Source organism: Enoplosus armatus, chromosome 24 (assembly GCF_043641665.1).
Source record: "Enoplosus armatus isolate fEnoArm2 chromosome 24, fEnoArm2.hap1, whole genome shotgun sequence".
Taxonomy (NCBI): Eukaryota; Metazoa; Chordata; class Actinopteri; order Centrarchiformes; family Enoplosidae; genus Enoplosus; species Enoplosus armatus.
In genome coordinates, this window is record NC_092203.1 from 9,661,519 (window position 1) to 9,721,691 (window position 60,173).

The following is a 60,173-nucleotide window of genomic DNA, read 5'->3' on the forward strand; positions in this document are numbered from 1 at the left end:
CAGTTTATGCAAGTTTACAATCCATCTAAACTCCACTTTGTTTTCTATTTAGCTTTAATGATAGCACCTCAGACACGGTTTTCCACCTACATGCATTTTCCTGTAGAGTACTTGTGCTCTAGATTGTAAATGTATTGATTGGTGAATAAATTACGTCAGCACCCTACCAGTTACCACAGCGAGTACACTGTACTTCAGCAGCATGTGTGAAGAACGGCAGCAATGAAACATCTAACCTTCATCGACTGTGTACGCTCACAGAAAGAGGAGTCCATTTACTATAATTTCTGGTGATGATGTTACTCCTCTAAAAAGGGCTGTTTCTGTCCATCTTGCATTGGGGATTTGTGTTTTATAAGAAGCACACGGGGCCGATGTCCAGGCCGAACTCCTGATCAGCCTTTCCAATATCCATTGGGGCCAAGTCCACGACGGGCAGCCTGACAGAAGTTTGAGTCCTGTACTCGATCACTGTCTTTCCCCACTCTCCGTTTGATTTCTGAGGGAAAATAAAGCCGGATAAATCAGCACAAGTGTCTTCCAATCGCTTTTCGTCAAATCTAGGTATTCTGTAAAGACTTACCGAGCAGCCGTCCTCGATGACGGTGTATCGGAGGCGGTTGTTGCCTTGTGCTCTCAGCTCCTGGCCGTTGGAGCCTCTGAGGACCAGAGCTTTCTTCAAGTTGGTGCTCTTCTCGTCTTTATAAGCCACGCTGTTCCTGCAGTGGTAAGTGATGTTCTGGTGCGACTCTTTGGACAAAAGCTGCAGCAGCTTCAACTGAACCGCCACCGCGTTCGGCTGCTCTTCCTCGTTTCCGTAGTGGAACTGAAATTAGATGTAAATTTGACGTGATTAACGACCAGGGCATGCAAGATTTCATTTCCAGGCTTCCTGTTTGGAAGAAAACAAATCCAACAAAGATGTTAAAGTATTGATTTCTTACTCTGGTTCCACTGTTCATGTCGGCTCCGAACCAGACTGGCTTGCTGGCGCTGGGACTGGATTTCGTCCACCAAGCTTTGCTGGGAATGTTGGCCGGATTGGCAGAGATGCAGGTTTCACCACTTTCCATATTACAGAAGACCTTGATGGAATCTTTTGTGCTTCCTTGATTTGGATCAATCCAGTACTCACCTGTATAAAAAGGTACAAGCAACATGTTTTGGGTACATTTGTGGTGCTGGTCTACTGAACTGAACTGAACTGAAAATAATGTCTAAATAAGCAGAAAACAGGACGCTTACCGCTCTTTTTCTGAGGGTAGCACTGCTTGATGTCCTGGCAGGTTTTCGCAGGGTTCGTCTTGCTGCCGTCAGGATTGCGGAGGTTTTGCAGATGTCCGCTGAGGGTCTTCAGACTGGCGTGGACTCCAGTGTCGGCGCGCAGGACGGCCTCATTCTTATTGGGAAGGGCTTCGTCTTTGTTGAACTCTGGAGGTGGAGGAAGCTCGGCATCCACATCGTCCTCAACAAATTCCACAGCTTCTGGCAAACCGATGGTCCCGTCATAATCATAAGGGCCAGCGAAGAGGTCCTCCACTGCTGCAGTGGGAGGTCCTGGGGGACCTGGAGGGCCGGGCGGTCCGGGTTCACCTTCTGGACCCTGACAAAGAAATTAAGTATTTTTACGGATATCAAAATATTTCAGTAACTGTATTTCTCTCAGGATATACAGTTACTGATTGTATATATATATATATATCTATATATATATAGATATATATATATATATATAAATATAATCTTGTGTCACCTGTGCCCCGATGTCCCCACTGGAACCTCTGCTTCCAGGAGCACCCATTGGACCAGGATGACCAATGTTTCCTTCCTTTCCAGGAGGACCCGCCACTCCTGGAGGACCCTATATGGTAAAACAGTGAGATATTCACTCTGCATATTTCTATCTAGTTTAATGTATTCTCTTTTCTGAGATGATCCTGTCGTCAAAAACACTTACACTATACACTTACCCTGTGCCCAGGGGGTCCAACAATACCTATAGCTCCTGGCTCCCCAGTGGCGCCCTGAAATATAAAAGAATCGCATTCAATTGTCTGATACCTTCAGTGTTACTGTGTTCTAGTATCAATGATGCAGACGCCAAGATTTGTATGTCTTATCTGACATATCTAAAGAACAAAAAGTATGTGAAGATGTCTAAATTATAAACATTTTGCTTACAGCTGTTCCTGGCAAACCGTGAAGCCCAGTGAAACCTCTGTGTCCTTTCTGACCCCTCTCTCCTTGTTCTCCAGCTGCTCCTTTCTCTCCCTGAGGTCCTTGAGGTCCCTAAAAGGGTCAACAATTCAACCCATGTCATTGGGAAACACTATGTTTAACACTGAAAACAAGCACCGCTGTATTTTAATTGTTGTTTTGGGGTTTGAACAAGGTGAAAATGTGTCATTTCATGCTTACCACTTTCCCCCGTACTCCAGCTGGTCCTGGGGGTCCAATGGAACCTCTAGCACCCTAAACTCAAAACAGGCAAAGAGACATGACAGAGCATTGACATATGTGGCATATGAAATTTTAATTAGTTGTATTTCTGATTGTGAAACTCACGTTTTCGCCTCTTTGTCCTGGACCACCTGTCATTCCCACAGGACCCTCAGTTCCTGGAGATCCTGTAACACCAGCAAGACCCTCTTGACCAGCATTACCCCTGTCTCCCTGAAAACACACACCAGTTGTTAGTACACACAGCTGTGTGCATGGCACAACAGACATCATGTATTTAATCTTACCCTTTCTCCTACGAGGCCGTCCTTCCCAGGAGACCCCTCTGCTCCAGCAATACCCTGAATTAACACAGATAATGACATGATGCATTTCTCAGGTGAAGATCTGGAAAAACTGTGCACAAGTACAGAAGATGGGAGAATAAAAATACGGAATGGTGACATAGAAAGCTGAATCGTCTGCAAAGAAACAATTGTTTGTTACCAAGATTATTATAATTGCAGTTTTTGAGATACTTTGGCTTTGATATTCCTTATTTTGGAGAAATTAGTGAAAACCAAACAGTCAGAAAGTCTGTTTTTAGAGCTGAAATCAGAAACTGTCTAATGTCTATTGTCAGAGTCATACAGAGGGTCATTTTTTCAAGAAACAAGCAGCCCTGATTGTAAGTGACTCTAGACAAAAACATCAGCCAAACACTAAAAGCTGTATAATGACTCAGATGGACAGGACAAACCTCGGGGCCGGCATCTCCTCTTGGTCCGGTGGCTCCTGGTAAACCAACTCCACCTGAAGGCCCTGCGCTGCCTGGAACTCCAGCAGCTCCAGCTTTTCCTGGTGGACCCTGAGAAATAAATAAATACAAAGTTGAAATGATTATTCAAACATGCTTAACACTGAAATCTCATAGAAAGTACTAGTATGGGTTTGTGAGGCTAAAAATAAACAACAAGCAGGAGTACATACAGCAGGACCTGGCAGTCCCACCATGCCCCTCTCTCCTCTGAGTCCAGGCTGACCCACAATTCCTCGCTGTCCTGGGGTGCCAGCAGGTCCTGGAGGCCCATCAGGCCCCTGACAGAGAAACACAAGAGCAGACAAGCAATTGAAACAGGATTTATTTGTATGGAAGATCAGCACAGCCTGAACTGAAATGCTTTAATGAACTCCTCCCTGCATCTTACCCCAGGACCATCCTCTCCAGAGTCTCCCTTATCTCCAGGGCTGCCCGGGAGGCCTGAAGGTCCACGCTCTCCCTGATGTCCTGGAGCTCCGTTATCTCCTCGAATCCCACTGGGGCCCTGCTTTCCTGGAGCACCTATAGGCCCGTCTGCCCCAACAGCACCCTGAAATACACACATGGGCTTCCCTCAATCCAAATTTTGGAAATACAAATGAATCCACTGCAGGTATATAATTTATGAAATAAGAGGATGCCAGCCTGCCTGCCTGATGATTGTCCATTTAAATAACTTTAATTCATAATTGTGTCTACATGATTTATCAATGTTAATATTGCTATTAAGAAGCTGTGAGGTAATTTATGTTTTATAATATCACCAATTAACTCACAAGAGAGCCGTGTGGTCCAATTCCTCCAGGTAACCCAGGAAAACCAGGAGAGCCCTGTGGGAAGAAAACACTTCACATAACGTGCATTTTAACAATAATAATGATCATACGTGTCTATAATCAGACTAAACTAAAGTTGTAAACAAAGACATTCACACTCTGTGAAGTTGTTTTTTGCTCCAAAGGCTTTAAACATGTCAAAATATGGAGCCGACCTCACCGTTTGACCCTGCGTTCCTCTGCCACCTTTCAATCCAGTCACACCAACAGGTCCCTAAAAAACACACATAAGCTGCTTTTCACAACGAAAACGGGTTAAACTAAATTAAAAGTCGCCACTGAAAACGAGAACGACACCTGAAACCATGGTAACTGTACACAACAAAGATGGCAGCAGTTTTAAAATGTCTAGAAGCTTCGAGTATTTAATGTTTATTTGGATTAAGACATAATGGACTCTCATCAGATACAAGTTTGTGTGTTGGATGTGTACCTGTCCTCCTGATTTTCCAGCCATCCCCTGTGGTCCAGGTGCTCCTCCTTCTCCCTTTAGGCCTGGCTCACCTGTCTCACCTTTGACCCCAGGCTGACCCTCAGTACCCTGGGAAAGAACGAGGAAATGTATCGGCTTATTCACTGGTATATTTTGGACATGACTGCCCTGCTTTGGCTGTCTCTTTTAGGCTACTTACTTGAGGTCCAGGGAAGCCAACAGCACCAGTCGGACCATGTTCACCAGTAGAACCCTGTTAATATCATCACACACACATAAATACATACTTTAATGAGAAGAAATGGAAGTACAGCCGTTCAAAGAAAACCTCATTGCTCCTCAATGTCAGTTGTAAAATAAAATGTTCTACTGACGGGGATTCCTCTTGAGCCGCGGCGTCCTGCAGGTCCTGGTGGGCCAGTTTCACCCTGAAATAAAAAGGACCAGACAAGTCAAATTAAGTCCTTAAAACATGACACGTTTCACTTAAAACTGGAATCAGTTAGCTTCAGGTTCATGGTCATACCACATATCTAGTGCTCATTTACATTTTAATTAAAAGGGGACTTATTTACATTGTTATTAACTTTTCCCCTCATTTAGATCTGATATCTGAGCTGTTCTGTGTTTACTGCTCAGATTAAATCAAACTTTGTCAACAGTATAGTGTGATTTTTAGTGATTTTGCTGCAGTATTTTTTCACAAACATGAACACAAAATGTGCTTTTGAGCTCACCTTCTCTCCGTTGGGTCCACTGGAACCAGCAGGTCCAACAGGACCAGGAAGCCCCTTTTCAATAAAGTGAAAAAATATATTAGAATATCGTATTAGACAAAAGAAAACTTTTTGTTTGCTGTAAGATTGTCAGCCACTGAAGGTTTGACAGCTGTGCGCATCATGTTGAGACGACTCACCCGGGCACCATCAGCACCTGCTTTACCCTCGAGTCCTTTATCTCCAACAGAGCCCTGTTAGAAGAAATCAGCCTTATCAGTTCTTTTAACAACCCCCAAAGAACTTGATGACTAGATGATCTAATCATATTCTTTAACTTACTGAATCTCCCTTCGGGCCCGAAGGTCCTGATATGCCTCTCTCCCCTGGCATCCCCTGAAGTCCTGGACCTCCTGGCTCTCCAACACCACCTGCTGGACCAGGGTTACCCTAAAATGTACGAAAAAGTATCTTGGGTTCACAGTGTCAATTTACATGCAACAAATGACAATATAATGCATGGTTTTGGTTCTTCAAGTCTCACTGTAAATGGTTTTATGGCTACAATACCTTTGGCCCATCTGTTCCTGGTCCACCTGGACTACCTTTGGGTCCCTGCAGCCCATTGGGCCCAATTTCACCTCTCTCTCCTGGAGGGCCTCTTTCTCCCTGCAAGGACCACCGGGTGAATGAATGAAACCATTTGGTTACACACTCTTAATCAGGGGTGAGAACAGTCATTCGTGATACAAATGGACTTACCCTTGGACCTGTACCTCCGGCAGTCCCAGCCTCTCCAGCAAGACCCTGGAAAAATCACATTATGCTTAATGTAATATGATAACTTCTGAGTATGAAATATGTCATTTGAGGGCTAAATTTAAAATGATTTAACTGTTAACGCTCTAAAATAATCTCTACAAACATCTTTTTTTGTGTGTTATTTTGTCATACCTCATCACCTGGTTTTCCTGGCTCCCCAGGTGATCCTGGCATTCCGGGCAAACCCTAAAAAACACTTTATTTAATGCAAATAACGAACAAGAATGTCCACATATTCATTAAGATGCTGGTATACTTAAATCAGATTCCATGGTCTCTCAAAGTTTATTACTTTGAGAAAAAGGTAAATGAAATGAAAATAATTAATATGTCAATAAATGGGTAATTTTAAAAGATAACATACCTGTATATATAAAGCTAATATATACAGTGTAAAATAATATATTTCAGTAATAATTAGCAATCTTGGGATACCAAAAAGTATGGGATACCTGGAAACCATGCATTCCCTGTGGTCCCTGCTCTCCTCTCTTCCCTGCAGGACCCTAGAGAAAGCAAATAGCATATAAACATATATAAACATATATAAACATAATGTGATCAAGTCATTGAGGGTGAGATTGTCTCAACAGAGTTAGAAGCTTACAGCAGGACCAGTTGGACCAGCAGCGCCTTCCTCTCCGTCTTTTCCATTCACCCCCTAGAAGACAGATACAGTACCTATCACTATATTCAGTTTGTACTAAGTTTAGTTAGTATTAAGTATAAATTATATTATATCAATAGTGAAAATAACTTGCCCTTTGACCTGGACCCCCGGAGGTGCCAGCCTCTCCAATCTTCCCAGCATCACCCTAAAAATCATCAGGAACCCAAACACAGAAGTCATCATCTGTTTCAACATCCAACCTAAATATTTCACATTATTTATCTTAATTTAATTTAGTTTAATTTATGTGAATTTCACTCCAGTAACTTCACTTCTTTTTAAACAGAAATTCAAGAAACAAGAAACACTGCAAAACATCTGATCACATATATTAAAGTGGTAAATATAAGAAAACTAGAGTCATACTGACAGCGAAGCCTTTCGGTCCTGGCAGGCCCATCGAACCAGCTGAACCTCGGTTTCCAGTAGAACCAGCTGGGCCTGGTTTGCCATCCTCTCCTGCTGAGCCCTGGAAGGACCGAAAGAAATGTTAACACATGCCGCCCACCGTACACACTGTGCTCTAGGTTTGGTCAAAGAATGACTTCTTATTTAGTTGTTTTGATGAAAACATAAAGTTTTGCGTACCAGTGGTCCTTGCTTTCCCTCTGCTCCCTGGGCACCAATAAGTCCTGTCAGACCCTGTGAAGTAAAACACAAAATAAGTTACAGACTCGTCTCTGAAGCTGCATCTTTTCCTCAAAAGTAGATATTCTAGAAATATTGTACAGTCATTTAGGCAGAAAACAGCATTCCAAGCATTCACACGGCTAAGATAAACCCTGTAATCATGTTTGAATTACTTCAAGGCAATAATTGGATGTGTAGCTGTGTCTTCTTACCCGCGCTCCAGTTAAACCTGGCTCTCCATTACGTCCTGGATCTCCAGGTAAGCCTTTGGCACCGGACGCCCCTGAAAGTCCCCTTTCACCCTGGGCTCCCTGTTTGGCCAAAGATCAAATGTTCAAAAACACAGGAACAAATGTGCTGTGGATGATGATCGGAATAGTCGAGAATAATTATAATTAAAAACCGTAGTGAAATTCTGCCTTTATATGCGTTTTGATGTGAAGTCAACTTACCTTTTGGCCTGGTAAACCATCTGCACCGGGGAAGCCTCTATTTCCTGGAGCTCCCTAGAACAAATGAAGGATACTTCTTCAAAAAAAATCAATAAATTGAAAATCTGTCTTCTGTCCAGATTGGTGTTTTGAGTTTTCCACAGGCCCTGAGATCATGACAATAAACGTTGACTCACTGTCTCTCCTGGAGGTCCTGCAGGCCCGATGGATCCACCATCACCACGGGGTCCACGCTTCCCGTCCTCTCCCATTGGGCCCAACGGACCCGGAGCACCATGGTCACCCTAACAAGACCCAGCAATCAACAATCTGTCAGTGAAACCATCTGCCAATTGACCGACACCAACACAACTTTTAGGGTCTTTATTTCAGGGTGGTACAGGGTTTTTCTTACTCTTTCTCCCTTGAATCCAGCTTCTCCTTTGAATCCAGGCACTCCAACATCGCCCTGCAAAAGAAGATGGAGGTGAAAACATTAAATTACGTGAGCTACAAAGATACAGACAGAAATGGAAATGGAGACACAGTCACGCTACTAGAAAATTAGATGAAATAAGAGCTCGTACCAGTTGGCCCTTTGGTCCTGGTGCTCCTGTAGTTCCCTGGGGACCAGGGGGACCGGGCGGGCCCACAACACCTGCTGGACCTTGGACACCTACTATACCCTGGAGAGGATAAGAAGCAGTTACAGATTTCATAAAAACATTAGTTGATATGGTGAAAGTTGGTTCATAGTGTTTACAAACTTCTGCAGGTACACTTACTGATTGGCCACGGGCACCTGGACCTCCATCAGTCCCCTCAGCACCCTGTTCAAAAACAAAATATTAACTCATAATTAATAATGTTAATCCAAAGCCAAACCACATGATGATGAAATTGTAACACACCAGCTGTCCTGAAGATCCAGGTGGTCCTACGTGACCGGCGTCCCCTCTGGGTCCCTGCTGTCCTGGACTTCCTCTCACCCCTGTCGGACCTGCTTCACCCTGCAGACGGCAGATTCAGCTCGAATTCAAGGACTTTTGTAAAATTTTCAAGGTCTTTTTTTCTATTTAAGAGCTCAGATTTTGGGATTTCTTTCATTTCCTGCCAAAACTACTGTACAAAACCGTTAACAATCTCACCTTCATTCCTGGGTTACCGGGAAAACCTGGCACTCCGGTGATTCCCATTGGACCCTGGAGTTGGAGGAAGTCTTGTTAAATATTCAAAACAAAATTTTAAGGAACTTCAGTTTCCCAAAATATGGAATTATTTCCTTACCAGAGGACCTGGTTTGCCAACATGTCCGGCTGCACCACGTTTTCCCTACGAGAGGAAGAAAATGTCTCAATCTTGAAATGACATTTTCCATTTTTGCACTCAACAAACGAAGGTGTTTTGTTTTTCGTACCACAGGTCCGGTTGGTCCTGCTCTGCCTCTTTCTCCCTGCATGCCCGCCGGCCCCTGAAACAAAAGACAGGCTCGGTGTCTGAATGAAAGACATCGGACACTGGATGAAATGTTCTGGTGATCTGTTTACAGTACGTGTTGCCTACCTGGGGGCCAGGAGCACCCATTCCACCCGGAGTACCAGATGTACCCTGCAGGTTTGAAATGTAAACAAACGGCAGATAAAAGCTGGTGTTAGATAAATGCCATGACGTCCATCATTAGGCGCTTCCATTTGATGTTATAAAGTGTAATGCTATATTTAATGTGGATTAGGAAACACAAGATCAGATGGCAAATTCACACCTTGGTTCCAGCGGCTCCAGACTCGCCTCTTGGCCCAACAAGACCAGCATGTCCCTGTTGGAGAGATTTAAATTCACAAACAGGCTAGGTCTTGATGTTTTTTTTTACACAAAATAATTGTAAAATAATCATAAAAAGTGAGAACTCGTTGCGTTGCCAGGTATCAGTATGACTAACCTTGTGACCTTTCAGTCCTGGATGACCTGGAAGTCCTGGGAATCCTCTTGCACCCTGCATTTAAACAAATAATCAAATCATTGGGAATTACAAGCCAATAATATTACAATTCATTTCATGTTGATATGAACGCTGGGAGCTGACTGGTTACCACAGATCCTGGAAATCCTGGTTCTCCTGTAGCACCTGGAGGTCCAGCTTCTCCCTGAGCAGAAATAGTTAAATAATAGTTCTTAAAACGACAATTACTGATAAATATATACTAATAATATTAAAAGTCAGAATAACGTTGTTGCCAATTAAATATAAAAACTGGCAAGGCAAAAAAGAAAATGGCGCAGGAAAAAAGGACAGTAAATTACGCATTTTCAATTTGACTCACATCAGGTCCAGATTTTCCTGCTGGCCCATCTGGTCCTCGATGACCCGGCTCACCCTGTGAACAAACACAAGGAGTTAAATCTAAATCTAACATCACAGGTTTTGAAGGCTCCCCATCGACACTTGATGCGAGCATCAAATCTAAAATCTAAAATGGAGAAGCAGGAATGTTCCTACCATTTGTCCTGGATCTCCAGCCTCTCCTGGAATTCCCTGACCACCACTTGGACCCTGAACCGAGGAAAAATCACTTATCATATAAGGCTATGAACAATGAACAGTGACAATTTAGCCTTTAAGTCTTTGCTTGGAGGGCAAAACTTACTGCATGTCCAGGCAACCCTGGAGGTCCACGTGGTCCCGCTTCACCCTGAAATAGCAACATTTCATACACTTTAAACTGTACATTACAGCAAACCCTAACTTTGCATATATATATATATATATATATATATATATACATCTAAAAAAAATAAATCATTTTCTTTCCTACACAGTTGTACAGCACTCACCCTTGATCCTGATACCATCCCAGCCAGACCAGACTTCTCATTGAAACCTGAAGCCATCTGTGAAACTAGGTTGCCCTAAAATGATTTAAAAGAAATGTTCAAACCATGCATATTTATTTTGCAGTGATGAGACAGGGCATCAGTTAAATGGACTTTACTTATATAAGGCTATTAGTTAATTGCCTCTGAGGAAAAACTCACCCCAGGGAGGGAGGGATGGCCTGGGGGTCCCGCCTCTCCTGGATTTCCTGGCACACCGGGCTCGCCATCAAATCCTGGAGGCCCCTGAAATCCCTGCAGGGTGTACGGTGAAATATGGTTAATGAGAGACAACACGTTCTTCTTCAGGAAATAACTTACTGATCAATTTATATCAACAATAAACATTTACAGTGTCAAGAGTAAGGACCAGAACTATTTGTAAACCTGAATCAGATTCATCCAGACTTACCCGTCTGCCTTTAAAGCCTCTTGGTCCAGTGCGTCCCTGAGCTCCTGGAGGACCCTGAACCATAAACACAAGTATAAGTACAAGTATGAGATTTGCTGTATACAACCATGAAAGCCAGTGTCTTCAGACTTCTGTTCAAAATACATTGAGAACACTATTATGAGACTTTGGTGCCCTCTAGTGTCCAAATTAGTGCATAGAGATTATTATAAAGGGAGATCCTTAAACCATATATATCATATATTATCCAATTGTACAGGTGGATATATAGAGTCAGAGTAAACACAAAAACAATAGAGAGAGTAAAAACAGTAAAAACCCACCGAGGGTCCTGAAGGTCCAGGAAGCCCCACCACCTGAGAGTAAAAAACAAAAAAATTATTGGAATAAATACATAAATAAATAAATGAAATATGTATACATATGCATGCGCACTGTTTATTTTGTGAGATTACTTACATATGGGATGTCACCTGGTTCACCTTTCTGTCCCTATGAAGGAAACGTGTTAACAACTTGTTTTAATTTAAAAAGAACAACAATAGTTTTTATATTTGTTTTGAATAATAATCCAAGTCAGAATTAATCGTGACTTACCTTGAAGCCCATAAGTTCTTGAGGGGAAACAGAAAAGAAAGTTAACTAAACTTAACTGCTTAATCTGCACAGTGAGCTTAAACAATTTATGTAATTTAGTAGCTTTCTACGGCTTTCAACAACTAAATTCATAATTTAGATATTATACAAACAGCTACTGAACTTCTCAATCTTTAAAAGTAACTAAAACCACCTGTAAATCATGTTTTTGCTGACTTTTAATGGGTCAGTGATGTAAAAGTGTACTCGAAGGTGTGTCAGTACACTGTGACATCACTGTATACACTATATATATATAAATATAATTGTTATGAACAGTTCCTCTTGTGGTATAAGTCATCTCACCGATCACCCTGCTGGCGCTGGCGAAGCTGTCACACACAGGGCAGCACTCTCCCTCAGGTGTGACGACCTTCTCGCAGTTTGACAGCAGTTCACACTGCACCTCATCGCAGATGGCGACACCGTTGTCGCAGACACAAACGCGACAAGGCTCTGGTTTCCAGATGTCGTTGTGATGGTGGACCTCCTCATCGACCGTGCAGCTTTCCCCCTTTTTCTCATCTGCAGCTGCGACAGAGGAAAGAACAAGGAGGGATATTTTAAAAAGTAGCACATACTAAGCCCTCGACAATATGACCGGATTGACACATGACATGGACCTGTTGTGGGGTCTGTGTTGGGAGTTGATGTCGAAGCTGCAGTCAAGCACACAGGGCAACACTCGCCCTCTGGGGTCACAGTTTTCTGACAGTCGGCGAGGTCCTCGCAAACCACGTCTTCGCACACAGCGGTCCCCATATCGCACACACAGATCCGACACGGCTCCGGGTTCCACATGTCATTGTTGGCGTAGACTTTTCCATTTTCTGTGCAGGTGTCTTCACGAAACAGAAACGTAGGGAAATTAAATTAGTATCTGCGGTAGTTGTGAATTTCAATGTGACCTGAAATCCAAACAGTCTAAATTTGTAAAAGGAAAAGTTTTGTGCTTTTTCACTTTCTTGCCAAGAGTTATGAGAAGGTTGATACCACACTCAAGCTTATATGCTAAATATGAAGTTACCAAGGAGGCCAGTTGGCTTCACTAAAAGAGATACCACATGTTAATTGGTAAGCTTTAGAATTTCTGGTAGGCAGCAGTGCCAGGCTAGCTGTTACCCCCCGTTTACAGTCTTTATGCTAAGCTAAGTTAACCAGCTGCCAGCTGTAGGTTCATATTTAGCATACAAATGTTATAATGGTATTAATCTTCTCATCTAACTCCTGGAAAAATAGCTCATTTCCCAAAATGTCAAACTTTTTCTTTAAATACTAAATCTTAAACTCTAACGGCGTAACATGCTTAACTTTCATGCCAGCAATTATTCTAAAAGAGTAAAAGTAGTCCTGTTTTTTTAAAGCCCCTATGCATCAATATGCATCCTCCAAATTATTCTCATTGTTGAGGTTTTTGTTGTAACAGTCGCCAAAGTCACGCATTTAAAATCATACACATAGGGGCTTTAAACAGTGCATCTTTTTAAAAAGAAAGAAACTATTCATTTAAATTTCTATTTAAATACTTGAAGCCTTACTTGGTGCTGAAATAGAAAGCAACTCACAATCAGCGCAAAGACAAACAAACGTGGCAATTACCGTCATCAAAAGTGCATATTAAGTGCGATGAACAACAGATAGCAATTTCCCAGAGGAATACACCTTATTTGGTTAATAAGTTACTTGCTCAACTTCCTTTTGTGTGGCAGTAAAGTTGGTAGCAGCTCTACCAGTGTCCATTATTATCTATAGTGCAGATGAAATTGCTACCAATGTTTTTGCTGCGCAAAAGTTGGTTGAGAAGTGATCTTATCTGGCAAAAAGTCAAAGTATTCCTTTTGCAAACTGACAATGCAGTCAAAGGGAAACTCTGAACACAACATTGGAGAATCATTTCGAGGTTGTGTGCACAGGATGGAGCCTGAAGAGGAGGGCTTCAGGCTGGGAGAGGTGACAAACAGCAGTCCTGACACAGATGGGAAGATTGACTGACTGCTGAAGTTGAGTAAAACACAAACACTGCAAGAAAGTAACCAGGATGCATCCGCAGAATATATCTTGCCAGACAAATGTGCAGGTTACATTCCAGTTTACCAGTTTCAGTGTCTGTGTGAGGCCGATGTGCTGCAGCCAAGCACACGGGGCAGCACTCGCCCTCCGGTATCTCTGTGGTCTCGCAGTCACCTACATCCTCACACACCACGTCCTCACAAACCACCGTCCCCATATCACATATACAGACTCGACATGGCTCTGGGCTCCATATCTGATTGCTGGAGTAGACTTTGCCATCCTCTGTGCAGGAATCTTTATGAAAAAGAACAGCGACTGGCATCAGTACCCGCAGTCGTTCTTTGTCAGCTGATAGTTGTTGTATCACATCATTATGGGCGGGAGACCAGTTCTTTATTATTTGTCAGACTAGCCTCAGTCTCAGCTTCAAAATGCAAATACAACAAGTGTGTAGTCAAGTAAAAACAGACTTAGCTCTAGTCTAAAGCAAGTCCATCGACTGATTGATTGATTTTTAGCTATGCTAGCAGCGTAGTTTTAAGGATTATCTCAACAACTATTGGATGGATTGCCATGAAATGTTGTACGGACATTCATGATCCCCAGAGGATGAATTGACCCTGGTGATTGCCTGACTTTTCCTCTGCCACTCATCCAGTAAAACATCTCAACATCTACAAGATGGAGTGATGGAGGATCCTTCTGACATAAAGACAAGATCATTTAATGACTATTAAATCCCATAATGATGCATTGTGCACAATTACATTGTTCACGGTGGGTATTCAGTACATGATTTCAGTGAAAGCAACTTCAAACGTGAGCAAAATGTAGCCTTGTTATGACAACGCCACAGCAGAAACAAAGAAATGTAGGAGACAAAAAGACAGGAAGATAATGGGATGAAAACTGAAAACCTGATGATGTCTCCTTTAAACCTCATAAAAATCCACCTAAATACTCCCACGGTGGATTTGCAGATGTGGATATTTATGGAACATACAGACCCACATTTAAATCAGCCAAATATCAGGTTCTTATTAAATATTTATTACCAGTTTTATTGTCCATGCTAGGAGGATGTGGTGCTGCAGTCGAGCACACGGGGCAACACTCGCCCTCTGGGGCCTCGGTTGTTTGGCAGTCCCCTAGCTCCTCACAGACCACCTCCTCACACACCACAGTCCCCGTGTCGCACACACAGATCCGACACGGCTCTGGGCTCCATATCTCATTGTGGGAGTGGGTCTTTCCATTGTCTGTGCAGGTATCTTCATGAAACAGAACAGCAACTGACGTCAGTATTGCAGGTGATTCCCTTTCAGTTGGCAGTGATGGTGAAGTCTCTACATCATTATGGGGTTCAGCTTTATTGCACTACTTATCGTATCAAACCCTCAAGTACATCAACAAAAACGTTTCTTCAACCTTTCCTCTTTCCTCTCTATAACATCAGGAAAGTCTCGTCTCAATAATAGCTATAATAATATCTATTTTAGCTCAAAAACAATCTGAACGTCCGCTCCAGTGGAGCTAATCCAGACTCAAACCGAGAGAAAACAATCATGGTTCTTGTGGGCCTATAATTGTTCAAAAACCTGTAAACACAGTCAGAAGAAAGCTGGTTTCCTCAGCTTGGACTGTGGAGCCTGTGGTTGAAGACTGGCAGTTTAATGGCACTCATGAGTCAACACTTGACCAGTGGCACCTTGACTTGGCCTCAACTGGACCACATGGCAAAGGCTACTACTTGTAGGCCCACTGGCACGGCAGTTTGATAAATACAGCCCCCACTGTTTCCTGTTTAAAGACACAAAGGTCAGCTTTGCAAACCTGTAGGCGGCACTTCAAGATCATGACAACCAGCCAGCAGGCCGGCGAACTAGCTTGTAACATTCATTCCTCTTTGCCTTTTGCAGCGGCCTCAGTCAAACTTTACGCAGTCAGAGCGCGTTCTTCTGGCTTGTTTCTCTCGTATTTAAGTTACATTAACCTTCAGAGGAACATTAACTCTGTGTGCTCGTGAACTTAGAGGCACCGCACGTCCACGCAGGTGTTTCCAGTTACTCCAATCAGCTAATCAGATCTCCAGATCCAAGCTGTGTGGATCTAAACTTCACCAAACATTATCAAGACAGTTTGGTTTCCGCTCAATTTCAGTTTGGCACACAAAATTCAACAGCATCACAAACAATACAAACTAATACTGCACCTGCTGCTGTTTAAATGTGTTTCCCTGTTAGCTCCAGAGCGGGTACATTCAAAACCTGCCAACTACTGACCAATCAAATCACTGATGAAACCGACCTACGGGATCCTGATAGGGACAAAAGAGTCGAGTCCAACAGGCTGCAGAAACAGTCGTCCATGATCTTAAACCATGTTTAATCTTGCAACATAAGCACCAGCAGATACTGGCCTACACTTTAATAACTTTACGTGGGGTTTCCCGAGTCTTACTATCAGGCTAGTTGAAGTACAAATACCCCCCCCCCCCCCCTTCCCCATAATGATGTGTTACACCAACTGAAAGGAAACCAGGTACAACAGCAGTCATTTCCATTTACCTGCTTTAGTGTCTGTACCGTGAGTCGGTGCTGCAGACGAGCACACGGGGCAACACTCGCCCTCTGGAGTCACAGCCGTCTGGCAGTCTCTGAGCTCCTCACACACCTCGTCCTCACACACTACAGTCCCCACGTCACACACACAGACTCGACATGACTCTGGGCTCCATATCTGATTGTTGGAGTACACCTTTCCGTTTTCTGTACAGCTGTCTGAGTCAAGCAGAGCAGCAATGAGCATCTGGACCAGAGGCGCATACTTACACCTCTTCAAAGTACTCCGAAGGTCATGAAACATTTTCTGCGTGTTAGAGACATTAGTAGGTATTAGTAGAGTAAATAAAACATAGGGACATATTGAGGGACGCATTCAGTATTCTTTAAATACTAAAACACCACAGCAGAAGGAAATTAAACATAAAAATCTTTTGTTACATCAGTGCAAAGAATTTAAAACACACCTAAATACAACAAGAACAAGGTTGTGTAAGTGTACTTCCCACCTTTGGCCAGTAGGCTGCACCCATTACTAAACAATGCAAAACAAGTGTTCATTCAATGAGCATTTTAGGCTTCACAAAGCACCCCAGATGGGACTCGAACCCACAATCCCTGGCTTAGGAGGCCAGTGCCTTATCCATTAGGCCACTGGGGCTTCAGCACACCTGTAATTTAGAGGTATAAAATCTGCTTTATATTCAATAAAAGTTGTGACAAATGATTTGTATTATAGATAGAGTTAAAATAATTTCTCTGTAGGACTTAAAAGGGCCAAAGAACACTTTCATTCCACCACTGATAACTGACATATAAATGAAGGCACTATCAACCTCATTACTCTTTACAGTTCGCCAGGTAAGTGTTGTTGCCTTCCTTTACTGGTTTCATGAAAAGGTTGCATGATGGGAAGTGTAGTATCCAGCTGTTTTCGGACTAAAAGTCAGCATATCTCAACCTCTGCTGCTTCAGTTTCTCTTTTAGCTCTGCCTCTCCCAAGTCACCAGACTGTATTCATTTTATTTGATATTTATTTTTATAGCATGAACCAATGGCACATACCACAGTATTTATACTTGGTTGCTGCTAAAATTAGGGTGTTTCAGGTAAATCTGCCCTCAGGGGACGACTGACAGCTCACTGATTTAAATGGAAAACCAAAAGATGACACTTGACACTTGAGCAAGGCGCTTCAGTGAGCCAGTCGGTGACTAGACTGTGGTTGAGCTTGACGGCTCCTGGCTGTAAATGTGTCTATAAATGTGTCTGTGTATAAGTATGTAATCATTTTTTACGCCAGCAATGTCTCCGACTGTAAACTTAAAACAAGATGAGACCTACAGTTTTCATGTTAGCGCACCACAAAATCATCATTTTGACAAACCAAAGTGGAAAAATCCCCCAGCTGTGTGAGATAATTTAATCTGGTTTATAATACATTCATTGTTTAAAGCATTTTCTATTTTAAAAAGTGACATTTTCTCCACTTGTTTTAATATTTATGTAATATCAACATCATTTTTCTTGCTTTTTCTTGCCTTTAGAAAAATAAGGTTTAAAGGCATGCAAGACAAATAATTTCTCACAGTGTAAGAGGGATATTTTGTGCCCTGCTGGATCCTCTTGAGTCCATCAGTCTTTGAAAAAAGAAAGAAAAGTATCAGGAAAAGCACATTTGGCCACCTGCTACCAGCTTTGTGAGCATATTTCAACCCAAGCCGTTTAGTGACGTCCTAAGTACTAATTATGTGGTGGAGCCTCTCCCCATCGAGAGAGGCTGGTTTTCAAAAGCAGGAGTTATTTCAGGGGAAACCACAGAGGCTCTATTATAGGTTTGGCTTGGGTAGAACTTGTGGCTTGCCTTTATTTGGGAGAGCAGTGAGGTGCCACACCCGGAGAAACCCTCCCGCTACGAAACCTGCTTCACCCTGAGGAGCAGCTCACAGGCTGGCATGAAGGTTTATTCTGCAGGTTGTTTAGTAGAAGTTGTAGACGTTTTTCCAGCATTCGTTTTTGGAATATTGACCTTTTATTCGGGAGGAAAAAGGCATTTATTTTATTGAGCTTTGCTGATTTTTTTATACTGAAGCTTTGCAGAATGTCCAGAAACCAGACTCCTATGATAAAACACTATATTTTCTAGGCATTAGACTGTGATTATGGCTCAGATATACAGTATGACAGCAATTATTCTTTTTAAGTGGAAACTATCCGTGCAGCTCTCTGACCTTGTGGTTTGCAGACACCTCCTCAACTCAGGTTTATTATTAAACAATATTCAACCCACATAAACTGTACCGTAGGCCAGTGGTTCCCAAGCAGGGGGGGGGGGGCTGGGACTCCTCCAGGGGTCACAAGATGATTAATATGCATTTTTCATCTTTTTAATTAAAAAATAATAAAATACTTGATACTTTCACCTCCACCTCCTAAATGATGTCCTTGCTGAGACCATAAGGGTCACAGAAGACATTGCTTCAGTTAAAAGGGTCACAACTAAAAGGCCGGAAAGAGTTTTAGGCATAAACTGCAGTCATTTCCCAATTAATAGCCCATTTAATCAAATATTGAGTCTTATTTGCCCTTAACACCAGTGAAAAGATGTGTGGAGAGAGAGACAGATAAACTTAAAGTCTTAAACTCTGGGCTCGCTCCATTTTTACCATTCAAACAAACACACACATGCACATCCACCAAGCCAAGAACAGCACACTAAAAGATGACTGCCAGTATCATAAATCTCAAGTGTGCAGTTCCTTCAACAACAGCTGACATACCTGCTTCTGAATTCAGCCTAAAACGACACTTGATTTCTGAGTTTGAAGATGTTTATCATACTTGAGGTGAAACAGTTTCCCTCGTTATAATAGCAGCATGGTTATAGTACAGCCACCTATTAAGGCTGGCTTGTTACTGTTTTTATACACTTGTGGGGAAGATGGTGGCCTATAAATTCAGGATCAGACTGTAATTAAGTCATCTTCTGTACCAATAGTCATCATGTTGCTTATAGGTGCCCCACCAGGGGGTTTGAAAGCAGAGAAGAAGGTGCATCTGATACCACTCTCATGTTTGTAAACTAAATATGAAGCTACAGCCAGCAGCCAGTTAACATAGCTTAGCATAAAGACTGCTAACAGCTAGCCGTAGCTTCTTATTTACCGTACAGACACGTAATCTTCTCGTCTAACTCTTGTAAGAAAACTAATAAGTCAAAATGTCAATTGTTTCTTCAATCATGCAAACCAGAAGCTCATATTGTCAGTATCACATGGCCCCTTGTGTTTTTAACTGTTTGTTTACTTTTTAATACATATTTTTGTAAAATGTCAGGGAAAGAGCCAAATTAGTATCGTAGGAAATGTGGTAGCAGCAAGCAAGACCATTGGGGGGACCATGGAGGCTGGAAGAGCCTCTAAAAATCCTTCATATTACCTTTTTATTGCTAAAATCACACTTTGATCCTCAGTTTTTGGCCCATAGTGACACATTTATGAGAAACTTCTACAGGTAAAGTCTTCCTCCCTTTGCAGCTCCAGTGGAGGTGAACTTGGATGGAAGTGCGTGAGGCATATTTCATATCCAGCATCCTCTCACTCTGGGTGTGTCTTGTCTGCCTCTGGCCCGAAGTCTGACCAAAATTAGTGGCCTGCTTTTGTCCGTCCCATCCTCAAGGCCACATCATTATAGCCGTGGCACTCAAAACCCCGTCATTCAGCCTCGACCTCGCACTGAAATAGCCCATGCTTTGGAGCGTACTGCATCCTGTAGGGGGGGAGATATTTTTGACCCAGGATCACATCCACTGGGACATTTTGTTTCAGTTTCGCCACATCTCCGTCTTTAAGAAATCTCCCTGGTTTTGTCTCAGCAGCGTGAGGAGTATTTACCCTCAATGTCAGGCATCACTTTCTCCATCTGTAATTAATCCCTGAAAAGTTTACTGCTTTCACAAGATATTGTGTGTCGAGAACGCACTCTTAATCATCACTTAGCGGCTTCACAAACAGGAAAATGGTGTCTCATTAAGGCAAAATAAGCCTTTCTGGCTTAGGTTGTGGGTGTGATTTTAACCTGTCGTTCCCAAAAACCACAAGGCCAGTGTGGTCCGGTTGCAGGGAGACCGAGCAGCCCAGTTTAAACGTATAAATTAAAACACATAGCAGGAAAATCTGCAACTTCCCAAACCACTTCCTAGATTTAAAAAAAAGAATATGATGTAAAAATGACATATATCCAGCATTTGTAGCTTTAGAAATAAGGCAATATGGGAAAGTTAGACCAAAAGTAACTTTTCCAGTATGAACGTTATGGGACAGATGTTTATTTTAACAGCCCACACAAGCAGAAGATCTCCTTTACTTGATTTTATGACCCTTTTGAATTCCTTTTGCCTTATTTTTTTGCATAAACCTGTCAGCAGCTGAAACATATCAGGTATCAACACAGAAAACCAATCAGAGGACAGAAGGAGCGGTCATATTCGGGGGCAGGTTGTGACTCACCTTTCTTGGCATCTTCTTGGCAGGTCACGGCCATCACCTGAGCCAAGGTGATGAGCAGGCAGACGGTAATCCTAGAGCGTGACGAGGGGTCCATGTCTGCATGCCAGACAGGGCAGCGTCCTCACACACAGCCGCCGCTAGACAGACGAGGAAGTCAGAGAGAGCCCAGCCCCGAGCTGCAGCATCCAGACTGAAAAAATCCAAATATCCCTGAGTGGACCAGGCTCCTGGATGAGCGATTACTGCAAACTGAAACAAGCTCCCTCTCTAACCCCCTCCTTCTCTCCTCCTCCTCCTCCTCCTCTCTCATCATTTTTTTCTTGCTTTATTTCAAAGCCAACCTCCTCCTCAAGGCTTTTGCAGATGCCTTGAAAGATGTAGCTAATTAAAGGCTGCATGAAATTTGTGCAACCGGCATGACTGATGACAGATGATGGGCTGGAGGATGCTCTTGAAAAATGACCTCAAGTGGAGCATTTCTCTTCAGGATAGAGCAAAAAGAAAAACGTCACGTCATTTACGCTTCGTTGAATGACCTTTCACCTTGACTGCTTCGTGTCTGGTTTTGCTTCGTCACAAATAAATGGCTAATCCTCAGCTCTACGAACCGATTTACCATCTTTCGGCTAATTATTTTGGTCCGCAACTTTAGTGTTTTGGTTCAGTCTCACAGTCCTTATTCAGGGAGCTTATCTCTGATAAACCTACGGTACACTACCTGCCCAGTACCAAATGGCAGACTGACAAAGTTAGCAGCTAGCTAAGAAAGTGGAGCAGCTGCTAGCTGCTAGATGTAGCTGGCTAGCTCACTCAAGAGTTGTTGGAGACCAAAAACTAAAAGAGCTAAAAGAAGAGTGAATACTGGACTTACTTTGTCCAGGTCACCAGAAACATGACCCCAAATAGATGCTAATGTTGCTTTGTGTCTGCTGGATGTGGCAATCGCTTGCTAACACATTAGCCAACGGCTATATAACATGCTAATATCGTGTTTACAGCTTGTTGCGCTGCCCCCAAGTGGCCAAAAAAAATCAACTGCTGCAGGATTAACCCCAAGAAGAGTTTTTATGGATAACCACAGCTCAACTGTTGATGATGAATGAATGAATTCTTGGTATTTGTATGTGTCAGTGTGCAAGAGTTGTACCTGAAATAATGCGTTGAAAATAAAGCAATCATCAGACAAAAAGAGGAGCTTTTTATTTTGCTATCCACCTGAAATTCTTTGACTTGCTGACCTAAATCTGTGCACTCCAGCTTGAGCGGTTTACAATGTGCATGTTACATCCATCTGATGTGTTTTCCAGGGCAAAGCTCTGCCAAGACGGTACGTCAAGCAGACCGTCAGTCCCTGAGGTGATGTCCCGGAGGTACAGAACAAAACAAACATCATGACTTCTTTGCCGTCGTCTCCACTTGTGATTTGTACACAGAATACTGTATTCTTAACCAGTGATTTAATCTTGAATTCAGGCATAAAAACATCATCAGAAGTCACATTTCTGTCAGCGGATGAGGTGGATTTCACTTGTTTCCTTTGCTGAACAACTTGAGTCAGGAAGAACAGACTGATTTCCCATTAAACAGACAGAGAGCAGGGCAGAGCCACGGGGGACGCGAGACTGAAGCAGATGGGAAGAAAGTTCCTGCATCAGATGAGAGCTCAGCTTCTGTACAAGTGTCGGCCCCTGAAGCAGCCAGTGTTGGTTTCTTTTTTGTTAGATTACTCGTAGCTGGGAGTCGACTAAGGTGGTCAATGTTGTGTTCAAATAACTAGATTCTTTGTTTGGACAGTTCTCCTGGAAATTATGTTTATATACTAACTAATTTGCAACAGAAAATAAGTTTTAAGGGACACGTGATGCCAGCCGGATCACATTTTAACAATAATCTTTAAGGAAATCTTAATTGACTCAAGTCACTTTATATATTGTAGTAGTTTATGGTTCTGTCTAGGCGCTGCAGCAAAAGTCTGACTTGAAGTACGAAACGGGACGTGTTAATGTGTTAATTAACATTTAACCAGAAACCACAATCTTTCCCAAAAGCAACCAAGCACATTTACACAAAACTGCTCACTGCTTTTTTCCCATTAAATAGTCTGACCAGGTGATTCTATGTGTGTAATCCACTTTGGTAAACTGAGATTCAACCCAACATGTTCCTGAAAGACCAGGCAAGGCTGCATGCAAGTGTAAATTTTGGAGCTTAAATCATCCTTCTTTTGGCCAAGAAGGAAAGATTACAGGGAGTGTAATCTATAGAAAACTAATTCTGACTTCAGCTTCTCACATGTGGCATTTAAAACCTAAAAACATGCAGGCTATTTCTGGATGTATAGACTAGACCAGCAGTGTGACCACAGGAGACGTCGGCCCATGATCGTGCATGCAGGACACACACACTGTGACTGGAGGCCACCAGTCAGAAAGGTGGACATTATCCAAACTAAAAAAAGCAGCAATGAAAAAAACATTAGATCTTACAAAAAAACCACAGAGACATCCCAAAAAAAATCCCATTTTTCAGGCTCTCAGAGGAAGGCTTGAGGCTAAAGCAGATGTTTCGTGTATCGCAGAGTCAAAGGGGAACATGTAGCTACTGTTACGTTCAGACAGGATATAAACTTTTATACTTCAGTCAGCAGTTAGAGATGAATTGACCAGCCAAAGAAGTCACATGTGTAATGTAAAACGTGTAAGACAATGCTGTTATCATCTGTTCTTTTTCCACCTCATTTGTCACATGACAGGAAGCTGCAGGCTTACAGTGACCTATCAAGTTAACACACATCTTGTCCCATATTACCTTACACACAACCTGCATTATTTAACATTTCACGAGTCTGAAAGAACACTCCCGAATTAGCTTCCCCATTGAGGAGCAAACGAGACCAGCAAATGGACCCTTTGGAGGCGCTTTCTGACTAGATTAAGATATATTTTTTACCTGGTTTGATACTCATGCATCACTCGAAATGTTTGCGGCAGCCACAAAGAACTTTGTGAAGCAGGTTGGAGACACAGGGAGGTTGATCCCCGTCCCGAGCCTGAGCGAGGCCGACCGCTACCAGCCCCTCAGCCTGGTTACCAGGAAGAGGAAGAGGCATTTCTGGAAGAAGAACAAGTACGCCTCGACCCCCTTCTCACTGAAAGACATCCTGGTGGGGGAGAAGGAGATCACAGCAGGTACAGTAATGAAAGACACGTCAGAATCATGAGGATTAACTTAAGTATTTGATGTGAGAGACGTCAACACACATTTTTTTCAATTTGTTTCCCCTTTAAGTAGCTTCAGAGTTGACAAATGGTATCATATATATTCTGTATCAGCTTGTTTCAGCTCTACATTGAAGATATATGATGTTTACACCGAGTGAAATATTATTTTATATACACTTCCCCAAATTTCAAGCTGACATATTTGGTATCTTTGGAAATTTTGGGCCTTTTAAATAAAGTTCTGTGGGTTTGAATGTTGAGCTGCACTGCATAGGTTTGTTTAAGGATTACAAACTCAAAATCTCTTACAATTTCCTTTCACTGTCTTTTTTATCATTTATATACATTTACTATCATTAGATTTTAATTTTAGATATTCAGGCCTGCCAATATTATCAAGGTAATTTTGTCCTTAACATTCATCTAACTCTCATCAAGAAAACTAACAAGCTAACATATGTTTTATAACATCGGCTGTTTACCATTTTCACATCCATAAGGTTTATATTTACGTTTCAAGACTAATTGTAATTACTTTATAAACATAATATTTATAAGATCATCATGTTTTGTATTTTAAATATTAACTTGTAACTATAACGGTCAAATAAATGCAGGGGGGTAAAAAGTTCAATACTTTCCTCTAAATTGTAGTAATCGGAGTCGGCGTTTAAAGGAGCACTGAATCTTTCTTTTTCTGAAACAGGAGTGTCTTCTTATCAGCTCCTCAACTACGAGGACAAATCTGACGTAGCCCTCAACGGTCGTTTAGGAAACCACCTCATCAACGACGTGGGGTTCAACATCAGCGGATCGGACTCTGTGGCCGTCAAAGCCTCCTTCGGCATCGTGACCAAACACGAGCTGGAGGTGCCCACCTTACTGCGAGAGCTCAACTCCAGGTAATACTGATGCTGTGTGCTAGTACGCTTTCAACAGCTGCTCAGTGCGCTCTTATCTTCATCGTCATCATAGTATCACATAAGACTGATCAGATGAAGTGCCATCTCTGTAATGTTTTATTAATAACCAAGTTATATGATCTATTTTTTGATTAATTATTTATCTTTTTGAAAAGAGAGATGTAGGAAGAAGTAAGCAAATCTGACATTTTAGATTCATGTTGTTTTCCTAACAACGGCCATGAGTTGATACTGGCCTCTGACCTCTGACCTCCTTGTGACAGAGGGAATGTGAGAAGTGGGTTTCCCTGTAAGGATGAATAAGTTATCATGTTATTCTACACTGGCACACATACAGGAGCTACATAGACTGTAGATGACGTCTTGTTTGACATTAAAAAGGGTCAAACTTAAAGCTCTATTGTAGTTTTGTTGGAAATATTGGTTAGCTACAAGAATACAGGCTCAGAAAAGTGTTTAATATGGAGCCGGTAGACCGTCCAGACTGGCCAGTCATTACGACTACGGCTAACACATTAGCTTGTTAGCTTTCTTGAGAGGGATACTCTCACGTCTGTGCGTTGAATATGAAGCTTCAGCCAGCAACCAGTTAGCTTATAAGCTAGTTAGAAGAGAAACAGGTGGCCTAGCTCGGTTTGAAGCTAACAAAATCCGCTGACCACAACTTCTAAAGCTCACTGATAAACACTTTATACACAAAAAACTACACATTTTGTAATGTGTTAGCGAGCTGGCTAGCTGTTTCCCCCTGTTTCCAGTCTCTATGCTAGGCTAAGCTAACCGCTGGTTGTAGCTTCATCATAACCATACAAACCTGACCGTGGTATCAATCTTCTCATCTAACCCTCGTTAAGAAAGCTAACAAGCTAACATACTTCCCACAATGTCAAACTGTTCCTTCAAGGTTCCTCACTATTCACAGCTACATAAACCCACTTCCGGTCTTTCAGGAAAGTGGACCTGGATCACTGCCTGGTTCGTCAGTCCAAGGAGAGCGGGCGGACCGTTCTCTGCGTCGTTGTGGAGAGCATCCGCACCACCCGTCAGTGCTCTCTGACCGTCCACGCCGGGATGAGAGGGACTACCATGAGGGTAAAAACACACAAACAGTAGTTTGTTATTGTCCCGCCAAACTTGCCAACATTCAACTTCTTTTCTTTCTTTTACGCTGCAGTTTCAGATCGACGACGGGAGAAACCCCAAAGGTCGAGACAAAGCCATCGTCATTCCGGCTCACACCACCATCGCCTTCAGCATCTGCGAGTTGTTTGTTCGACTGGACGGACGCCTTGGTAGGAAGGTCACATGCATTATTTCCCATCCTTTTTTACAAACTTTGAGAACTGAAACTTCACAAAACTTTGTGTGTACTAATGGAAGTGTTAGGGTCCTGGAGGGTCCTTGAAATCCACCAAGTTTGGTGACCTTCCAAGGGAGTTTTCTCGTTCCTCAGACAGCTTTCAGAGGTTAAGAGTGACCCCCAAGACTCCTCAAACTACATGTTTCCAGATCATTCACCCCTGTTCTTTGAAATGGGCTTAGAAAATAAAGATAATCTTCTGTTGCAAGCATGAACCTCGCAAAATTAAATTTAAGCTGTGGGTGCATCAATTGTGGTTAACACCTGAGGCTCCTCGGTACTCATCATGCCATACATTCTTATCTTAAGTAGAAGGAGTTAAACGATAACAATTTCTCCACCTTTAAACATGAAAAGGAGCTTTTCCTTCTCCAGAGTCGTGGTGTCATTATGTCTTATTACCATGGCACCTGAAATTACAACGTGAGCATAAAAAACGTAATATCCCATGCTTTCCGCTTTTCACTCCGGAGTTAATTTCAACACATTAAAAAGTCACAAAAATTGAAGGTTGGTTTAACTCAGAGTGGGATGTTAATAATGCAAAAAGCTGCAAACTGAGTAGTCCCACAACACCTGAATGCCTCATAATATTTTTCTCCTGAATTCATCATGAAAACATTATGTATACACGTAAATACATTCATCGAAAATGGGAAAAAAACATAAGTTTACATGGCCGGTTAGCTCAGCTGGTTAGAGCGTGGTGCTAATAACGCCAAGGTCATGGGTTCGATCCCCATACTGGCCAATATTTATTCTTCTTGTAGTCTTCAGCTTCTGAATCTACTGATGATAAGTTTGCCTCAGAGAGATTCTTACTTGCATGTGTGATGCCGAAGCGCTGAGAGGGTTTCAATCCTTGGAAACTTTCGCCATACTTTGTATGTAAACACTGCACTTAATTGAGTAACTGAAGATGCAGATTTTGTTAGTTTTATATGACCACGTGGCCTAATGGACAAGGCGTCTGACTTCGGATCAGAAGATTGAGGGTTCGAGTCCCTTCGTGGTTGAAACCTTCTGACCTAGTTCAAAAGATTGTGGTATGGTCTGCTATGGACGATAATAAATAACAGTGCTTAGTGCTTGGTCCTGTGGAGGTAGAGAAGGACATTTCCCATCCTTTTTTCTGAACTTTCTTCGTCTTTGTCAGATCTTTGTGTGGCCCCGGAGTCTCAAGGGGGATTTGAGCGGGAGCAGATCAGGGAGCAGCTCGGTGGTTTCATCGGTCACTTCTCAATGGGTCGACTGCGCCGATTCCTGTCTGGCATCGTCTACGGAAACCCCTTCAGAGCAGGTATGGTAATGACCTCCGCTAGGTAAAAAAGGCACCATTACTTTCGCTACTACTTCTGCCATTTTGCTTTATCCAACTAGATAACCGAACATTTGAGGAGCTCACCCACTCTGACACCTACATGGACGACATGGTTACCGACTACTACGAGAAAGCCGCCAGCATGACGGACGTGTCCACTGCCTACCTGAGAGACAGCTCCCACACACGGGTCAACCTCCTCAAACACAACATCCCCAAGGGGCCCTGCGCGCTCTGCGGCATGGGCAACCAGAAGCGGGAGACTGTTTACGGCTGTCTGGAGTGCTCGACCGGGGGCCAGAAATATGTCCGGCTGCACGTGGTGCCCTGTTTCGACCTCTGGCACAAAACACTGAGGTGAAAAAGTGAGAAACTTTTCTGGTGATACTACAGATACTACAAGGGCAACTGTTTACCAGGCTGTTTTTAAGATGTTTATTCATGTAGTATTTGGATTAAAAGTCATGAAAACTGGACATGGACACCCTTGACAGTATCAACACCTCACGCCGTTACGTCAGCAACAACCAACCGGCAAATTGCGGTGTAATGTTCAGTATCGTTTTCAGTTTACATTTGGCACCAACCCTTTTCTACACGTGTGCTGTGTATGTACTGTGGCTGCCAGATGCTAAATTATTCAGCGTGGGTATTGGATGAAAACGGACCGGAGGCATCGTGTGAAGGCCACCCACGGCCTGGTTTTGTTCTGTTCCAAGTGTGTCATTTATTTTGAGCAGGACTTTGTGTACATATACAGTATATTAGACATCAGAGAGGATAAGTAAATGGCTCTTTCCACTCCCATTCACTTTGATGGAAGCTTGTGGTTCTGTCTTTTGAATTCTGTTTACTTAGATTTAAAGTAAAACTGTGGCCACAAGGGGCAATTACAGGATGATAGCACATTGAATTTGTTTTAAAAACGTTTGCCTGCAACACGCTAAAATACACAGGAGCACAAACACATAAAGTTAGCAAACTTACTCATTAATGTCAGTCCTGCTAAAGACTGCTAACTTTACTTAGCATTAGCCACCATAAGCTACTGGTCATACCAGACCAAGTAAGGGTGTAGCAGCAGACTCTATGAATGTATTGACTAACTATGCATCTTATTGCCTATGACTTTAACTTTTTGTTAAAAAGTTTTGTAAAAGAACGATTGTGTTATTTCTATTTTTAAAAGTTACATAGTCTCACTTTAAGGCAATAATGTATATTTCTATAGCTAAATAGAAAGTCTGAATGACTTTTGTTTATTTAATTAAATATATTTTCTAATAGATATGGATTACAACTTGTCTTGAACTCTCTCATGTATGTTTTTCTTTCTATTATTGGACTGGATTTTGTCTTGAATAAAGATTGATGTGCCATGCTTTTACTTTCAGTCGTTTACCCTCCCTGCCGCTAGAGGGCGCAGTGTTTAGAGTTCGCCTCAACTCAAGCCGGATGTGTCAAGTGTCAACAAAATGCAAACACGTGTGGCGTAGCAGTGGAGGAAGAAGCATGTGTAATATTAGTCCTGTATTCACGCATCAACGGAGATATATAAAGAATTAAAAAGTAGATAAATGCATGAAGGTTAAGGGATATTCACTAAAATGAAGTTTGCTTATAGGGTAAGTACGCCACTGCTAGCTAACTTGCTACTGTCTCACTGCTTGGCAACGAGTGTATGGGAGAGAACGTCACACCAAACTTCATTCAAAATTTGTTAAATCTAACATGTCAGTAATTGTCGTTAAAGGTAAAATAAACGTGTAGCACTTCTAAGACTTTTTACTGTAAAGTATTAGCAGTCACACTTCCGTTCGGCTAACGTTTATTATAACAAACAGCATTATAATGTGGAAGTTTATCGTTTTTTAATTGGCTCTGCTCTAACTGTTATTATTGAGGCACGTCCTAATTTTACGAGAACATGTAATCGTTTTGTGAAGTGGTTGCAGTGATTTTATTTATCTACATCTGCTTGTAAGCAAGAGACTGTTGAATTCCAACATTTTTGAATGGGGTTCGGGGGATGGAGTTCTCTTCCCTGGACGCAAACAGGAGCTTATGAGTGATGAGTGAAAAAGGAAAACCACTGTCTCTTCATTGTAGTTTTCCAATCTACTCGGAGCAGTCTATCGTCAGGGAAATTTGAGTTTCTCTAAAGATGGCAACGCTGTGATTAGTCCGGTTGGAAACAGAGTCTCTGTCTTCGACCTGAAAAAGTAAGTCATGAATGAATTGCTGTGCAGAACTCCTGCCTGCAAAACAAGCCACTTAACAAAACCCAAACTTTTTTTCTCTGTCCTACAGCAACACATCTGAGACATTACCCGTCTCCACTACAAAAAACATATCATGTGTGGGTCTCTCTCCTGATGGGAACTTAGCAATCGTGGTGGATGAAGGTAAGAGACTTCAGCAGCAGTAGTTAGTGTCCTGTTGTTAAAAACATCAAAACAACAAAAATCCAAACGTGTCTCTGTGTTTGTGTCACTCAGACGGCGCAGCGTTGTTGGTCAGTCTCATCACCCGAGCTGTCCTTCATCATTTCCACTTTCACAAGCCTGTCAGCAGCATCCGCTTCTCACCTGATGGCAGGTACCTATGCCTAACAAAGAGCACAGAGTTATAAATTATTAGTTTTGGTGTTATTGATGTATGAGGCGATGCACTTTGTATCTGCCAAACTCAGCCAAAGACATTTTTTTTACATTACAGACTATAAAACAAAAATGATGCTGAGCTTTGATGTATTTATTCCCTCTCAGGAAGTTTGTTGTTACGAAGGAGAATGTCGCTCTGATGTACCACGCTCCGGGAAAGCGTCGGGAGTTTAATGCCTTCGTGTTGGACAAGAGCTACTACGGTCCCTACGATGAAACCACCTGCATCGACTGGACGGACGACTCCAAGTGAGTCACAATTCGGATAGAACTTCACACCCAACTTCATTCAAAAGTTGGGTGTAGCACATTTAAGTCTTTTTACTATAAAGTGTTAGCTTTCACACGTCAGTTCGGCTGACTGTCTTACACTAAAATAACTTGCGTTACACTATTGAAGGACCAGCGAATGCATGTCTTTATTAAGTCGTTATCTACACCGGCTTGTAAGCAAGAGACTGTTAAATTCCCTCATTTTTAAATGGAGTTTGGGATGAAGTTCTCTCCCTGGGCGCGAACAGGAGCTTATGAGTGATTCAGTTACAATTTATTAGACATCAAAGCGTACAAGACGCCTGTAACTGTGGCATTTTCCTTCAGGTGTTTTGTGGTGGGCAGCAAAGACATGTCAACATGGGTGTTTGGTGCAGAGCGCTGGGCCAACCTTATCTACTACTCCCTGGGTGGACACAAGGACCTCATCGTGGGCTGTTTCTTTGAGAAGGACAGTCTGGATGTGAGTTTATTTTCCACTGCTTTGTCGAGTTAAGAAGAAAATGTTGATACAGACTCTTCCAAACTTGTAAATCTGTCTGTGTGTTGTTCCTGGGTTAACAGCTGTACACGGTGAGCCAGGACGGGACGCTGTGTGTCTGGGAGAGCGACACCGAGCTGGACGGCCTCGTCCTGAAGAAGAGCCGGGACAAACCCAGGACTCCGAGGCAGGAGGAGGAAGAAGAAGAGGAGGATGAGGAGGACAGGATGGAGGGAGAGGAGGGAGAGATCATCAGAGGGAAAGCTGAACCTCCCAAAGAGAATAAGATGACCAAAAACGTTCGATACAAGCAGAGGAGCAAGTAAGACTTACTTTTCTTTACTTTTTGTCCAAAAGAAATTTATTTTTTAAGTTGAGTTGAAAGTTGTTTTTGCTAAACCTAAAAGCCGTACAGTCTCTCAGTCACAGTCGTTCTTCACAGCCAGAAGTCCTTCCAAAAAACACTGTAATGTTCATACGTAGACACTTTTGAGTGGCAATTACCCTCCTCTCCATTAGGCTTTTGGCTTCACAATACGCAGGTTTATTTGTCCCTTGGCTGCTCTAAAACTGTAATAGCAGAATCAGCATTTGTAATGACAATCAGTGTGTGCTGCAGCTTTGAGCCAATGACTCGTAGTACATTTTTCGATTAAAGCTTCAAAAACTTAGATCGGGCCAACTTTTAAGCTAATAATAAAGACATTAGCTGCTTCTTAAGATGCCTCTTGGCTTTAGAAGGTGAATAAAGGCTCAACTTTCTTTATTTCCTTTTGCTTCTGCTCTTGTAGACACTTCTTCAACAAGGAGGGGGATTTCAACAACCTGACAGCTGCCACCTACCACAAGCCGACTCACATCCTGGTCACTGGTTTCGCCTCTGGAATCTTCCACCTACACGAACTCCCAGAGTTTAACCTCATTCACTCCCTAAGGTGAGAGAAAAGGGTCGATTTTAAAAAGCACTGTTTTCCCATTTCAATTATTTTACCTTTGTTACCATTTGCACTCTCGTCCTTCCAGTATTTCAGACCAGAGAATCGCCTCAGTGTCCATTAACAGCTCTGGAGACTGGATCGGCTTCGGGTGCTCAGGTAAGAAGTCAGTCTTTACCTCAGTTATGTTTCTTTTATAGAATTTGAGTCAATAAGAAGCTCTGACATTACCTGTTGTTGTTTCAGGGATGGGTCAGCTGCTGGTGTGGGAGTGGCAGAGCGAGTCGTACGTCTTCAAGCAGCAGGGACACTTCAACAACATGGCCTCGCTGGCTTACTCTCCAGACGGACAGTACATCGTAACAGGAGGCGACGACGGCAAGGTGAGCGCTTTCCACTGCTGCATGTTTCACCATTCATACAGAGGTCTGGAGAGCAGGGAGAAGTATTATTATAGTTTCAGGAGGTTGAAAATAAAGGAAAAAACCCCCAAAGTATTAAAAATAAATGTTTTTTTTTTAGTTTTACGTCATTAAACAGCATTTGCTCAAGTACCAAGTTAGATAAGTGGACCATATTCTGTACTTTACACTCTAAACAGGTGATATATTAGCAACTAGCAAGCTAACGTTTGCCTTTTCAGTTAGCTCAGTTAGCTACACATGTTAATGTTAATCCTCAGTAATAGAGGAAAATGTGTCAGTCTTGTAATTACACTTTAAAGTAGTATTTATTACAATGACAAGAACACTGTACACGTACTACTACTAGTACATGTACTAATGCTGTGACCTAAAAGAGTTTGGTTTAATTTCCGCAGGTCAAAGTGTGGAACACCAACAGCGGCCTTTGCTTCGTCACCTTCACAGAGCACACCAGCAGCGTCACCAACGTCACCTTCACCTCCAGCGGCTTCGTCATCGTCAGCGCTTCTCTGGACGGGACGGTCAGAGCGTTCGACCTGCACAGGTGACTTACAGTGAAGCTGGTCCGCTTCCAAAAGAGATGGAGACTGTACTTTATAAATCTACTGTGCAGCAGCTCAGCTGTTTACGTGTTATTGTGTGTGTGTACGTTTGTTTGTTACAGGTACAGAAACTTCAGGACGTTCACGTCGCCCCGGCCTGCGCAGTTCTCCTCCCTGGCAGTAGATGTCAGTGGAGAGCTGGTGAGCGCAGGAGCCCAGGACTCTTTTGAGATCTTCTTGTGGTCCATGCAGACCGGCAGACTGCTGGAGGTACGCACACAATGTCACATATTAATATTGAAAAGCTCTCAATTATCTACCAAGAGGTTTTCCAGTGAAATGCAATATAAATGTGGCTAAACTAGGTCCTTGGGGGCCACGAGGGTCCGGTCAGCTGCCTGTGTTTCAGTCCAGTCCAGTCCATCCTGGCCAGCGCCTCGTGGGATCGCACCATCCGGCTGTGGGACATGTTGGACAGCTGGCAGGTCAAAGAAACACTCTCCCTCACGTCTGATGGTAAATACTGATCCTTGACTCAGCCACCCATCAGTGATGAAGCCTGGTTACAGTGTCTTCCTGTGCATATCTATGCATTTTCTAAAACGACTCTTTTGGAAGTTTTAACTCTGCTTTAAATGACCACACTCACTGTGTTTTTGTGCGTGTGTTTTTTTCCCCTCAGGTTTGGCAGTGACTTACCGCCCTGACGGTCAGGAACTGGCCGTGGCCACTCTGAACGGTGAGATCTCTTTCTGGAACCCCCAAACGGCCGCACAAACCGGCTCCGTGGCCGGACGCCATGACCTGGAGATGGGCCGCAAAGAGACGGATAAAATCACAGCCAAGCAGTCTGCAAAAGGAAAGTAAGTGAGATACCTGAACTTATTTCCTTTGGTCCAAACCGCAGAGGAAAAGTTTGATTTCTATGGCTTTTTGTTGATTCTGTTTCATGCTTTTTTGTGCATCCAGGTCCTTCACGTCGCTGTGTTACTCAGCGGACGGGGAGTCGATTTTGGCAGGAGGTCAGTCCAAGTTCGTTTGCATCTACAACATCAAGGAGCAGATGCTCATGAAGAAGTTTGAGATCTCCTGCAACCTGTCCTTTGATGCGATGGAGGTACGACCTCACCTTCACCTCAGTCGCAGCTTATAGAGCAACGCATGACGGCTTGAAAATTGTTGTGTAAGTCAGTGTGGGGGCCCTGTTATCTGATTCCCGTTGCGGTCACCTTCAGGAGTTCCTGGACCGACGGAAGATGACTGAGTTCGGCAGCCTGGCTCTGGTGGACGAGGGAGCTGGGGACGGAGACGGGGTCAACATCAGCCTCCCTGGAGTGCGGAAAGGTACGACGCTCCATTCAACACCAGCTATTATTAAGTATACGAAAACCTGCTATCTTCAAATAGAGGTCCGGGACTTTGCAGTGATGCTGGTACAAAGACAAATCGACTCCAGGAATATCAGTATTTTCTTTTTCTGTCACAGGTGATATGAGTTCTCGACACTTCAAGCCAGAGATCAGAGTGAGCTCGCTGCGTTTCTCCCCTACTGGTAGGTGATGATGGGGTAAAAGTGTTGGATCTCGTTGAGAAGACATTGTGGAAACTGCTGTCCGTTATTTTACAGTGATTCAATCTTTTCTCAGGTCGTAGCTGGTCGGCCACCACCACCGAGGGCCTGCTGGTCTACTCCCTTGATGGGACTCTGATCTTTGACCCCTACGACCTCGACCTGGACGTGACGCCGGCCAGCATACGCAAGCAGCTGCGGCTTCAGGAGTGGGCGTCGGCCATCGTCCTGGCGTTCAGACTCAACGAAAAAGCCCTCAAGCAGGAAGTGCTGGAAACGGTGCCGCACGAGCAGAGTGAGCCGTCCTTCTCACAACACAGCTGTAAAACAACACCTGTAAAACTGAAAACACCTGAATGATGATGTGTGTTTGTGTTACAGTTGCAGTCGTTTGTGGCTCTCTTCCTGACATTTACGTTGAGAAGCTGCTGAGCTTCGTGGCGGCGTGTTTGGAGAAGTCGGGTCACCTGCAGTTCTACATGACCTGGGCCCAGAAGCTGCTCATGCTGCACGGACAGAAACTCAAGAACAGGTCGGCTTGTTACTGATTTTATGAGTTTGTGCACGTTACTGTCTCAATATACGTCTGTGCCTGATTATCTCTATCTGGCATGCAGGTCAGGAGCCATACTGCCCACGCTGCAGGCGCTGCAGAAGAGCATCCAGAGACACTTTGACAATCTGTCCAAACTGTAAGTCTAAGTGCAATTGTTTAAATGTAGAGGAAGAAACCCAATTTCAAACCAGATAAGTAACTCTGGATGTGTTTTCTCTGCACAGGTGTGACTTTAACATGTATAACATTCGCTACGCGGAGGCCCTGTCGAAGCAAAGGGGCTTAAAGAGAGCAGCTGAGGAAGGCGGGGAGGAGGAGGATGATGAAGGGCTGTCTGAGGGGATGAGCGAGGCCTCCGTGGACGATGCAGACATGATGCTGTTGTCCTGAAACCAATCCACCTCATTCCAACAACGGAAGATATCACTGCAAATAGAGAATAATAATGTTGGACTGTAAAAGCAAACATTATGATTGTAAACTGTTTTTTTATTAAATAATTTGATGTAAATGTGCACGTTTTTTATGTTTTCTTTGGTCTGCATTCAGTTTGGTTAAAGTCCTGTACACACAGGTGATTCCACTTGTGTGAGTGTGCAGTGCCAATAAAGAAACTTCAAGGGTGCTTGTTGCAATGAAAAAGGGGCAAGCCAAGCTGCCGAAGTGGTCATTTGACCATGCAGTGTTCACCTCCAGGGTGACACCCTTGTGTTGTCCCTACAACATTCAGAAAAACTACAAAAATGGGAGGCAAGCAGGTTCAGCATCCTTAGAATCTGAACCACCAATGCAATGTAAAGGAGTAGTGCACACATACTGAGGTCCTCCAGGACCTGAACTCAATTAATTAAGTGTCATTGAATTGACCTGAACTACAATTTCTAGGACTGCAGCTACTACAACATCTTATTAAGTTTTAACCATCATTTTATTGTACAAAACGTTAAGAATAATTTAAGGCTAAAGTTAAAGTTCTACCCGACAGAGAAAAGCAACTGTGACCAGCAAATAATTGTCATTTGCCTTCTAAATTTGAATGAGACGTAGAGGAACTACAATCTGTGACTGAGTCGAACTACCATACCCGGCAGCACTTGCGGCTTCGGAGCGGAAGAGGCGGAGTTTCAGCCAAAATGAGGGAAAATAAGAACATGTCCGAGTCCCCCTCTCAAGCGGGAAAAGAAATACCGGCGAAAAAACAAAAATTAAGCAGTGACGAGAACAGTAACCCCGATTTATCAGGAGACGAGAATGTAAGCAGTTAAACCGTGTTGTTTATTCGCCGACAAATGACCCATAAAATGCTTCTAGCGAGTTAGCATCGTGCTAAAATAGCCGGCCGGCTAAAGTGGTTAGCTAGCAGCTTTGTTCACCTATACCGGCTACATTCAAACAGCTGGTGTTATTTAGCTATGATGATATTAGCTGGTTACCACTTTATTCTGTCCAAAATACACCACACAGAGAAAGTTTGATTACTGTCTTTTTTATCTACATACACCCTAAACGACGTTGTCTTTATGCTTAGACTGTCATTCACGTGCAACCTAAAAGGTTAGCGTTAGCACTAGCAGCTAGTAGAAGTTAACCAGAGGAAGAGGTGATTGAAATGTGCGTTGTGGCAGAGTTAATTTAAGGTTTGATGGTTTGTTTGTTAGCTTGAGAGATTATGTAAATATCTTAATGAGGGATTTTCTGTTATTATCACCATGGGGGGGCAAATAGTGTCAGAGCCATTTTGGTCTAGCAAATATTATTTACATCCTCAGCAGATGTAATCTGTAATAAAAGAGAGTGAAAACAGCTCCAGTCACCAGACAGGTACTGGTAGCAAGTGATTGTTTAGCTGTTAAAGTGCAGGTTATTTGTGCAAGCAAAGATTGACATTTCTGCAAGATAAATCTTAAACATGTCTGCACATCACCTGTATGTTGTTTTCCATTTGTAGGATGATGCTGTCAGTGTTGAGAGTGGGACCAACGCAGAGCGCCCAGACACACCCACTAACACTGCCAACGCTCCGGGCAGGAAGAGCTGGGGCAAGGGCAAGTGGAAGTCCAAGAAGTGCAGATATTCTTTTAAATGTGTCAACAGTCTGAGGGTGAGTACAGACACCGCCCTGAACACTACGTTTAGCTCAGGTTTCGTAATCACACGCAGCATTTTGTTCATTTACTTTCCTCTGTATCAAACATGCAGTTCCGGTTCATCTCAAAATCCGTCCATCCTAGTAGATTTTTATGCAGTTGAATTTCGTAAATAATGACATGATGGTTTCCGCAGGAGGACCACGGCCAGCCGCTGTTTGGAGTCCAGTTTAACTGGCACAGCAAGGAGGGAGACCCGCTGGTGTTTGCCACAGTCGGGAGTAACCGGGTAAGTGATGAAGAGGCGTCTGAGTGATATGGGATTCATATGGTATTTCTAAGTGGCACCTTTTCTTGATATATGTTGTTCCAAACTCAACAAGTGCTGTCTTTTCTTCACCAGGTAACTCTGTATGAATGCCACTCTCAGGGAGAAATAAGACTGTTGCAGTCTTACGTCGATGCAGATGTATCCTTTCATTTGTTTGCGATGCTTTTTAAACCTCCCCTCTCGTTGTCAGACACAGTTTCAAGTCCAGCATGTTGCAGAAAACTAATGCCTCAACCTTCTCTTAAGAAATGGTTGTTTGAAGATCACTGGGAGAGTTTCCTTGATTAAATGTGTGTAAAGGCAGACGAGAACTTCTACACGTGTGCATGGACCTACGACACCAACACAAGCCATCCCCTGTTGGCTGTAGCCGGGTCCCGTGGCATCATTCGGGTGATCAACCACATCACAATGCAGTGTATTAAGGTAAAGTTGATCTGTCTTCTCTCAACACATGCATAGCCAGGAGACTGAACTCTCCTGGTTAAATCCAGCAATACTCAGCCTCACCCAGCACACACTTTGCCCTCATTCCTCTTCCTGAACACACATAATGTACAGTGATGCAATATGTAAATGTCTCTGATTTAAACTCCAGAAACATTAAATAAACTCCATTTATAGCTCAAACTTTTATATCAATGGAAAACTGAAAGTATTCTGCTTATTCTGTGAATAAATCAAGATCACGTCTACAATTACAACCTTTTATTTTTTCACAACCAGCATTACGTAGGTCATGGGAATGCCATCAATGAGCTCAAGTTTCATCCGAGGGATCCAAATCTCCTTCTGTCTGTCAGCAAAGGTAAAAAAAAAAAAAAAACCTACAATAACAATAAAAAGACATCTTCATACCTTTATAGACCTCATCTCTAAAAGTTCTCTCATCCATGATTTGTTGCTGCCTTCTTTGTGGCACAAGTACGTCTATAAAGTTAAAAAAAAGTAGGTTACAGTAGGGATAGTTTTTTTTTATTACCATGTGATTGTCAGGTGGTTGCTTAATCTCTCATGGCGCAGGTAACAGCAGGGTCATGTGAACGGCAGCAAAGTTTAATCTGTTGTTTAATCAGGTGAATGTTTTTTACAGTTACAGTCTGCCTTCAAGTTGTTAAGTTCACATCGTGTGGAGCTGTCTTCACTCTCACTAGCCACAGCTGCAAGAGATGAATTCATTAGATTGTAACAGCGCTGACGCCTGGTTTTCTTCCTGTTCTGCTGATGATGCTGAGAATCACTCACCATACACATAATCCAGTTTTTGGAGCGGTTTTCTCTGAAAACGGCGCTATGAGAGCGTTAAGAGTGAACCAGAACAGTAAAGACGCAGCCGGGCAGCTAAAAATAATGAGCTAAAAGTTGTTATAAAGCTTCTTAAGCCACGGGGAGCTGCAGATTTAGCTGGTAATCACCTGCAGGTTCATCACTATGAACAACTTATTAAAGAACGCCTGTTTTCTTCAGATCATGCACTTCGTCTATGGAACATACAGACGGACACATTAGTGGCAATATTTGGTGGCGTGGAAGGTCATCGAGATGAAGTCCTGAGTGCTGTGAGTATCGTTAAATCAGCCCCTCTGGGAATAACAACAAACTCAAACAATACCTGGATTTCATTTCCTAAATAATCCCTCTGCAGGATTTTGATCTTTTGGGTGAGAAGATTATGTCATGTGGGATGGACCACTCCCTAAAACTTTGGCGAATCAATTCAGAGCGAATGCATAAAGCCATCCGTGGGTCTTATGAGTACAACCCCTCCAAGACCAACAGGTAAGAAGACGGAGTCAGTTTTTACCTGTGTAGACTTGTAGAGACTGATTTCATCTCCATTTTTACTCAATGTGTGTTTTCTTCAGGCCGTTCGTCTCACAGAAAATTCACTTCCCCGACTTCTCAACACGAGACATCCATAGAAACTATGTGGACTGTGTGCGGTGGCTGGGAGATCTTATTCTTTCCAAGGCAAGTTAGTAGTGAATATAATGATACTTACAATGACACTTTCACTTTCTACACACTTCTACTTTTAGATTTTACTGATTCATCACCGTAATCCAGAATGACAAAGCCTCCAAAACTGTAATATCTCCCTTTGTCAGTCCATTTTAAATGAAACCTCACACAATAAAGTGTGCAAAAAGTGGCCCAAGTACTTTCTGAAGCCACCCCAAATTGGAAAACACTCTATTTGTCTTTCCTGTCTCACTGCAGTCCTGTGAAAATGCAATTGTCTGCTGGAAACCAGGAAAGATGGAGGACGACCTCGACCACATTAAACCGAATGAGTCAAATGTGACGATTCTGGGACGCTTCGATTACAGCCAGTGTGACATCTGGTACATGCGCTTCTCCATGGACTTCTGGCAGAAGGTGAAGTTTTCATTTGTAGCTGCATATATTCATTTGTAGTTGTTTCATTCGCTGCGTTTATTTCAGCTACAATCCTGCAGCTTAGATCTGATCCCGTTGCTGATATTTTGTCTTCTGTGATGCTGATTTGCAGATGCTGGCTCTGGGAAACCAGGTGGGGAAGCTTTATGTGTGGGACCTTGAAGTGGAAGACCCTCACAAAGCAAAGTAAGTGAACAAGGTTCTATCATAACAGATAAATCATAGTTTTAATCCCCACTGAAGGCCAGGACACTCCCTCTGTCACTGGTGATGACTGACAGCTAAATCCCTAAAAATATGAATGTAATGTGGTGTGAAACCGGTTTAAACATTACACCTTAGTGACCCAGGAAGCTATGAGTCAATGTCATCAGCTCAGCCTAAGTAAACTGTGAAACAATGCTGATCCAGGATGAGATGACACTCAGATTAAAAGCACCCCCGCCCGGAACAACAGCTCAGGTTTCACTTCAGTTTTAAGTTGATGTCGACATACAGACTAATTTTCTTTGATCGATTCATCTGCAGATTATTCTCTTGATTAATCTGTCAATCCTTTTGGTCTATAAAGTGTCAGTAAACAGTACAAAAATGCCACACTTTGTCCCCAAATGTCCAAAACTCAAATGTAATCAGTTTACAATCATATAAAAAGATAGAGATCAAGAGAAAAGCAGCAGATCCACACACTGGAGAAGCATTTCCTCTTTAAAAAATGACCAATAATGACACATAATTGCCAGTTAATTTCGTTTGTAGACAAAACAAGCTGTTAAAAGTCACCTCAGACCCCGTGTTTCACTCTTGTCTGACATTTTATTGACTAATCTGTTGCTGAATTCGATGTTCTCTCCAGGTGCACCACGCTGACCCTCCCCAAATGCACATCGGCCATCCGGCAAACCAGCTTCAGCCGCGACAGCAGCATTTTGATAGCGGTGTGCGACGACGCCTCAATCTGGCGCTGGGATAGACAGCGCTGAAGACGTTTTTGGTTCCTGCTGCCCCCCCCCCTCTCCCCCCAACCTGCAGCCCTGTTGTACAGATCTACACTGCAAGAAATGTCCGTTTGAACATTTAGTCTTACGCGTGGTCTAAAACTACAGTGTTTCCTTAAAAACAGTGAGAAAGAGATGATTCCTTTTGTTGCTCTCAAGGAGATTGTTTTGGTTGACATTTTATATCTAACAAAACATCCGTAAATATATACTGTGTTCCAAATGCTAAGTTGATGTTTTAAATTTAAACTCTGACAGCACGTTGGTGAATAGATCAGCATTGGCGGAGGTGAAGTGCCTTCCAAGCTTCCTATGCAGACTCATCAGAAGTTATTAGACCAATCAGTCACTCTTATTATCTGCAATCAGGGACATTTTTCTGTAAATTCTTTAGACAAGAGGAACTGTATCTCAGTCGACTGGCAGATCACTTGTTTTAGGGAAAATAAGCTTTTGAGACACAACAGAAGAAATGACCAAAGATGGATTTTCTTTGCAGTGTGCAACGTTTTATATTCACTTGTTTTCTCCTTCAGTTATTCTAACATATCCTGCGTTTCTTTGCATCTTTTTTTATTTTTTTTTAATGCCCTCTTGGTTTCCTTTGATGCCCCCTCATCCTCCTCCTCCTCTCTCATCCACATGAACACACACATGTTGTCGCTTTGAGTACACTCAATAAAATGTATTTTGTAAATATATACTCAAGAGTCACTTTGTGCGGTTATTGAGTTTTGCCAATAGGCTCTTTTATTTGGCAAAAAGTCGGATGAGATTGTGTTTGAAGTCGTTTTTGGAAGCGTTTTCAATTCTGTAGCTCCAGTACAGCAAATTGGCTTTTATTTTGAAATTTCTGACTTAATCCCCTACAATAAAAGTCTGCTGCAGGGAGAGGGAGGAGGGGGGGCTTCTTTTGTCTTTATGGAGTGCTTGTACTTGAGTTTATTTGGACTTCAATAAAACCTATTTTTCTACAGAAAGCATGGTTTATTTCTGCACTTAACTTTCCCTCAAAGAACTACAGAAGTCCTCACGAACTACAGTTTGATTACATCTTCAAGGCCTCGTGGGACTGTGATAACAGGTCAAATGAACATATAAGATTAAGACTGCAGAGGTCATGTGACTGGAGACTTTTGCCCACCCTCTCCTTATGAACCTCATCTGATCAAAAACCTCCAACTCCACAGCTGAACACTAAAAAATGACGTTTTGCCGGATTGCGCACCGGCGCTGCGCTGCGCTCCCCTTATCTCCAGGAACAGGACGGAGCGGTTCCCCTCTGCGGACTTTTGCCCTCCGGCTTTGATCGGTGAAGATAAACTAAACGGCTCTGCAGCAGCTCGAGCATGTTTTCGCCAAAGTCGCCTAAAAGTCTGTCCAAGTATGTCTCCAAGTCGTCGCCCGGCGCCGGGGAGCAGATTTGCATGGTTGAATGTGGCTGTAAGCCGGACTGCACCTGTAGTGTCCACTCCGCCGGCGGCAGCGGGACACACTGCGGGACCGAGCTCAAGGTAGGCCTCCAGAGAGCTGCGGTCCGTCCGCAGCTGGTGTCAACCGTCTGACGAGCTGTTAAGTCAAAGTTTTATTTTGAGATCCATCTGGTTTCATTCACTTAATGCTGGCTCATCAGATCTTAACAGCAGCTTCATGGAGGTCTTCCCCACTGATGAGCCACAGTGAATACATGCAGAAGGTCTCAAGTATTTCCATTTCATGCTACTTTATACTTCTATTCTACTACAATTCAGAAGGAAATGTAGTTTTTAGCTTTAGCTCCAAGTTACTTTGAAGATTAAGATCATCAGTTATATCAATATGATGAATTATTGTAGATTAAACTGCAAAAAAGTATAAAAAGTAGTTCAATATTGCTCCACCTCGAACAACTACAACAGTAAAATGCTACTTAATGCAATAATGTGCTGTAATATATCCTATAACAGTAAAACACTCTTACTTTTAATACTTGAAGCACATTTTTCCAGTAGTATTTGTGTACTTAATGCAAGATGTAATGGAGTCTTTTTATATTGCAGTACTGGTACTTTTACTTATGTAAAGGATCTGAATGATTCCTTCACCACTGGTTGATTAATTCATTATTCTTTCTGAGTAATTATTTCTGAAGAAATGTCAAAATTCTCTGGTTTCAGCTCCTCAAATGTGAATATTTCCTGGTTCCCTCACTCTATGATAGTAAACTCAATATCTTTGATATTTATCGGACAAAACAAGACATCTGAAGACGTCACCTCGAGATGGACAATTTGTAAAAATACAAATTGCCATATAATACACATTACAGATCATTTAATAATAAGCATTTTACTGTAGCTGGTCGAGGTGGAGCTAGTTTAGTCCAGTGGTTTCCAACATAGGGGTCAGGCCCCTCCGAAAGGTCATGATAAATCTGAGGGATCGTGAGATGATTAATGGGAAAACACTGGAAAATATACAGTATTTCTGCTACACCAAACTATGTGCATTTTTTTAGACTTTTCTCTACATTGTGTGAAAAGTTTTACCTCTTCAGGCCTTTTAAATTCTTAAAAGTCAAAGGGAAAATCACTCTTGGTTGAGCTGGCTACAGCTCATAGATGTGTTTATGCAACCTGTTGGGAGCAGTCGCAGGTAGATACTGCTTAACTTTAAGGGGTTAGAAGCCGGAAAAGTTGCAGTTTTATTGAATGATATTCTGTGCAATAGGTCAGATATTCCACGTCTACCCAATATGTGTCAGATCATTTGATTTCTGTTGCATTAGACAAACGTTTTATTGTCAGGAAGTGAATGAATATGCTCATGTATCACCTGTGGCATCCAGCTCATGTTGCTCTGGAGATTGAATGCACTTATTGTATGTTCTTTGGACAAAAGCCAAATGAATGGAATGTAATCATGCAAGTCATTGCATCTAGAGCATCTAGACACTGACTGCTGCCACAGTTACATTAACAGCTTGAATCATGCATTCAATATTTCTATATAGCTTTAGTTTTAAAAGTCACTTTTAACTAATGCTGCTGCATTCAATGTGATATGATATTGGTAATAATATCTTATTATACAATATGCATTAATATTGGAAATTAAGATGTTGCCACTGATTGTATAATTCTAAAAATGGTTTATTTACTCATTCATAAGCATGAAGCCAATCAATGATGCTGATCGCACTGTTAACGGGTAGATTATTACAGTGGATGGATTTGATTGGTGCATACCTGTTTTTTCATCCTCAATGATAACATCACACATGAGAGAAAATATTCATATGCAACTCCCAAAAGAAAAGCTAAGTCAGTTGGGTGTGACGGCAGGTGCTCATGATGCAGGTAGGCAACATATCACTGTCATTAACTGTAAATTAAGTAATATTAATGATACAAAATACTATAATAATAACAAGCTGAAGTGATGTAGGGAACATTAATTAATAAAAGTACAACAGGCTATTTAATTTGGTGATGTTTTCTTGATTAGTTACATATTTTGAGACAAAATAATATGATTTAATCCCATTTTTAGATTAGATTAGATTAGATTCAACTTTATGTCACTCAGTAAGTATCAGAACAACAGAATGCAGTTTAACATCCAACTAAATGGTGAAAACAGTAGCAAACGTGTATGTAAAGATATATATATGTAAGATATATATAACTACCCTTATATACAGTTTAAACAGTAAGCAGTAATGTAAAATGTACGGTGTAAACAAACCATAAAATACAGTTTACAGTGTGAAGATGTAGGTACGCTGTGATGTCATAAAAACTGCTGCAGAGGCTCAGAGGATGGTCTAAAAGTTTGATGTTTCTGGGAAATGTTTGTCTTTGTGATTTGTTGCCCTTTGAACAGTTGAACAGAACTCACAACCCCAGGAAGTCAACATTTCAGTGTTTGCCTCGCTCACTGTAACACAACGAGGGGACAGCTATCTGTGTGCAGTCTCGTGTTTTAAGATTTCAAGGTGATCTGGAGCTAAACTTAACTGATAGTCAAGCCCCATCAAAGTAAAAGCCTCCAGATAGCAAGAAGGCTGGTTGTTAGCAGTAGCAGGACCTTACCATCGGGCCCTCATTAGCCAGGGACTGTGGGTTCAAGTCCCATCTGGGGTGATTTCCAGCCTAATGGTGCAGGGAAATTCACGTTTAACAAAATAAAAGCTTTCCAAAATGCCTAGAGGCTTTTGCTATAGATAACCTGTCCCCAAGCAGGGGGCAAAAGAGTGTTGACAAATGCACTTCAGTTTGTATAAATAATATATAAGGCAATATTACATGCAAATGGCTTTCCTGTTCAGCTCTTCTCCCTTCAGTTCTGTAAAGTGCCAGTGACTGTTGATTTTAAGCAGAGTCACGTTGGGAGGCTTATGTGAAGGGCAAGTCATGTGGTTTTTAGGCCCCAAACCGGCAATGCTGGCCTTTTCTCTGTTGGGGTCAAAGGAAGACCCCCCATTTTAGATGACAACCTATCAGGGGAGTGAAAGCGCTTAGTGGTATTTTAACCATTTAAATTAAATGTACCAATATATTACACCTGATCCAAACACCTCCTTTTTCAGTTTAACTACAGGGACAGGATGTAGCAGCCTGGCTTAGATTAGTGTGTGAGATCAGAGAGCAGTTTGGTGAACTTCTGGTTTAGGTTTTGCAGGTTAGGAATGTGATAAGCAGAAACCAGATCTGATCTGTAGGGACCAGTCCACCCAGAACGCATGAAAAGTGGCTCTGCAATGTTGATTCACAGGAGATTAACACTCCTGGTGTGGGAAACGTTTGATTTACCCACGAAGCTGAACTCTTTTCTGTCATAACGTCTTAATAGCAGAGACTCATAGAGGTGTTCTTAATGTGTCTTAAGTTAAGAGTTATTGAAACTCAGCTGTAGCTGCAGGATTTTAGGAAATACTGAGGTCATACATTCCTGTTTGAGGCTGTTATAGGAAAGATTTTATCTTATTTATGTGTTTATTTTTGCCTGGTTTGGTTGGAAGGCTACTGGGACTTCCGGTTATACTATGTGATAATTTCCAGACATAAAAACTCTTAAAATAAAAACATCTTAAAAAGTATCTTATTCTTGTGTAAAGGTTGTCAAAGTGCAAGCGTGTGTTCAGGCTAACATATATGATACCATGTTCATTTTTGGGATCCGAGGCCTAAATTTCAAAATAAAGGTTGATGCCGTCAGTGATTATGAGTGGTGGTTGGCTTGAGGAAACCATCCAGCATGTTCCACTTCTAGTTCTTGCACTCAGGAAATGAAAAGAGCAAAAGACAACAGGGTAGGCTTGCTGGAAAAGGAAGCAGGAAATTAAAAGTGTGTTTGAGCTCAGGGCCAAGATACCAATAACTTACAACAACATGATATGATAAAATATCTCTTGTGCAACTACAACAACTGCTAATTTTCATACAGCCCCTAAGTTTACGCAAGGGAAATGTGCTGAATGTCTTTTATCTTTCCAGAAAAATGTCCCCGACATTGAGAAACAAGGCATTGACAACTTGGCCTACGAGTATGGGAGTCAGAGTGAGCTCTACCCTCCACCCAAAACTACCTCCAGAGCAACGTTTAAACTCCTGGGGCTCCCCCCTGAGCTCCAGGCCCAAGCCCTCGAGAGCACAATCTCTGGCCTGAATGGAGTACTCGCCGTCAGCTTGTCCTTACCCAGCAGCTTGGCCAAGGTGGACTATGATACCTCAGTCATCACAACCAAAGAGATCGCCCTGGAGCTCCAGAACATGGGATTTAATGCAGAGTCAATGGTGCAGATCAGGGTGGATGGCATGCACTGCCATTCATGTGTGCAGTCCATTGAGGAACAGATTGGTCCTCTACCTGGGGTTTCACATATTCAGGTCTCCCTTCAAGGCGGTGCGGCGCTGATTATATATCGGCCTCTTCTAGTTACACAACAGGAGCTGAGAAACAAGATCGAGGACATGGGTTTTGGTGCCTCTTTATTAGCCGATGATCCATCTGGACAAGATATAAGCTACTGGCAGAGGGATGTGTTGAATTCGTCAATCCAGACTGTAACCGTTTGGATCGTAGGGATGACTTGCAACTCTTGCGTGCAGTCCATAGAAGGCAGGATCTCTCAGACGGCAGGAGTGCGGTCCATAGCGGTGTCACTGAAGGAGGAAAAGGGAACAATAACCTTTGACCCCAGTCTGACGGAGCCAGAGCAGCTCAGGGCAGCTATCGAAGACATGGGCTTTGACGCATCACTTGAAGGTTGGTGTTGGTGAATTTGAGGCTGTAAGTCAAACAGAATATGGCAACTGTCAAGATGAAACACCCGAAAAAATCATTGTAGAGTGAGTGCAGAGGTTTTATTTTGAAATGGGAGAACCAGTAGCTTACTTATGATATTGACAAGAGAGATAAAAGGGGAAGAAACACGACAAAGGGCGGGCATTCTCAGATCAGGGCTACGACGAATGATTATTTAAACATCGATTAATCTGCAGACTATTTTCTTAATTAATGGATTAATCGTTTAGTATATAAGTGTCAGAAAGTACTGAAAAAGCCAGTATCCTCAAATGTCTTGTTTACATATTTCAGAGGCTAGAAATGGTCATTTTTTTAATTTTTTGCCTTAAAAATTACTTAAACCGGACCAGAGTCCCCCTGTTGAATATGTTGGGGTTAGCGACCACAACACAATAGCTGGAGTGGAAAGGCAAAAACATTTCTGCAGGAAATGGAGTTTACTTGACAAGAACCAGACACAAGTACAGACACAAGTGTGCGTGAGAGAAGATAATTGCAGCTTACAACAAAGAGGACATAAAGAGTAAAGAAAATACAAGTCAACTCAGATTGTTATTGAATTTGTGACTGTAACAGGACAAAAAATACCTGAGCTCTTCAGCTCGTTTATCTTTCCCAGAAGAGGAGTTGTCTTTGGAACACAAGCGGCATTGAACTGGTTTTTCAGCTCGTCCAGCTCGAGGTAGAAAAGCACCCATTGTTTGATGCCCTCGAACGGCTTATGCTGCTGTCATGCAACCATGAATTATTGTACATGATATGTTAAGATGCATGCAGCATAAGAATCTGTTCATTACAGATTTTATTTTAGCATTTATGTACAGCATCTGTACAAAGAAAGCTCGCTGTGAGCAAAAAGACTTAAATTCTGTCATGTATAACCTGCCTGGGCGCTCTGAGCCAACAGGACGCCTCATATTCACCTCACCTCTGTTTCCCACCAGTTACCGCGGCAACCAGGCAAGTATGCTCTCCAGCGCGACGTGGAGGGCTCTCACGCTGGCCGGGGCTTTCTTGTTGCATTTAATGACAGAAACAGCTTGCCAAGACGTAGAATTAACTCGGGCAGATTATGAGCAGATTTTCTTTCTTGTACCTTTTTCAATTTCAGATGTCAAGGTCGGGTTTTTGTCTCAGATTTACAGCAGGGAGAATGTGCAGCTTTTTATGCCACTCCTGGTACTTACGTTTAATTCATACCTAATAGAAGTTAGCATAGAAGTTATATATTATATCTTGGTTGGTTTCTATTGCTTTAGGAATATAAATGGAAACTCTTAGGATTCATTCCAGCCTGGACTGGGAATGTGAGTGAGCATCAACGTTAACTTAATGTAAAAACTATGTCTATGTGTCACAAAAAACAAAAAATATTGATCATTAAAACATACATTAAGGGTACATTAAATTCTTAGCTTTTAGCTTAGCACAGCTATGCTAGCAGCTTTATGAGCTAGCAGCTCCGTGAGGCTGTACTTAGCTGTTAGCTTAGTTCTTTTAGCCAAATGCGAACATCAATATGTTAACATGCTCACAATGACAATGCTGGCGGGTAAGGTTTACCATGTTCACCATTTTAGTTTAGTGAGCAGGGTAACATTTGCTAATAAGGCGCGATGCTATCATGGCTGACGTGAACATGTTCTTCTCTACAGCACCTACATCTGCGAAGAACATCCAGAGTCATGAAAGGTCCAGGCCTGTTAGCTCTGGACCCTCTGACCTTTCTGGCTTGCAATCACACAATAAGGCGGGTGTCAGCAATGGCACTGGATCACAGGCCACCTCTGCAAGCGAGATTAAAGTACAAAAATGCTTCATTTGCGTAATGGGAATGACCTGTGCCTCCTGTGTGGCCAACATTGAGAGGAACCTGCTCAAACACAAGGGTAAGCAAGCTTAAATCTTGTTATACAGTGTTTGTTTTAGTTAACGTGTAATAGTGTTTTACGATTGCTTTGACGTCTAGGAATCATCTCGGTGTTGGTATCTCTAATGGCTGGAAAGGCTGAGGTGAGATATGATGCAGAAGTCATGAACGCTGCTGCTGTAACTCACCTTATAGAAGACTTAGGCTTCGGTGCCAAACTGATAGAGGACAATGCAGTAACACATGGGAAACTGGACCTCACTGTAAGTTTACATTCTCTGTAATGCACGTCATCTTCCCGAAATACCCCGAATAAGTCATATATTTCCACCAATTTTCACGTAGATAACAGGCATGACATGTGCATCGTGTGTCCACAACATTGAGTCCAAGCTCACCACAACCAAAGGGATCATCAGGGCCTCAGTTGCCCTGGCAACCAAAAAGGCACAGATCCAGTTTGACCCAGACGTGCTCGGAGCTCGAGATGTTATCAAGATCATTCAGGTAATGATCGCTTCCTATTTTAAACCTCCGCCCCTGAAAGCCTTTGACGTGACAGCATATCCTGGTTTCGTGTCTCCTTCTAGAGCCTTGGTTTCGAGGCCAGTCTGGTGAAGGCGGGCTTCAAAAACAACCTCGATCACAAGGAAGAAATTCAACAGCAAGTATCTAGTTTAAAAATAACCTCGGCATCACATATCTGATCTTTACAAGAACCATAATATGAAACACCCCAGATGGGACTCGAACCCACAATCCCTGGCTTAGGAGGCCAGTGCCTTGTCCATTAGGCCACTGGGGCTTCAAAAGGGTTCATCTTCCATGCCGAAAATTGTGTTTCTGCAATCTCTATGTCCACACCATAAATGTATTGTCGGCATGTTGTTTTAGGTAGTACAATGGCCTCCTCCCCTCGCTGTAGAAAGGGATTGTTGTTGTTCCCCATCGAGCAATAGTGGTTCCATGAAAATTAAACTAACAAAAGTAGCAGTGTGGACCCATTCATGTCTGGGTCAAAGGCCCAGCATACTTCCACCATGTCTACTCCAATATAAATCACCCCAGATGGGACTCGAACCCACAATCCCTGGCTTAGGAGGCCAGTGCCTTATCCATTAGGCCACTGGGGCTACAAAAGAGGTCATTTAACATGCTGGACATTTTGTTTCTGCTATCTGTATGTCCACACCATAAATGTATTGTTGGCATGTTGTTTTAGGTAGTACAATGGCCTCCTCCCCTCGGTGTAGAAAGGGATTGTTGTTGTTCCCCATCGAGCAATAGTGGTTCCATGAAGATTAAACTGATAAAAGTAGCATCTTGGACCCATTCATGTCCGCGTCAGATGCCCAGCATACTTCCACCATATCTACTCCAATATAAATCACCCCAGATGGGACTTGAACCCACAATCCCTGGCTTAGGAGGCCAGTGCCTTGTCCATTAGGCCACTGGGGCTTCAAAAGGGCTCATCTTCCATGCCGAAAATTGTGTTTCTGCAATCTCTATGTCCACACCATAAATATATTGTCGGCATGTTGTTTTAGGTAGTACAATGGCCTCCTCCCCTCGCTGTAGAAAGGGATTGTTGTTGTTCCCCATCGAGCAATAGTGGTTCCATGAAGATTAAACTGATAAAAGTAGCATCGTGGACCCATTCATGTCCGGGTCAGATGCCCAGCATGCTTCCACCATATCTACTCCAATATAAATCACCCCAGATGGGACTTGAACCCACAATCCCTGGCTTAGGAAGCCAGTGCCTTATCCATTAGGCCACTGGGGCTTCAAAAGGGTTCATCTACCATGCCGAAAATTGTGTTTCTGCAATCTCTATGTCCACACCATAAATGTATTGTTGGCATGTTGTTTTAGGTAGTACAATGGCCTCCTCCCCTCGCTGTAGAAAGGGATTGTTGTTGTTTGCCATCGCGCAATAGTGGTTCCATGAAAATTAAACTAACAGAAGTAGCAGTGTGGACCCATTCATGTCTGGGTCAAAGGCCCAGCATACTTCCACCATATCTACTCCAATATAAATCACCCCAGATGGGACTCGAACCCACAATCCCTGGCTTAGGAGGCCAGTGCCTTGTCCATTAGGCCACTGGGGCTACAAAAGGGTTCATCTACCATGCCGAAAATTGTGTTTCTGCAATCTCTATGTCCACACCATAAATGTATTGTTGGCATGTTGTTTTAGGTAGTACAATGGCCTCCTCCCCTCGCTGTAGAAAGGGATTGTTGTTGTTCCCCATCGAGCAATAGTGGTTCCATGAAGATTAAACTGATAAAAGCAGCATCGTGGACCCATTCATGTCCGGGTCAGACGCCCAGCATGCTTCCACCATGTCTACTCCAATATAAATCACCCCAGATGGGACTTGAACCCACAATCCCTGGCTTAGGAGGCCAGTGCCTTATCCATTAGGCCACTGGGGCTACAAAAGAGGCCATTTAACATGCTGGACATTTTGTTTCTGCTATCTGTATGTCCACACCATAAATGTATTGTCGGCATGTTGTTTTAGGTAGTACAATGGCCTCCTCCCCTCGCTGTAGAAAGGGATTGTTGTTGTTCGCCATCGCGCAATAGTGGTTCCATGAAAATTAAACTAACAGAAGTAGCAGTGTGGACCCATTCATGTCTGGGTCAAAGGCCCAGCATACTTCCACCATATCTACTCCAATATAAATCACCCCAGATGGGACTCGAACCCACAATCCCTGGCTTAGGAGGCCAGTGCCTTATCCATTAGGCCACTGGGGCTACAAAAGGGTTCATCTACCATGCCAAAAATTGTGTTTCTGCAATTTCTATACAAAAGAAGTAATTTAACATGCCGGACATTTTGTTTCTGCTATCTGTATGTCCACACCATAAATGTACTGTCAGCATGTTGTTTTGAAATGGAAGCTGTAATAATTTGACACATTTCTGGTACCTCTCCAGGTGGAAGAACTCCTTTCTGCTCAGCCTTGTTTTCGGCCTGCCTGTCATGGGCCTCATGATCTACATGATGGTGATGGACAGTCAGCACCAGGAACATGGAGGCTCCATGCCCGAGGAGCAGAACCTGCTGCCCGGCCTCTCCCTCCTCAACCTGGCCTTCTTCCTGCTCTGTACACCTGTGCAGGTAAAGGAACATGTCTGGTACCTTGGACCTTGGTGGCACAGCCAATACTGTTTAGGTACTTTTTTCTGTTTTTCTTCCCTTCAGATCTTTGGAGGCCGATACTTCTACATCCAGGCGTATCGCTCGTTAAAACACCGCACAGCCAACATGGACGTGCTAATTGTGCTAGCCACCTCTATTGCCTACATCTACTCCTGTGTGATCCTCATTGTAGCCATGGCCGAGCGAGCCAGCCAGAGCCCCATCACCTTTTTTGACACGCCACCTATGCTGTTTGTGTTCATCGCTCTGGGTCGATGGCTGGAGCACATCGCAAAGGTAAAAAGACTTTTTGTTGACTGAGTCCTCACATTTTCACACAGATCATGTTTTAAATGTGTTTGTTGTTTCTACATTTTTAGAGTAAAACCTCAGAAGCTTTGGCCAAATTAATGTCGCTTCAGGCCACTGATGCTACCATAGTCACTTTAGGACCGGACCACTCCATCATCAGGTAAGTCACACCTGAAGATACAAGAATCTTCAGGATCAAAAATGTCAAACTAGCAGCTGAAACTTTGTGTGCTTCAGTGAGGAGCAGGTGGTGGTGGAGCTGGTCCAGCGGGGTGATATCGTGAAGGTCGCCCCGGGAGGAAAGTTCCCAGTTGATGGGAAAGTGATTGAGGGAAGCTCCATGGCAGATGAGTCCTTGATCACAGGTAGGAAGATGTGACAACTGCAGTGAATGCACACACCCCAGACACATTTTTTTTTTTTTAAATCTTTGTTGGTCTGTGTTTCCCTGTCAGGTGAGCCGATGCCTGTCAGTAAGAAGGTGGGCAGTTTGGTGATTGCCGGCTCCATCAACGCTCACGGGGCTCTTCTGGTGGAGGCCACTCACGTCGGTGCAGACACAACTCTGTCTCAAATAGTTAAACTGGTGGAAGAGGCCCAAACCTCGAAGGTAGGAGGCAGTTTGAGCTTTACTTTCAGATTTTCACAAATTCAAAACATATATCCAGCAGTCAAACCTGAAGGTTTCTTATTTCCTTTCACGCTGCTTTGCTTTGTATTATGAACAGAAACACTAGAAACACAGAAACAGAAAGCATAAAGAGCAAACATGCAATGAATGTAATAATAGAAATATTCACACTGTCAGACAGTTTGTTTCCATAAATATACCCTCCTCTGCGCTCTCTCAGGCTCCCATCCAGCAGTTTGCAGACAAGATCAGTGGATACTTTGTGCCCTTCATAGTGATTGTTTCTCTGCTCACGCTGGTGGCCTGGCTGGCAATCGGGTTTGTCAACTTTGACATTGTGAAGGAGAACTTCCCGGTAGGTGCGCACACAAATGTTTCATAAAGATTCAAAAGATAAGTTTTACTATCGCTGTAATAATCCTTCCTCCTCCGCACAGGGTTACAACCAGAACATCTCCAAGGCGGAAGTTATCGTCCGCTTTGCCTTCCAGGCGTCCATCACAGTTCTGTCCATCGCCTGCCCCTGCTCTCTGGGGCTGGCAACCCCGACAGCTGTCATGGTGGGCACAGGGGTTGGAGCTCAGAATGGGATCCTCATTAAAGGAGGCGAGCCGCTGGAGATGGCCCACAAGGTAATGCATTTACTTACAATACTTGTATTTTATTAGATTTTAGATTTATCTCTGCTGCTCATACTATATGCACTTTAGCTACACGTGACTTGCTAATTTGGCCATTTCTGTTATTAGTGGTCTGGCAACCTGCTCTTTTCCAAACATGACTCGTCATCTATGTCTATTCTAATTAACTAGAGACACCGTGTGGCATGAGACGCAATTACCTGTAACTCCTGTAGAAATGTTATATGATCGCTTCTATTCATATCTTTGTTTTTTTTGTATTTTTTTTAACAATATAGCACCTCTAAAAATACAGACATTTTCTGTACACATTTAGGAAGACACATATTGGTTTTGGTGACCTTTAGCCCCATTTCTGACCTCTTCCTGTGTTGTGTTACTGCCTTAATCTGACGGTTATTTCTTTTTTCTGTAATCCAGCAGCAGGTTGCAGGTCTTCAAAGGTATTTTCATGATCTCACAGATGTCTACAGTCCAAAATGTTTGCCTGGAGGCGAAATAAACTTTTAAATCCAACATGTCTGCAGACTATGCTGGACTTCACATACTTTGGACATTGGATTTAAACGCTTGTTTTGCTCCAGACAAATCTTTCATCATTCTGGGTGTGTGAGATCACAAAAATACCTATAAAGATAAAAACTGATGACAGATGACAGGTAAATAAGTAATCAAAAGAAAACATTAAAAAGAGGAAGGAGTCATGACTGTTTTTATGTTTCACTTCTCCCTCAGATCAGTGTGGTGATGTTTGATAAGACCGGTACGATTACAAACGGCGTGCCGCGGGTCACTCGTGTGTTGGTGTTGTGGGAAATGGCCCGCATGCCCCTGAGGAAGATCCTGGCGGTGGTCGGCACAGCGGAGGCCAGCAGCGAGCACCCACTGGGCATGGCGGTCGCCAAACACTGCAAAGAGGTGACACACATTCGTTCAAAAGTCTAAAAGTCTGTAGGTTTATGCTCTGTAGAGCTTTAAATAAAACAATCCCGGTTCTATCGTCTGTGTGCACGTAACAGGAGTTGGGCTCTGGCGTGCTTGGCTACTGCCAGGACTTCCAGGCGGTGCCCGGTTGTGGGATCAGCTGCCGGGTTTCTAATGTGGAACATCTGCTGCAGCCGCAGAGCGAAGAGCGCTTCCTGCTGCCGGGAGCCACCACCGACGAGAGTAGCCTGCTATCTGCTGCCGAGGCCTCGTCTGCAGGTAATATCAGGCGTCTTACATGGCCAGTTAATACAGCAAGGACAGGCCGGTTAGCTCAGCTGGTTAGAGCGTGGTGCTAATAACGCCAAGGTCATGGGTTCGATCCCCATAGTGGCCACTTTCTATTTGAGGTTGTGCTGGGTCACTACCTTCTGTCTCAAAAAGGATCTGCAACACATGGTTTACAAAGGTCTTATGGAAAGAAACCCTAAGATGAAAGCAGTAACAATCCTGCTAAATGAGCTGTCTTACACAAAAACCCTGTCTGTCTTCTCCTTCTCTAACATTATTTTAAGTATTTTTCACTTCTATTTCCATTGAAAGTGAGTCTTCTCACAGACATTCAGTTTGATTTCTACAATATTTCTTTGCTTTCAGGTGAGCCTTTGTCTTACTCTGTCCTGATTGGCAATAGAGAATGGATGAGGAGGAACGGCCATCACATAGAAGCAGACATCGAGGCCGCCATGTCCAGCCATGAGACCAAAGGGCAGACTGCAATCCTGGTAGCTATAGATGGTGAGGATGAAACCTGCCAACATTAAAACAACACTCACACGTTTCAGCATTTGCACCTCATCGTATGTTGTGTGTGTTTTCTCTGTAGGTGTGCTGTGTGCCATGTTAGCCATTGCAGACACAGTGAAGGCAGAGTCGGCGTTAGCGGTGCACACGCTCAACAGCAGGGGCATCGAGGTGGCCATGATAACAGGAGATAACAGACGCACAGCTAAAGCCATAGCTGCACAGGTAAAACACACATTTAGAAAGGCGTTTTACATGAATATATAATATAAAATTAAATGTTTCTGTTTGATCACAGGTGGGGATCAGAAAGGTGTTTGCAGAGGTGCTGCCTTCACACAAGGTGGCAAAAGTGCAAGAGCTGCAGGAGAAAGGTCTGCGAGTGGCCATGGTGGGAGACGGCGTCAACGACTCGCCCGCCCTCGCTCGGGCCGACGTCGGCATCGCCATCGGCACGGGCACAGATGTGGCGATCGAGGCGGCCGACATCGTCCTGATCCGAGTAGGTGACGCACAGTGACTGACAGTCTGTGTGTGACATCTTTAAACTGTCTGACTCGAAGGTCTTTACACTCTGCAGAACAACCTGCTGGATGTGGTGGCCAGCATCGAGCTGTCGAAGAAGACAGTGAGCAGGATAAGGATCAACTTTGTCTTCGCCCTCATCTACAACCTTCTGGGGATACCTGTCGCTGCAGGTGAGGACTGATTGTACACCAAACTACATGAAAATGTGTTTGTATTTTAACAGAATCCCCACTATTTGCTGAGGAAGAATCCGGTTTACAATCACCAATACAGCAGAACATGTTTTTATTAATAAGGTGATAAAACTGGGATGTACTTTCCAATATACCAAACATTTGGAGGAAACCTAACAGTCAGGAAATGCTGAAGCCAATGTCAGCATCAGCCGTAAAACATGGGATATGTGTCTAAATGTAGGTGGAGCAACAAAAGAAGCTAGTCATTTTGAAACCTCAAGAGTTACTGAGAATGAGAGGAAATCATTTGGAAGCAAAGACAGCTGTTTGTTTATACTGGCACCCTGTGGACGACAGTGAAAGGGCAACATTGCATCTGTAATATGAATTAAAGTTGCACCAGACTCCATTTGAAAATCATAAGATCAAAGTTAAGCTTTGCCAAATAACTCGACTATCAGCCCTAAGTTAAATATATAATAACTAATACTAAAAGTAATTAAACCCGAGTGTTTATCTGCCATATAGTGAACATTAAAAGCAGTCCTCTCTGTTGGTTGCAGGTGTGTTCATGCCTGTTGGCCTTGTGCTTCAGCCCTGGATGGGCTCTGCTGCGATGGCGGCCTCGTCTGTGTCAGTGGTTCTGTCTTCTTTGCTGCTGAGGACGTGAGTCCATGTTCATTTCCGTCTAGGACTTTTGCTGTTGCCCTTCTTCATTATTTTTCATCATGTTATATCTCAGAGGTGAATATAATAACCATGTGTTTCCTCCAGGTACAAGAAGACCTCGTTGGAGCTGTATGAGGTTCGGGCGAGGGGCCAAATGAGGAGCCTTCACTCGTCGCAGATCAGCACACATCTGGGTCTGGACGGCCAGCGGCGCAGCCCTGCTCCCCCCACCGGAGCTCGGGAACAGCTGAGCCAGAGCAGCGCGGTCCCACCCGCCCTCTCCAGCCAGGGACCGTCCATTAATTCTGCCCAGGAGCAGCAGGACCGCTGCTCCCTCCTGGACCACCAGACTGCAGAGGATCTTAACGTGTAGTGAAGGGAAAAGGGAAGAAGGACTGAGACAGTGAAGCTCTTTGTGTAATATTTCTGTGCATGTATGTAAATAGACAAGTGTAAAAGTGCTCTTATTTTGACGTGACACATTCACCTTTAGCTTATGAACCCTAAACCACCAAAAATCCAGCTGCTAACGCTCAAAAAGTGAAGGTGTTACTTTAGCATTTTTTATTTGTATTTCCACACCAGGTGACAGGAGCCACATGAATTAAACAGGTTTGCTTGTGTGTCCCACAAAACAAGTCACTTGTACAAATGCACTTTTACAAAATACATAACTCTACATGTTGTCTGCCTGGATAAGAAGTGTCGCGTGCGTGTTGGTTTGAGAGGTTATAAATAATGCATGAGCTGATAGAGAAAAATTATCATTTTCTGGAACGTGTGTTTGCGTTTGTGCCTCGATTCTCCTAAAAATTCCACCTGTTTCATCTGATGTTGTGCTTTGATTGGAAGTGTGCACATTCTGGCTGCAGAACTGTCACTCAAGCTAAGATGAAAGTATTTTTCCAAGTGGCTGTATTTTAAATTCAAAGCTTCACACGTGTAAAGTGCTTGTGTTATATATAGAATTGAAGAAGAAGAAGAAGTGCAGACTTTCAAGAGTATTTTGAGCTGTGCTGAGGATAATTAATCGAGTAGATTAATCAAATGATTAATCCATAGACTCTATAGTTAACCAGGAAGAATGAATCATAAGCGAAAATATATATATATATATATATGGGCTTCAGGGATATAAATATGACTGTTAGCATAATGTGTGACATGTGAAAGCAGGAGAAGCTCAGGCTGACTGGTAATTCATCTTATTAATTACACCTGTGCTTTTCCTGGCCAGCAGAGCCAAAAGGTCGACTAATTATTTCCCCCTAACACTGACTTTAGACAATCGAAACATGGCTGTTCACACACACTTCATATTCAGGTAAGTGACACTGCTGTTTCCTTTGATATTTAATTCATCTTTTTGTGTTATTTTGAAGTGCAAAGTCAAAGGACCTGGACTCTCTGTTGACTTTGAAAACTCCAGGTGTGAATGGGTGTTAAGCCGCCATGGAAGCCGTGTCAGTACAGCATTGTAAGTGGCAGATTAAGGATCACAAGTTTTTGGTTTTTGTTGGTTGGCTTTCAGTATTATCTTTTATCGCTGTACATTTAAACTTAATCTCAGCAGGGTGTCAGAATGCATTTTACAACATTGTTATGTGCACACAGCACTGTGGGGAGTCCTTGCACAGCTATGCATCCGCAATCATGCATCTTCAGGCCTGCAGACACAGTCCGATGGTCTCAGAACGATGCAGACATTCAAAAATGCCCGATGAGACGATGAGAAGGTGTTAGCTTATTTATTTATTTAGTTTTGAGCATATTTTGGAGAGGGAAAAGAACACAGAATTGTCAAAACTCTGTGGTCCGTGCCCTTGACTTTGACACGCCTCAGAAGGTTTTTTCAGCATGAGCATGCAAATCCTATGACAACTAGACAAGTGGAAGAGGATCAAGTGGAGTTTCCATCTGAGCTGTTAAAATGTCCAATTACAGCTCTGTAGGTAAGAGTACATTTCTGTGGGACACATAAAATACCTCTTTAAGACTTGCCTTTATTAACTAATTTTCTTGAATTTGATCTCCATGTAGTTTTTATCCTTTTCAGACAGATTCACCTGTCGAGTCAGGACACAATCTGCTGCTCTCCTGCAGAGAAGTGAGGAGTGAAGACAGAGCTGTGATTGTTTCCTTCTACCTAAACTAGAAGCAAATAAGCTCAACTACACCTAAAGTAAAATATTAGCATTGCACGTTACGTTGTCGTAATAGTGCTACCCAGAGGAGGGCAGTATGTTTTCCCAACTTAGAGGTTTGGAAAAGGGTTTGGCAGCTCATTTAAACATTTGCACACATGACACACTGCCGGGAGCTTGGAAACCTCCTGAGTGTGTGAACATTTTTCGGCTATTCTGCCAAGACAATCCTCTGACCCAAGAGCAGTGGAGGAGGAAAAGATTAAGTGTATTTACAACAGCCCCGAGCGGTTAAACATTGCAGTCTGCAAAGGTAAACTTTGCTGTGATATAGATGTTTTTAACTTTTCTTTCACAGATATAAACGAGCTGTTTGGTGTGTGCTCCCCAGTTCAAGGGCTGCAGCAGCTTCTGATAAATGACCTCCCCAGCCACTGGTTATAATGGGTTGCTGAGGGCACTGACTGGTTCAAGCCTTCCTCTGCAGCTGTAACTTCTTTGTGCTGAATATTAATGGACCAGTGCTTCAAAAACCTTGAGAAATAAAAACTTTGTGCATAAGTTTAAACATTTGCAGTAAAATTGGCTAGAAAATGTGTTTCACATGAACAGCTGGTTATAAGTCGGAGTTATTCCATCATTTTACTGTTCAATGCTCTGATGTGTCTCCTGGAGTTTTTACACATTTGTACAGCCACATTTGAAATCTAGCTCTTAACTAAGTATGTTAGTGTCATTTCCACTGTTCCAGTTCACTGTAAATCACCCCAGATGGGACTCAAACCCACAATCCCAGGTTTAGGAGGCCAGTGCCACACCTGTAATTTTAAGCTTTTTTAAGGGGCTAGTGGCTAGATTAATGTCCATTACTCACATAAAGGTGTCATGTTTGGGTGTCCTCATACTTTTGGTATTCCTGCTTTCTCCCTCTTGTCACAGACACACTTTTAAAAACTGGATCTCAGAGGAAGCATCCTGCATCTTTTATCTGCCTCTGCCTCAACTCTTTCTCTCTTGCACACAAACACACTTCAAACGCTTCATATCTTTGAGGATTCATCCTGAACTGAGTGGCCCTCTCTCAGCATGTTCATCCACCAACTCCTGTGCAACACAATGATAGTGACTGATTCTCTCC

At 42.9% G+C, this 60,173-nt stretch overlaps 5 protein-coding genes and 11 non-coding genes across 18 annotated transcripts; 7 read left to right on the forward strand and 9 right to left on the reverse strand.

The window, feature by feature from the left end:
- Positions 1 to 352: 352 nt before the first annotated feature.
- Positions 353 to 20,892, reverse strand: LOC139306434 (collagen alpha-2(V) chain-like). Its single transcript, XM_070930292.1, has 54 exons — positions 20,799 to 20,892; positions 16,297 to 16,416; positions 14,785 to 15,000; positions 13,811 to 14,023; positions 12,430 to 12,558; positions 12,023 to 12,247; positions 11,678 to 11,694; positions 11,404 to 11,436; positions 11,081 to 11,124; positions 10,831 to 10,923; positions 10,443 to 10,487; positions 10,295 to 10,348; positions 10,119 to 10,172; positions 9,888 to 9,941; positions 9,560 to 9,613; positions 9,361 to 9,442; positions 9,215 to 9,268; positions 9,085 to 9,129; positions 8,946 to 8,999; positions 8,709 to 8,807; positions 8,583 to 8,627; positions 8,385 to 8,483; positions 8,213 to 8,266; positions 7,995 to 8,102; positions 7,819 to 7,872; positions 7,579 to 7,677; positions 7,325 to 7,378; positions 7,107 to 7,205; positions 6,674 to 6,727; positions 6,519 to 6,572; positions 6,199 to 6,252; positions 6,007 to 6,051; positions 5,815 to 5,913; positions 5,587 to 5,694; positions 5,445 to 5,498; positions 5,266 to 5,319; positions 4,903 to 4,956; positions 4,728 to 4,781; positions 4,529 to 4,636; positions 4,256 to 4,309; positions 4,036 to 4,089; positions 3,648 to 3,809; positions 3,430 to 3,537; positions 3,200 to 3,307; positions 2,748 to 2,801; positions 2,566 to 2,673; positions 2,419 to 2,472; positions 2,182 to 2,289; positions 1,971 to 2,024; positions 1,754 to 1,861; positions 1,246 to 1,603; positions 945 to 1,135; positions 584 to 826; positions 353 to 499 (listed from the first exon to the last, which is right to left on the reverse strand). The coding sequence occupies exons 1-54, from the start codon at positions 20,890 to 20,892 to the stop codon at positions 353 to 355; spliced, it is 5,040 nt and encodes a 1,679-aa protein (XP_070786393.1).
- Positions 16,879 to 16,951, reverse strand: trnar-ccu (transfer RNA arginine (anticodon CCU)). Its single transcript has one exon. It is a non-coding gene; the product is annotated as a tRNA-Arg (tRNA).
- A 2,883-nt stretch (positions 20,893 to 23,775) lies between the features above and the next one.
- pjvk (pejvakin) lies at positions 23,776 to 27,984 on the forward strand. Of its 2 annotated transcripts, XM_070930884.1 has the most exons (6): positions 23,776 to 23,986; positions 24,726 to 24,921; positions 25,893 to 26,034; positions 26,117 to 26,234; positions 27,459 to 27,602; positions 27,683 to 27,984. In XM_070930884.1, exons 1-6 carry the CDS (start codon positions 23,776 to 23,778, stop codon positions 27,982 to 27,984), a joined length of 1,113 nt encoding a protein of 370 aa, XP_070786985.1. The 2 variants fall into 2 exon arrangements, with proteins under 2 accessions (XP_070786985.1, XP_070786986.1); XM_070930885.1 differs by lacking the exon at positions 27,459 to 27,602.
- trnai-aau (transfer RNA isoleucine (anticodon AAU)) lies at positions 26,980 to 27,053 on the forward strand. Its single transcript has one exon. It is a non-coding gene; the product is annotated as a tRNA-Ile (tRNA).
- trnar-ucg (transfer RNA arginine (anticodon UCG)) lies at positions 27,246 to 27,318 on the forward strand. The gene has a single exon. It is a non-coding gene; the product is annotated as a tRNA-Arg (tRNA).
- Positions 27,985 to 29,128: 1,144 nt separating the features above from the next.
- On the forward strand, positions 29,129 to 35,544 carry pwp2h (PWP2 small subunit processome component). Its single transcript, XM_070930661.1, has 21 exons — positions 29,129 to 29,248; positions 29,733 to 29,845; positions 29,934 to 30,028; positions 30,122 to 30,221; positions 30,392 to 30,535; positions 30,887 to 31,022; positions 31,124 to 31,362; positions 31,832 to 31,975; positions 32,064 to 32,134; positions 32,222 to 32,358; positions 32,796 to 32,944; positions 33,065 to 33,212; positions 33,308 to 33,458; positions 33,625 to 33,805; positions 33,912 to 34,059; positions 34,178 to 34,286; positions 34,429 to 34,494; positions 34,589 to 34,807; positions 34,894 to 35,044; positions 35,130 to 35,204; positions 35,293 to 35,544. The coding sequence occupies exons 1-21, from the start codon at positions 29,231 to 29,233 to the stop codon at positions 35,456 to 35,458; spliced, it is 2,760 nt and encodes a 919-aa protein (XP_070786762.1). The 5' UTR covers positions 29,129 to 29,230; the 3' UTR covers positions 35,459 to 35,544.
- A 657-nt stretch (positions 35,545 to 36,201) lies between these two features.
- Positions 36,202 to 40,913, forward strand: eed (embryonic ectoderm development). 2 transcript variants are annotated; one of them, XM_070930711.1, is made up of 12 exons: positions 36,202 to 36,321; positions 37,017 to 37,169; positions 37,352 to 37,444; positions 37,559 to 37,624; positions 37,787 to 37,912; positions 38,213 to 38,294; positions 38,954 to 39,045; positions 39,132 to 39,265; positions 39,352 to 39,457; positions 39,707 to 39,865; positions 39,999 to 40,072; positions 40,743 to 40,913. In XM_070930711.1, exons 1-12 carry the CDS (start codon positions 36,202 to 36,204, stop codon positions 40,867 to 40,869), a joined length of 1,332 nt encoding a protein of 443 aa, XP_070786812.1. In that variant the 3' UTR covers positions 40,870 to 40,913. The 2 variants fall into 2 exon arrangements, with proteins under 2 accessions (XP_070786812.1, XP_070786813.1); XM_070930712.1 differs by lacking the exons at positions 39,132 to 39,265; positions 39,352 to 39,457 and having other exon boundaries at positions 36,212 to 36,321.
- Positions 40,914 to 42,198: 1,285 nt separating this feature from the next.
- On the forward strand, positions 42,199 to 57,577 carry atp7b (ATPase copper transporting beta). The gene is made up of 21 exons (XM_070930867.1): positions 42,199 to 42,398; positions 46,362 to 47,133; positions 48,831 to 49,064; positions 49,145 to 49,308; positions 49,391 to 49,552; positions 49,636 to 49,709; positions 52,002 to 52,185; positions 52,270 to 52,503; positions 52,587 to 52,678; positions 52,756 to 52,883; positions 52,974 to 53,128; positions 53,370 to 53,504; positions 53,587 to 53,781; positions 54,526 to 54,708; positions 54,810 to 54,993; positions 55,372 to 55,512; positions 55,601 to 55,743; positions 55,817 to 56,020; positions 56,099 to 56,216; positions 56,786 to 56,888; positions 56,997 to 57,577. Exons 1-21 carry the CDS (start codon positions 42,234 to 42,236, stop codon positions 57,262 to 57,264), a joined length of 4,038 nt encoding a protein of 1,345 aa, XP_070786968.1. The 5' UTR covers positions 42,199 to 42,233; the 3' UTR covers positions 57,265 to 57,577.
- On the reverse strand, positions 49,778 to 49,850 carry trnar-ccu (transfer RNA arginine (anticodon CCU)). The gene has a single exon. It is a non-coding gene; the product is annotated as a tRNA-Arg (tRNA).
- trnar-ccu (transfer RNA arginine (anticodon CCU)) lies at positions 50,106 to 50,178 on the reverse strand. Its single transcript has one exon. It is a non-coding gene; the product is annotated as a tRNA-Arg (tRNA).
- trnar-ccu (transfer RNA arginine (anticodon CCU)) lies at positions 50,434 to 50,506 on the reverse strand. Its single transcript has one exon. It is a non-coding gene; the product is annotated as a tRNA-Arg (tRNA).
- Positions 50,762 to 50,834, reverse strand: trnar-ccu (transfer RNA arginine (anticodon CCU)). The gene has a single exon. It is a non-coding gene; the product is annotated as a tRNA-Arg (tRNA).
- Positions 51,090 to 51,162, reverse strand: trnar-ccu (transfer RNA arginine (anticodon CCU)). The gene has a single exon. It is a non-coding gene; the product is annotated as a tRNA-Arg (tRNA).
- On the reverse strand, positions 51,418 to 51,490 carry trnar-ccu (transfer RNA arginine (anticodon CCU)). Its single transcript has one exon. It is a non-coding gene; the product is annotated as a tRNA-Arg (tRNA).
- trnar-ccu (transfer RNA arginine (anticodon CCU)) lies at positions 51,746 to 51,818 on the reverse strand. Its single transcript has one exon. It is a non-coding gene; the product is annotated as a tRNA-Arg (tRNA).
- trnai-aau (transfer RNA isoleucine (anticodon AAU)) lies at positions 55,038 to 55,111 on the forward strand. The gene has a single exon. It is a non-coding gene; the product is annotated as a tRNA-Ile (tRNA).
- Positions 57,578 to 60,173: the final 2,596 nt, after the last annotated feature.

Excerpts from the sequence above, each read along its gene's own strand:
- atp7b (XM_070930867.1), top strand. The coding sequence starts at position 42,234 with ATGTTTTCGCCAAAGTCGCCTAAAAGTCTGTCCAAGTATGTCTCCAAG. Across the intron at positions 49,553-49,635 it reads ATGTTATCAAGATCATTCAG|AGCCTTGGTTTCGAGGCCAG; the intron begins GTAATGATCGCT and ends GTCTCCTTCTAG. Across the intron at positions 54,709-54,809 it reads TCGCCAAACACTGCAAAGAG|GAGTTGGGCTCTGGCGTGCT; the intron begins GTGACACACATT and ends TGCACGTAACAG.
- pjvk (XM_070930884.1), top strand. The coding sequence starts at position 23,776 with ATGTTTGCGGCAGCCACAAAGAACTTTGTGAAGCAGGTTGGAGACACA. Across the intron at positions 23,987-24,725 it reads GGAGAAGGAGATCACAGCAG|GAGTGTCTTCTTATCAGCTC; the intron begins GTACAGTAATGA and ends TTTCTGAAACAG. Across the intron at positions 26,035-26,116 it reads TGAGAGGGACTACCATGAGG|TTTCAGATCGACGACGGGAG; the intron begins GTAAAAACACAC and ends TTTACGCTGCAG.
- LOC139306434 (XM_070930292.1), bottom strand. The coding sequence starts at position 20,892 with ATGGACCCCTCGTCACGCTCTAGGATTACCGTCTGCCTGCTCATCACC. Across the intron at positions 14,024-14,784 it reads TAGCATGGACAATAAAACTG|ATTCCTGCACAGAGGATGGC; the intron begins GTAATAAATATT and ends TTTTTCATAAAG. Across the intron at positions 10,349-10,442 it reads CAGGGTTGCCTGGACATGCA|GGTCCAAGTGGTGGTCAGGG; the intron begins GTAAGTTTTGCC and ends TCCTCGGTTCAG.
- eed (XM_070930711.1), top strand. The coding sequence starts at position 36,202 with ATGAGGGAAAATAAGAACATGTCCGAGTCCCCCTCTCAAGCGGGAAAA. Across the intron at positions 39,866-39,998 it reads CCATGGACTTCTGGCAGAAG|ATGCTGGCTCTGGGAAACCA; the intron begins GTGAAGTTTTCA and ends GCTGATTTGCAG. Across the intron at positions 40,073-40,742 it reads GAAGACCCTCACAAAGCAAA|GTGCACCACGCTGACCCTCC; the intron begins GTAAGTGAACAA and ends TGTTCTCTCCAG.
- pwp2h (XM_070930661.1), top strand. Across the intron at positions 31,363-31,831 it reads CGATACAAGCAGAGGAGCAA|ACACTTCTTCAACAAGGAGG; the intron begins GTAAGACTTACT and ends CTGCTCTTGTAG. Across the intron at positions 34,287-34,428 it reads CCTCCCTGGAGTGCGGAAAG|GTGATATGAGTTCTCGACAC; the intron begins GTACGACGCTCC and ends TTTCTGTCACAG.